This window comes from Maniola jurtina, chromosome 18 (genome assembly GCF_905333055.1).
Source record: "Maniola jurtina chromosome 18, ilManJurt1.1, whole genome shotgun sequence".
Taxonomy (NCBI): Eukaryota; Metazoa; Arthropoda; class Insecta; order Lepidoptera; family Nymphalidae; genus Maniola; species Maniola jurtina.
The window spans coordinates 13,243,770-13,315,858 of record NC_060046.1 but is presented as its reverse complement, the minus strand read 5'-3'; the positions used below and the strand labels follow the sequence as shown (position 1 = coordinate 13,315,858).

Below are 72,089 nucleotides of genomic sequence, written 5' to 3'. Positions count from 1 at the left end.
CGCAGCCATTTCGCCATTTAATCTCCAATTGGCATTTTTATGAAACGTTCTGATATTCAATAATACTGAGCAGTGGCACAGACGCAAATCAATTCTTCTATGAAATCGCTGAAGAGCACAAACCCGGCAAGTATTTCTGACAAAGAAAGAGAATTTAATATTTAACGAATAACGAGTGATGTAGTGAAACCCGCGGTTAGTCTCCGATATATTGAATGTGACACCATCTTTTCTGAGCAATTTTAACTTAAAAATATTCGAGATTTGCTTTGACATTTTATATTATTTGTGAAATTTTTGAAACGTGATTCTTTTATCTCTTCAAACATTAACCAAAATCTTTTTAATGGTACGTACTAAAAATAACGAATGATATTTTATTAAAAAATAAAAAAAATTCAGCCAAGTGCGAGTCGGCCTCGGGCGCCCAGCGTTCCGTACTACTCAGCGTGCCGTATTTTTTCGACATTTTGCACTTTATATGAAAACTTTTATGCATAAAAATAAATAAAAATCTGTTTTAGAATGTACAGGTATAGCCCTTTCATAATGATACCCCGCTTGGTACAGTAATCTTACTTTGAAAGTTGAAAATAGTAATTATTATTTGTTCATGAATACGTTTTGATTGTTTTTTGTGATGTAACCACAAACTCACAGTCTTAGGATTTTTCCTTTACTTGTGCTATGAGACATACCTACCTGCCAAATTTCATGATTCTAGGTCAACGGAAAGTGCCCTATAGGTTTCTTGACAGACAGGCAGCCAGGTGATCCTATAAGAGTTCCTTATTTCTTTCGTGGCACGGAACTCTAAAAAACACACCTGCCTTGCCAAAAACGTACTTAAAAAATAAAATGTTTCACATTTGAATATGATGCCTCACATTTTTTTTTTCAAAAATTTATAGCCAGTGCCACTCGAGTTGATGTAATGAAAGATAGTAAGTACATCCCATACCTTCAAATCTGTTCAGCCGTTTAGAAGTTATGGTGGAATAAAGAAACCATACATACCTAGTAGGTATTTATTATAGGTGTTACCTACATAATGACAAGCGTTAAAAAAACCTTTACAAGTAACTTGAACCTTGTCGTTTGATCTCAAACAAAAACCACGACCGAGTTATTGTGAGTTCAGGCTTAAGTCGGATTAGAGTCAATACAATTTACAATGTCTTTGCACTTAGGGATTTACATAATTTAATTTTGATTTTAAACGTTTGAACTTTTAAGAGTTACATGTTGAGCTTTTCTACGATCTAAAGTCTATTTTCATGCCTTTTTAGCTTTCAAATAAATATACCTAAGTACTTTTTTGTGCACATTAAAAAAAATCATAATTATTATCTATTGCTACGATGTGGACATATGTCTCTTGTAGGGACTCTTGTACCTTAACACTCTATGGTCTTCCTGAATCCAGGGCTTCACTGCGACTCGTGTGGTCTATCCACCTAGTGGGGTGTTTTCCGAAGCTATTTTGCCATATTTCTAGCAACTCGGGACCCCAACCTCTATCTGTTATTCGAACTATGTGCCCTGCACATTGTTAGTTTTGACTGCAGCTTCTCAATATGTTGAGCTATGTCGGTAAGTCTGGTTCTCGCATGAATTTCTTGATTTCTGATTTGATCACTGTCTTAGAGAAACTCCAAGCATAGATAGCTCTCTTCATCGCCCGCTGATTGACTCTAACCTTTCTTAAGATAATAGTAAGCGACAATGTTATATTATATGAATTATATGTACCTATATTATTACTGGCAACACGTATAGTATAGCTACAGTTTGAAAACTTGGTCTTCAAGCGCTTAGGAATTTTGGTTTAAATGTATATTTAAAAATTATCAAAAGTATTTTAGAAATATTGAACTGGCTGACCCCCGCGACTTTGTCAGCGTGGATTGAGGTTTTTTTTTAAAAATGTCTCTACTTGTTCGAAAATCCATCTCAATTTACCAGATAATATGAGAAAGTCCATCGTAACGAAAACAAATAGAAGTGTAAAAATAAATTATTCCTTCTGTTGCGTATACACTGTACATCGTTCTCGCAATGTCTCCCCAAACAATTGCTAACAAGCTTATAAATCTCCAGATTTCATCACCAGATGCGATTCGGCCCTCTGGGAGCGATGCGCGGGAACGCACCTATACCGTCATCTAATGAAATATATTTTGCCGCTAAAATTCTTAAAGCTACGCCAAAATAACCTCTATAACCAATGAATAAGAGCTGTAAAATGTTTTCAAAAGGGTTAAATTATTTAGGGTTGTAAATTGCAGCAGCAATATCACAGCTCAGCAATCATACAGTTCAGACATTAATATAATGTTCTGAGTTTAAGACTGTGGACTATAATATGGCGTCATAAAATGGTATGAGAACAACACTACACTATAAGCAATTCCACTAAATGATTGACATCGAAAGTCATTTATGGAAAAGTGAAGAGGCCTGTAATTAGAAGACTACAAGATTTCTGCTAAGCGAAACGCAAGTACTTAGCTGCCATTTTTTCTTGCATTTAATTTACATAAATGGGAAGGCAGGTCAACGAAAATGAGCTTATCACGGAGGCATTACATATGATAGGTATGATATTGTCATCTATTAAGTATTAAAGTATTTTAGAGTAGAGGGATACCTTTGTATGTCTCGCATAATTTAGACCGTATTTTTAGGGGTCCGTGCCCGAATGGTGCCAACGGGACCTTATTACTAAGCCTCCACCTCCACTGTTCATCCACTCGTCCATCTGTCTGTCAGTGGGCTGTATCTCGTAAACCATAATAGGTAGAGAGTTAAAATTTTCAAAATTTCTATCGCCACTATAACCAAAAATAACAAAAAAATTCAAAATAGTTGCCATGAAAATTTGAAAAAAAAAAATGTTATTTAATTTGTACGATGGAACAGAAGTAAGAACCCTTCGTAGTCGGATTTTTTTAATCTAAATAGATTACTGTTGGCAATCTGTCTCTCTCCGACTTACTGTATGTTTGCTACACTGCGACGGGCCCCTTCAAACGGAATCCGCTATCGCTGATTATCGGCTGGTCCTAAATAATAAATGGCGCGCTTTGTGAACGCGACGACAGCCCGCACCGATGCTAACCAAATAATTCCCAACCTGGCACCAATCGCAATCGATAGTTTGTTCAACTTTGATAAGGACCTGTAATATTCAAGCTTAGTAAGTATTCAAGCTATGGGTACTTTTAAGTCAAGAGTGAATAGGCATCTTCTAGGCAAGCGCGCGTTTGCCAGGTCTGATTGCTGCCAAGCGTTATCCAGTAAAAAAATACTATAATAAGCATCGAGGGTTCCGTATTCGGGCATTTTTTTCGACATTTTGCACGATAAATCAAAAACTATTATGCATAAAAATAAATAAAAATCTGGAACCCTCAAAAATAATAGGAGGCCGACGCCTTAACTATTAGGCTATCGCTGTTTATGAATAGTTTATTTTTATATCTAGTAGAATAAGTAAGTAAAAGGAGACCGAATCAAAGTTACTTAACACTGTATCAGATCGAAGTCCATTAGAAGATGTACGTAGGGACTGTCCACACGGCGTCGGGTTAGCGGTTATTTATGTGTCGCCTGATACAGCCGCTTTGTCTCCGCGACGCTCCGGTCCGCTGTGTATTTGCGCGCGGAATTTATGCGATGGGTGCGCGATACCGCTGGTTTATGGCCGGCGAGTGGAGATTTGAAAAAGGATATCATTTCACTGAGAAAGGGATGTATTAATGTAATTAAGTAGCTATCAATGCGGGAACGTTATTTTTTACATAGTTTCTAGAAAATGTGATGGGTTTTCAGATCCTCCCATAATTTGTGACTTTACGTATTTTGACTTCGTAATAATAGTCGGTACCGACGGCTAATATGCTCTCCAAGGTAAGAAACAAACGAAGAAGCCAGATGTGGTACCGACTCGGGTCACCGTTGCTTAACCATCGTGATCGACTGATATGCGCTGTGGTACCAACTTGGGTCATGCGCTGCCCTGATCAGACCACGAGTCCTGCGCGAGTAAAGAGTGTGGGTTATAGTTTTTCTTAACAATAATGGCAAAGGAAAACATCACAAGGAAATCATGTTCTCCATAATGTTCTCAAAGAAAGAAAGAAAGGTGTGAGAAGTCCATCAAGACCAGATCCGTAGGCCAGCATGGTTGAACTAAAGCTAAGCCCTTGTACTCAAGCGGTGTCTGTGTGCTCGACCTTAGCAATAGGGAGATTTTTATGCTCGGGGCGCCAGAGGCCAACGGCTAAAAACTTCTGTAGGTGCAGATATCAAAAAACTCTGTTAATGTGATTCAAATTTGCGTGTTCTACTTTAACTTCCGATGAATGTACCCGTGCTGCCATCTAGTGTGAGCGTCGTGAGTAGTCAAGCTTGGGTTGTGTATCCAGTGAAGTCTACCCCGATAGACTTTAGTTTGTCAAGATGACACCACAACAAAAGTATCCAGTGATTGTTGATTGGTTTCTTCGCATGAGTGAGAAACGCCATCTGTGGGGAGTGCCACACCTTTCTCATTTTGAGAGGAGATCTGTTCTCAGTAGTAAGCCGGTGATGTTGATAATGATGATGATGATGATGAGAGTAACGCTTTCTAATCGTTTATGTATCTACTACACAAGACTATTCTCACACAAAAGATGTCCTTAAACGGTCAGTATCCGCATAATGTGAATATTCAAGTAGTTGTAGTTTGAGCGGCAGGTAAACCGTTGTGGTTTCATGTGAAACGGCTCATGTTGCGTGCGAGCTGGGCGTATACAGCTGAGCCTCGATTGTCGTCACAATGTGACGCTTACAACTCGATACTGCAGCTATTGTGAGGCTGGCAGTTTAGCCCTCGTTTAGCTGCTCTAGTCATAGTCTAGTCTCGCCTTTATACCTATTGTACTAGATATCAGCGTTCTGACTAAGGACTAGATGCAAACCAGGCAGTTAAAGAAATGTTTTTTTTTAATCCTTTGATTTATGTCACTTTTCAGGTCGTTAACTATAGTAATTATCACCTCACCAGCAAGCTCACCACGTTATTAAAGGACAAATCTACAAGCCAATAAACCAACAAACAAATCAGCGAATAAAATACCTTTTAAAGTTATTTTTATCAAAGTTAACAAACCCCGACTTGTGCAACCTAAATCGTTTTTATTTGGTGGCTAAAAACACTAGAACACACAAACTTAAGAAGGATTGGGCTCTTGCAGTGACTTAGTTCTTCTGAAGACCTCTTCATTTCGGATCTTATCCCCTAGAGAAACTTCTAACGACCTTAAAACTACGGAACTCTCTCAAAACTTACAATCGAAAATCAGTTTTCGTCTATTTTAGGTGAAAATAAATGAGTAATTGTAGTGGTGTCTCGTCGAAGCTCATTAGCATAATATATGGAACGCTGTGGCCGTAACTAGCGAGTAGCGACTCTCCACGCCCCGTTTGTGTACAAAACTGCTCTCCTATTTACCAAGAATCAAATCATCTGATTTGTTTAAAATAGATCAGTAAGTTTATTAACTTATTGATTTACTAGCTACTTCGTCCGCGTCGACTACACAAAACCCCTATTTTACCCCTTAGGGGTTGAATTTTCAAAAACCTTTCTTAGCGGATGTCTACATTCATTTTAATAGGTATATGCATGCCCTTCAGCCCGATTCGTCTAGTACTTTGAGCTGTGTGTTATAGCTAGTTGATGGTCAGTCAGTCAGTCACCTTTTTTATATTTTTAGACTTACGAAAAGTCGTAACGGCTCGTAGCTTTAGTTTAAAGTTTTACTAATTCAGCTTGCAATATTTGCCCTAAGCAAACCAAACCAAGTAACATACAACCATTGCAAATAAAAGCTGAAAAATGTATTTTGAGTAAGAGGCTTTGACTTTGAATTTTATCGTTGAACTTAGTAATAAAAAGTGAGAATTCTTAGGGTTCCGTACATAATATTATGTTTTTGTACCACTAGGTAGGTAGGTATTCGACGGAACACTCTTCACACTCGATGTTAGTTCAGTTCACAGAAATCCAAATAAATACAGTTAAGTATTATGAATGCACGGTCACCCTTAATCGCACTGCAAAGCGATCTTAATTTCCATTATCGGTAATTGTGTAGTAATGTTAGTTTTCGGGACAATCAGCCTGCAGCCCCGGGCCATTACCCGCGCGATCGAGCGTGCAATTAGCACTAAACAGTAAATCCCAATTATCTGGTATTCATTTAGGTACTCCACGCGATGTGTGAATGAGATTTGTTGAAAACCCCATGGGATTAAACACTTGCCGGATTTATTACTAACTAGCTGATGCCCGCGACTTCGTTCGTTTGGATATAGGTTTTTAAAAATCCCGTAGGAACTCTTTAATTTTGCGAGGTAAGTGGGCCTATGAGTTAATTCAGGGTACAATCTATTATTACAATCCGGGTATCTTTAAAACAAGAGGGAAAAGGTATCTTCTAGGTAAACGTGACCCATCTTAGGCTACATCATCACTTTCTATTAGGTGTGATTGGATAACGCTTGCCTATGAATATTAAAAAAGATGGTACTAACAGTTTCGTTTGTAGGTAACTGCATTTAGTATTTATAGTGTGTCAGCTTTCGCGGCAGTTATCAGTAGAGCTCGCCGCATAAGCCGCGCAGGCTTGCGGGCTCGGGCGAGCTGAGATACCGCTCCAGCGCGCTCGAGCAAAAACTTATTATCTTTCGCCCGCGCCCGCTTACTCGTGAACGTTCAGGAAATTCTGGACATTGCTTAATGCTTATCCATATCGGGAAATACTTTTGTTACTTGTTTATTTTGACGTCATAAATCTTAAAATTGTCTTTTTCTTAATCTTCAATTTAAGGAGTTTTTCCTTTCGGAACATGTCACACCGTAATACATTTACGTTTAATAAATTCCCTAAAACTAGCTAGGTACTAGGGTAGTACTAGGGTTAGCCCTAGCCTAACCTAGCCTCATCCAACAGATGTTGGGATATCGTGTGAATACCTCCCATGTTTCCGCCTCGTTACGAACACATTCCACCAATAATAGTGGGTAACGTCCTCAGGTAAATTATTAAAATTAACTTCTTATACTTACATAAACGAGCTTTTTTTTAATCAATCCATTACCAGCCCACTACTAAGCACGGGTCTCCTCTTAAAATGAGAAATATTTGGTCATAGTCCACCACGTTGGCCAAGTGCGAGTTGGCAGATTTACAAACTTTTTAATATCATGTCATCATCGTACCACGTTTTCATACACGAAAATAATCAATTAATCTTAATCAAATCAAATTAATCATCATTTATTTGCTCTAAACGCAGGTTGACAAAGAAATTACAATTCATTTTAGTATCACCACATTTTTGCCATGCAGTGGCGTGCAAATATTTCATACACCTAGGCACCTAATATTAAACGCAAACTGTACAAACATTACTACATTGTCGAGAATAATAAAAAAAAATGAAAAAATATACTAAACGAATTATATGAATTATTATCGATAACAATCTACGTTTATCCTGTTAACTCTTGCATAAAATGGAGAGATCACTCTAGTGACAAAGTCGCCCTTTGTTTTGTAACAATAAAGTTGTTTAAATAAATAAAATATGTTTATTACGGAGCTTTTCCCAGCCCAAATAAGATTACAGTACAACAACAGCAATGACGGCTGTCAGTCTGATAACACGAGTGTCACTCCCGGGTCCCGCCATGTCTCCGCAGACCCCAACTCGATTATGGAGATCCCAAATTATGTAAAACATGTCACTCAACAAACATGAATACACTGTGACGGACTTATCTCGGAATTCAATATCACATCTGCGGTATTGAGGGGATTCCTGTACCTTGAAGCTTGGGAACTATAAGGTTTAAATATTATTAAACATGAAAATTCTTCTTTTTAGGGTACGTACCTCAAAAGGAAAAATGGAACCCTACCCTGTCTGTCTGTCTGTCCATCACTGTCCTCGTAGTCCTACAGATCTCATTTTCTGATTTTGCACGTTGAGAAACTCTCCATCACTTGAGTGGCTGAATTTTCTTATGAGGCCTATAGTTAGCGAGGTCGCTTTACATTTCGGTTTCATAACATAATGATTGTATGTATGTTTCTATAACGGAAAGCATTTTATAATAGTTTAATTCAACACAAACTTTTCTATTCTACCTACAATTGGAAGAAGAGGTAAATAAAATAGATTGTATTAAATGGTTTAGCTTTATTTTGCCCGGAGAAGGTAAGATGAGTGCAAAGCTTATATCTAGCTTTATAGTACTAACACATCAGCACTGGTAAGTCAATATCCCTGAGGCAATAAAAATTCAGCGTCTGTTTCATTCCGAACACATCTTGTTTATCTATCTCTCCGTGTGTATGTGTGTTTGTGTGTGTTAGTCGCTTGAGAACGCGTATAAATCTCTGGAAGTATTGTTTGAAGTCTTAACTAGAGATGGTTTAACACTGGTTTAGTCTTTCGTGCATCATTTTTTACCCGACTAGGGCAAAGCCAAGAGATAGGATTATTTGTGAGTTGTTTTAGTTTAAGAGGAAAGCCAATGCGAATGACATTGACGATTTCCCCTTCAAACTAGCAATTTTGACATGTCATGACCCTCTATTGACAATTAATCAAGCAGACATTTCAATCTGCGAAATTTACGCGGACTTTTAGTATTTTGACGTAGGAGGGTAAAAGATCCAGTAAATGAACGAATAAGGACTACCCTGACTTTGACCTAAAATTAAGATATATGAGAATCGTTCTATATATAATTTTTATATTTTTTTTTGATCTGTGTCTATACACAGTAGGTATACACTCTTAAATTATTTAAATATCAAAAACGCAAAAAAATGCGTGGTATTAATTATTATAAATTATTTTATTTAACAAAAGGATAAATTGCCAGTAAATGAACTGGGAATTTCAGTGAATGAACGAACTCTATCTAGTGCATAAACTCTCGATTCCTATTAATAAATTCTTAAGTATATTTTCGGCTTGGAATTTAAAAAAAATTGTCAGATTTTCAGTTTTTGACTTATTGTATATTTTTTTCTACATTTTGCGCGATAAATCAAAAACTCTTTTACATAATAATAATAAATAAAACCTGTTTTAGAATGTATAATAGAGCCCTTTCATATGATATTATCCCCTTTGGTATAGTTATCTTAGTTTGAAAGTCACCTAAATTTTCTGGAAAACAGTCCAAATGACTACAGAGAAAATGAAACTTAACGCCCTTGTTGCATCCAAGTCGCTGGAAGTGCAACATCAGCTACTGAATGTGTTAAGAGTAGTGAGAATAATATACCGTAACACAAGTGTCTGATGTTATCAGATTTGTTCCTTTGAGCCGAGAAGCCACATGTTCTGATGCTTTTTAGACAATCTAAGATCTCTCATTAAGTGATCCAAATAATTTTGATTGAATGGTCTAAGTTGAGATGTAAAAAAGTCACTACATCGTCACTACCTTCTGAAAGTTCTTGAAATGGTAGATTAGAGGTACTGGGTTGGGGCTGAGGTACAGATTTATCACCAGAAGTCAGAATCGTTCAAATTGCAGACTGCAAGTTACAATAGAGCCGCTTGGAACAATTTTTTTGCTGTTTCTTCTGGTAATATTCACAACGCAGAAATAATAATCATCATGGTGTTTAGATGGTTCGCGCCAAATTATAAAATTTTTTTTTAGTAAAAGTAGTTAACTATTCTTATTTGCTCATAAACGCAACGAGGAAATACAGCTTCCACATATAAAAATTGGAGTCCAGGCCTTGCTGTTAGCTGCTAATGGGTTCTCAAAGTAGCCCGAGTATGCTTGTTTTACTGGGCACAAAAGGAAAGAATGAAAGGAGCTTACCCAGTACATCTTAAAAGATCCGTTATAGATACATGCATCCTGCCATGCCTTACCTATGCCAGCCAAACATGGGTCCAGACAAAGAATATAAAAAGAAATAGTGACTTGCTAAAGGGCGATGGCAAGTTGCATAAATTAAGCAAAAAATATTCAAAGTGAGAATTGAAGACATAAGAAAAAAGACAAAGCCTACAGACACCTTGAGACATGCCCTAAAACTGAAATGCAAATGGTCATATTGTATCGATTTTTACAGATGAAAGAAGGACAGGTAGGTAGACCGAAGACGCGTTGGTCTAATGCTATTGTGCAAATCGCGAGAGAAAATTAGCTTGATAGTACCAAAGACAGAGAGAAATGGGGATACCCAAGAGGGATCCATATCCAAGAAAGAAGAATACCAGAATAAATATAAAAAAAATTCAAAAGAAAAATAAAACCGACTTCAAAATCACAAACACTAAAAAGTAAAAAATAATTTAAGTTATTGTGGTTTTTGAAGTCGGTTTTATTTTTCTTTTGAAAATTTTTTATTTCAAAATTTTTAGTGGCCCCACTGTACTATAATAATGTGCCATGCCCAGCTAAAACCCTACTGTTTACTAAGCAATTACACTGATCGCGAGCAATTTGCTCTTATCCATTGAGGAGTTCTGTTCTCCATCTCAGAAGATATTCATCAGAACTTCATCAAATTTATATGGGACCACCTGCAAAGTATACCTAGCTTTTCAAAAAAAAAAAAATTTCCAAATCGGTCCAGGCGTCTTTGAGCAATCGGTGAACATACATTAAAAAAAAAATTGAATTTGCTCTTATCCATTGAGGAGTTCTGTTCTCCATCTTCAAAGATATTCATCAGATCTTTACCAAATTTATATGGGACCACTTGCAAAGTATACCCTATCAAACAAAAAAAAAATCCAAATCAGTCCAGGCGTCTTTGAGTAATCGGGGAACATACATAAAAAAAAAGATACCGACGAATTCAGAACCTCTTCCTTTTTTTAAAGTCGGTTAAAAATATACTAAGCTTTACTAACATGGTGTTATACCACAGAGTAGCAAACAGAGGCAAAGCTTCTAAGAAGCGAGCAAATTTTATAACTATTTTGGTAGGGTTGGCACTGGAGGATACAATTTAATTAACAATAGTTATTTGTTCAACAAGATGGTAAAGTTTGTTTTTGTTGTGATTGCCTAGTTTAAATATCGATCTTTAAATATCGATCAATAGATCTAAATATCGATTTTGAACGAAATCAGTCAATTTAGAAAGAATTATAAATGGTGCCAAATTTTTTAAATTTTGGTTACAGTTTCCTATTTTGTGATCCCAGGGAGCTCTAAATATCGATTTTGAACGAAATCGGTCAATTAACAAAGAATTTCAAAATGGCGTCGACTTTTTTAAATTTTGGTAACAGTTTCTTATTTTGTGATCGCAGGGAGCTCTAAATATCGATTTTGAACGAAATCGGTCAATTAACAAAGAATTTCAAAATGGCGTCGACTTTTTTAAATTTTGGTAACAGTTTCTTATTTCGTGATCCCAGGGAGCTCTAAATATCGATTTTGAACGAAATCGGTCAATTAACAAAGAATTTCAAAATGGCGTCGACTTTTTTAAATTTTGGTAACAGTTTCTTATTTCGTGATCCCAGGGAGCTCTAAATATCGATTTTGAACGAAATCGGTCAATTAACAAAGAATTTCAAAATGGCGTCGACTTTTTTAAATTTTGGTAACAGTTTCTTATTTCGTGATCCCAGGGAGCTCTAAATATCGATTTTGAACGAAATCGGTCAATTAACAAAGAATTTCAAAATGGCGTCGATTTTTTAAAATTTTGGTAACAGTTTCTTATTTTGTGATCCCAGGGAGCTCTAAATATCGATTTTGAACGAAATCGGTCAATTAACAAAGAATTTCAAAATGGCGTCGACTTTTTTAAATTTTGGTAACAGTTTCTTATTTTGTGATCCCCAGGGAGCTCTAAATATCGATTTTGAACGAAATCGGTCAATTAACAAAGAATTTCAAAATGGCGTCGACTTTTTTAAATTTTGGTAACAGTTTCTTATTTCGTGATCCCAGGGAGCTCTAAATATCGATTTTGAACGAAATCGGTCAATTAACAAAGAATTTCAAAATGGCGTCGATTTTTTTAAATTTTGGTAACAGTTTCTTATTTTGTGATCCCAGGGAGCTCTAAATATCGATTTTGAACGAAATCGGTCAATTAACAAAGAATTTCAAAATGGCGTCGACTTTTTTAAATTTTGGTAACAGTTTCTTATTTTGTGATCCCCAGGGAGCTCTAAATATCGATTTTGAACGAAATCGGTCAATTAACAAAGAATTTCAAAATGGCGTCGACTTTTTAAATTTTGGTAACAGTTTCTTATTTCGTGATCCCAGGGAGCTCTAAATATCGATTTTGAACGAAATCGGTCAATTAACAAAGAATTTCAAAATGGCGTCGATTTTTTTAAATTTTGGTAACAATTTCCTGTTTTGTGATCCTAGGGATCCTCAGATATTGATTTTGAACAAAATCTATGACAGTTCAAGAAAATAGATTTTAAACACTATTTAAATTATTATCATTAACATTAAATTAAATGAAAACACGACGCGCGACGTGTACTGCAGCCCCTGAGCTTGAGCACAGGCCGAGCCGGTATAAACCGATTTCTCTCCGTACGCGACGTAGCGCCTGTGCTCACGCACACACGCGCCTCAAGCTTGTAGTAGTGTACCTATCGTAGCGCGCTTGTATGAAGCTTTGACTCTGTTCGCTACTCATGTGGTTATACAACGCAATACCACACTCACAAACACTCGTACAAACATACAGACAAGTATATACTCACACACACTCACACACACACATGGACGCACGCACACGCACTTTTGAACGGTTTGAACGGAACACGGTTTTGAAATTGAAATTGAAAAAAGTGTAAGAATTTGTAAGAAAATATTTAAAAAAGGTATATCAGCCGGTTTTTTATTCCAGCTCTTAATACATGTAAAAACGTCCAATCTGTTCATTTACTCGAGCCTTTACCCTAGTACCTAATTATATCGACCGCCCCATATCAAAACAAAGTAAATGTCATTTTTCCGAAAATCGTTTTATGTCATAAGCCTAACTTTCATAGTATGTCCCGTTGTATTGTAAGGACACCCACATTAAAGTAAAATTAAAAGCTAGTAAGTCGCTTTGACCATTTTAAAACATAGTAAGTCTATGAACTGGCTAGGTTTTTATAGATTAATGCGCCTTACTAAGTTTTTAAAAGGAATTAGATTAAATAAAATAAATATCACCCATTATCTAAATACCATGTCAAAACAGTAAATACTTAATAATGCATTAAAACTTAAAAGTAAGATAGGAAAAGTCAATGACCTCTACATGTCAACTGTTAAATATGGTTTGCAAGGGAAATACTTTGCATACTTACATAATGTTTTTAGGGTTCCATATCTCAAAAGGAAACACGGGACCCTTATAGGATCACTTTGTTGTCTGTCTTTCTGTCCGTCTGTCCGTCTGTCGTGTCTGTCAAGAAAACCGATAGGGTATTTCCCGTTAACCTAGAATTATGGGCAGGTAGATAGGTCTCAACTCTCATAGCCCAAGTAAAGGAACAAATCCGAGAACAAATTTCGTGATTCTAGATCAACGGGAAGTACTGTATAGGTTTTCTTGACGGACGGACGGACAAATGGACAGACAGCAAAGTGGTCCTTTAAGAGCTCCGTTTTTCATTTTGAGGTACAGAACCCTAAAAAAGAAAATGATGCACATGTAATGAATAAATGTGTTGGCCAGTCTTCACACTAAAATATTTAAACCCCTTTAATTTAAAAACTGTCATAGCCTAGTGGTTAGAACGTCCGCCTCCTAATCGAAGGTCGGGGGTTCGATCCCGGAATCACGCACTACTAACTTTTCAGTTATGTGCGTTTTAAGCAATTTAATATCACTTGCTTTAACGGCGAAGGAAAACATCGTGAGGAAACCTGCATACCTGCAAGTTTTCCATGTTCTCAAAGGTGTGTGAAGTATGCCATTCCGCATTGGACCAGAAAGAACTACGGCCTAAACTTCTTTTGAATTTAAACCACTTACTAGGTTTTGATCTGAGAAAGAAATTTGACATTAATTGACAAAATTGAGAGACCGAAGCTTGTATAAGAACACAGAAGTGTCATAATTCGTGTTCACTTTGCCTAACGTCTCTCGGAGAGCAGAGAGAGATTTAAACTGTTTCTTATAATCACTGGCCATATTTCAAATGCGAAAGTGTGTTTGTTGGTTTAATATTCAATCACGCTGCAACGGAGCAACCAGTCGACGTGGTTTTTTGCATGGATACATTTAAAGACCTTGAGAGTGACATCTCTCTCCGCATCGTATTCTTTATTGCTGAGGGTTGTGACCTCTTTCCATTATTCCTACATCTAATGGTAGGTTTTCTTGGGATAATAATGCGGTGGGTTCAAAGAGCCTACGGAACTCGACTAGAAAAACGAGATTTTGACACTTAGGTTTAACGGTTATGAATTAGTTATTAATATCAGTGATAAAATTGATTAGGGCTGTCAGGTAAAATGACATTTATCTCGGAAAATCAAAGAGTGTCCACGAGATTTTTTTCCAAGTTTGCGCTACTAACTACATATATTATGAAGAGGAAAGGTTTGTTTTTTTGTTATCGATAAACTCTGAAACTACTGAACTACTTGCACTAAAGACATAATCATCAACATCAACCGACAGACGTCCACAGTGAACATAGGTCTTTAATAGGGTCTTCCACATGCTACGGGTTTACGCCGCCTGAATCTTTGCGCTTGCGCTTGACGACAATCATGCTTTAAAGAAAGCAATGATGAGGTCCAAGTTGGAGCACGCTTACCTAGAAGATGCCTATTCACTCTTGGCTTGCAGGTATCTAAGGTATATATGGCAGGAAACACGGCCGCCGAAATGGCGTTCCAACCTTTAGGCTCTCCCCATTGCCCGCAGCATGAATCTGAGCTTTCTTATGAGACCCATGGTTATATTATGTACATATAATATCTCATAAGAAAGCTCTAACACACAATCCAGCTAAGTAAGTCCAATTTCGAAAAAAGCTAGCTAGCCGACAAATCTAACTCAGGCAGCCTTCGGGAACCTTCGAGATGTCTCTGTCCAAAATTCCTCAATGCTTGAAGAACAGTCTTTGAATAGTGCATATTGTCAGTGATGAAATATGGATCCGAAATATAGGTCTTTTTTTTTGTACACAGGAAATGCCTGACGCATACCCCTCCGTCATGTGGGGCTTGCACCAAACTTGCACTACTACGAAATCCATTTCGGAACACGGCACCCGGAACGAGGCGCGCTATCTCCTAACATAGGTATAATACCTATTTAGAACACTTACTATCTGTCATCATAATCTATGACAACCTCCGAGTATTTACCTGGTAAAACCGTAACTTTAGAATAAAATTTAGTATATAAGCAGGCTTCATTTAGAAATGAAAAAATCCCTATTTTATTTTTCAACGATTATAAACACAACTTTCATTCAAAAATAATAAGCTTAAATTCATTTTAAATAATATTTTGCGACGAAATGACGCGCGCAGTCCGTCCGCCATTAGAGTCCAGTGGACACTGAATTCCATAGAGCGCCTGCAAGAAAATAAATAGCACAGGAAGTTTTTTGGTTAGTTTTAGATTATTTAAGAAACGAAAAACATTTAGTATAAAACTAACAGTTAAAATTGATTGCTAAACCTAAACATATCATTTTCTGGAGGTTGGCTTCAAAGTATCAAGATGTTAAAGAAAACTTTTACAGAACAAGTTGCGAACAGCAATGTTTTCAACTTGGTTTTTTTTTTATTGGGATAATGTATACTAAATTAAAAGAGGCCCTTATAATCTTCACAAACTGAAGTTTTTAATTGCATGTATTTAATAGCTGTTAATGCTTTAGAAAAATAAACAATTCACTTCAAAGTACAGCATTTTTGCGATTTGTCAAATAGCAATTACCTTAAGTGAAAGAAAAACAATTGTACTATATTTCAGCGTTCATTAAGAGGAGTAGTCGGGTTTTAGTTTTGAACTTGTTTATAACTCGAGGCCTATTTGATTGTATAAACAATACTTGATTGAACTTCGGACCAATAAATCCATTCTCGACTAACTTCTTTTGTCACATTTCACGCGACAATGTCTCCATTGAATGTCCAGTAGTTTAAAAAAGAATACCAGAGCACCAGGTAGATCACCCATGAGATGGACACACCAAGTGATGGGCGTTGCCTCACGCGAATGCACAAGAAAGGCAGCCATGAGAGAGAATGGAGACTGCAGCACTGCAGTGACGAACATGGCCGCTCTGTAAAGAACGTTACGACAGAGAAGAAAATATATTATATTCAGTAAAAAAATCCTATGCAAAATGATCAAAATCTTGATACACAAAAGGCAAAAAGACCCATACTATCCTCGAGTACAAAGGTACCATAGTGCAGCAGAAGCAGGCGTTTTATTGCCGCGCCTGGCTCCTTAACAGCGAGAGCTTTGAGTGTTATGATACAATTAACTACGTGTAAACTGTTTATGGTTTAATCGCTTTGAAGCTGCAGTTTCATTAGCACGGCTTTGCTGCGCGTAGCGGGGCCAGTTTTACTTCTATACTACAGCTATTAGCATTTACCACTGCAGTTCATGTTTTGATTACGTTGCGTATCACGGAAATTAGTGATATTCCTTTATCATCACTGATAACAAGAATTATGACGAGTGCGAATATTATTTTACCAACCCAATCTTAACCTTTTATTAGGGGTCCGTACTCCAAAAAGCAAAAGGAACCCTCATAGGATCACTTCGTTGTCTGTCTGCACTTGTCCAGTTGTTTTTTTATTGCAAGATAGGCTTGCGCTTGGCAACAATCATCTAAACATCAAAGTTTATCAAAATCTGAATGTATGTACAAAAGGAACAGGTGACTGACTAACTGACTGATCTATTAACGCACAGTTCAAATTACTAGACGGATCGGGCTGAAACTTGGCAACCAGATAGCTATTATAACGTAGATATCTGCTAAAAAAGGATCTTTTTAAATGCCATCTTTTAGAGGTAAAATAGGGGTTTGAAATAATTTGTGTAGTCCACGCGAATGAAGTTAGGGGCATAAATTATTTATTTTTATTAAGGACTAGGCTTAGTAAAAATCAATAATGAGGTGTAGGTTGGAGCGTGCTCGCCTGTGATGCCTGTTCACTCTTGCCTTGAAGGTATTCAGGTTACACGTGGCAGGCAACACTTCATTCGGCTTCATTTCTCTTCAAAGCTATCTCAACGTTTTATACGGAGCAGTTTCTCATAAAACAGGTTCCTCGGACGCCTAATATGTTTGGGCGCGTCCCTCGGGCCCCGCGTGTCGAACGGCCGCGATATAATCTGTCGCCCCCGAGAGATAACGTTAACTATCATACTCTTAAATTTGTGCGTCTCAAAAGATTGCTTTTTCTAGATCTGGCCGGCAAATTCGTCCGCTTGGGTATCAAATTTTCAAAATCCCGTGACAACTATTTGATTTTCTGGGATACTTGTACCTTTTCTTTGAAAGGTAGAAAACGTAACAAAGAGACGGATAGACAGATACGAGCTTTAACATATTATTTGCTTTTTGATTTTGTCGGGTTTTTGTGTTATTTATGTGGTCAGATGATTACCAGCTAATTCAAGGTTTTAATAAAGATGTGGCAGTGTTCAAAATAAGGAGAAATCTAGCATGTCCATCAAAATAAATTGTAGCATAACAAAACGTAAATAGGCGCTAGAAAGAGTAAATGGCCTTGTAGGGTCCCAGATTAGTGTCCCGGATCTTTTTAGGGGTCCATACTCTTCGATTCTGCCTTGGCACCCGCACTTGGCACGCGTGGTAAACTATGGCCAAAACCCTTCTCACTTTGAGAGGAGACCCGTGCTCTGTAGTGAGCCGGCGATGGGTTGATTATGATGACTCTTTGAATACGGGACCCTAAAAGTACTTTTTTCAAACTTGAACCCTTTTGCTAGCTAAATATAACTTGTCTAACTGACTACAATTGTTTGTTAACTCCCCCATCTGATATTATCAGAGCTCATAACATCAGTTCAATCGATATTTGTGTTATAACGCGTCGGGTCCGGAACGAGGCTAACATTTGTGACAATTTGCTCCCTCTCCGCTCGCTCCCGCTCCCCGCCGCTCCCCGCCGCTCCCCGCCGCTCCCCGGGGAGCAATCGCAATCGGCGGACAATAACGTGTTAAATTGTAATCGCCAATACGTTCAGGCTCGCTGCTGCAATCCGGGACATTACTGAACTTGAAGCTTTCATTAGCAAATACCCAGGGACGGGGAATTCAGAACGGAGCACTCGAAACCGGGTCACGGAATACGTTAGGGCGTGAACATACTGTTCCAATGTGACGCAAGCCGACCAATACGACGTGTTAGCCAAATACTTACTAATGTTATATCTATTTTCTTTTTAAGGTTTTTCCTTTTGAGGTACCAAAAGGAAAAAAGGAACCCTTATAGGATCACCTCGTTATCTGTCTGTCTGTCGTGTCTGTCAAGAAAACCTATAGGGTACTTCCCGTTGACCTAGAATCATGAAATATGGCAGTTAGGTAGGTTTTATTTTAAGAACAGGTCTCAAGGGTCTCATCGCGGAATGAGAAGGGTAAAGGGTCCACCACGCTGAGCAAGTGCTGATTGGTACACTTGACACACCTTTGAGAACATTATAGATAACTCTCAGGCATGTAAGTTTCCTCATGATGTTTTCCTTCTCCGTTAAAGCAAGTGATATTTTAATTACCTACTTAGAACGCACCGCTCGGAAAAGTTAGTGGTGCGTGCCGGGATCGAACCCCCGATCACCCGAATAGGAGGCGGATATCATAAACACGAAGCCATCACTACTATATATCTAGATAGATAGATAGAACACTTTATTGCGCACAAAAACACATGTAAAGGAACACAACACAGAAAGAAGAAAACAGAAAAATCAATTGTGTGCAAAGGCGGCCTTATTGCTTAGAGAAATCTCTACCAGGCAACCTTTGCTGAAAGGAGAAGCTAGTGTTGGATAGTACCAAGTCGCAAAGTATCTAGGTAGGCATAACAGGAAACTGCTATTAACTTAATTTAACCCAATTGTCGTAAAAAGGCCATTCAGTGTACAAAAGTTTACATTTCCTTTAGTTTGTAACATTGTTGGTAATCAAAAGAAAATGAAAAACTCAGCTCTTTAGAGAGGGTATGTTAGAGGCGACCCTGACCTCTGACCTCTGACCTCCGCTCGTGGGCAACTCGGCGCGATGTGAGGGGACTCCACACAGTGTAGGCATGATGGATGTGACCTTGCGATTTAAAATCACTTGACACTGATACATTTATTTTGTCAAACATTTTCAATAGAGTTTTGAAATGATTATTTCGTTATCTATGCTTGTTAGATGGAGTTGAAACATGTTTATCTACATAATGGTTGTTGTTAAAAATATTTTAACGGCTGGTAATGGTTCCAAACTAGATAAATTTCCCCCATCATTTAACTGGCAAGGGGGGGCACTCTTCTAATTAGTAGGTATAAAGCTAATTCAGCAAACAGATCCCTAAAGCGAAAAATGGTTTTTTAAGATACGCAATGTTTTTGCAAGACCTATCCAGAGACATCGTAAACAATTTCTTTGTAGTCGTATTCCTTCATTGCTGAGGGTCGTGATTCCTTTCCATTAATCACATAATGGTAGAAGTTCTCTTGGGATGGGATGGATTAGTGCGATGGGCTCCCAGTTCCTTCCGCATACTCATGACCATGCATTTTAGATTTTTTTCGCGGGTTTTACAGTTACTATCAGATGTTAGTGATAATAACCGGGACCGTCGGCTCCGAGGCATGGAGGAAACAAAAAAGCTAAATACGGACCTCCAAAGTCGGTCACCCATCCAGTTACTTGGGTCAACGATGCTTAACGATCGCAATCGATTGATGTGCGTTGTCACAACTAGGCCACACGTCTCCTCATTACATACTCGTACCTTCAAGATATAAGAGTCTCTGAACTAAGTCGCGGATGAACGAACGGACAGACGGATATGGCGAAACAACCCTAAAAATTTCGCCGTAACCTTAAAAGAAGTACAATGTCACCCAAGCACTCGTAGGCGTCGTTTATCAGGTATTTACCTAAAGTAAGGCTTCTAGAATCTAGACAGGTATTTTGTATAAGCTTTTGTGTTCTGTATTATTAACATAATAAAAACGAGCCTACATTGTATTTGCGAGGCGCTGGAGAATAGACTTTCTAAACTAAGCAACATAATAAAGGTCAGGAATATGTATGCACAATTTTTTAAACCACTACTTATAATAATTATTATTAAAAAACCCGGCCAAGTGCGAGTCAGTGCGTACCTATTTCAAGTTTTCAGATTTTTTCTTTTCATGTGCTATATAGACCTACCTCTACCTGCCAAATTACATGATTCTAGGTCAACGGGAAGTATCCTATAGGTTTTTTGACAGACAGACGGACAGACAGACAACGAAGTAATCCTATTACCATATAAGAACCAGTGGTAGATTATTTTGACGATTCAAAAGCACTTGTAAAAGTTTAATTGAATAAAAATAATTTGAATTTGAATTTGAATTTGAATTTGAATTAGGGATCCGTTTTTCCTTTTGAGCTACGGAACCCTAAAATGCGAAAATGTGTGGTGGTTCGTCCTTCCATTACCTACTCCTCAACAAACAACAGATCGAGGTGGTATTTTTTGGTGCCATTGTTATAGTTAGGTAAAGACCAGACAAAGTGACTTTTTCTCCTGGAAAATCTAAATCCACGCGGATGAAGTCGTGAAATTTTGAAAGAAAAAATGACGAAAGAAAATGAATATAAAGTGTGTTCGACGAAAATTTTTACAAAAACATTTTACCTATCAAAAAATCTCCAAGATTATGTAAGTAATTATTTAAGAGAATTTATTCTTTAGGTATAGACTAGTCCAAAAAAAGAATAAATAATAGTCAATTAGAGAGAAAACTTTTTACAACAGTCCAAAATTAATAGGCTGTTACTTAATATTCGATACAAAAAGAAATATTTCAAAGGCCGAGTGGCTTTCACTCGAAATTTAATTTGGAAAATTCTAAAAATTTATTCTCCAAACTACGAAGCTCGAAGTCAAAAGTGTTCCATCTGCATATTTGAGCTGAGAATTTTCGATAAAATTCTATTCGACAACCTTTGACATTTCAAGCAAACGTTTGGAAATCAATAAAGGCGCGACCACACTCACGTTGTGACGTGCCGACTTCACCAACTCCGACGCGTGAAACGAAATCAAAATAATTCCTACGTACTGACAAGTAAACGAACACTGGTATTGAATATATATTCCAAAATTAAAAAAAAAAACAATGGTGAGAGTTCCTTAAGACTCGTCTAGAAAACGAGATTTCGATTCTTAGTTTTTTACAGTTACATATTTCAAATAGATACCTACTAGTGTTAATGAACCGCCAAAATCCGTCACCCATCCAGTTACTGACTTGGGTAACGTTGCTTGACAATCGCAATCGATTGATATGCGTTGTCGTAACTTAGCCGCATATCTCTCAATAACGCAGCAGTAGCTTACATTTCAATTTTTAAATCTTCTTTCTTAACGAAAGAAGATTTTTCTGCTTTCTTCTTTTCTTTAAAAAAATTCTTAGTAATATTTTTTCGAGGGAACTTACAATACACACGAGTATTTATCCTAGGTAACTGAAACATAAAATTTCGTACTGGGGTAAAGATACGTTTGTAGAGTAGTACAAGAGTGTGGGTAACAAACTTAAAGCAATTTATTACCACCGCTACAGTGCAGCTGCAGTGAAGACGTATCCGTACTGGCTCGCGCATCCTTTAGCGAGTTTCCCCGGCGGAGTGTGCGATATACATCTGCCGACCCATTTACCCCACGATTGAATATTGCATGTAAAAACCCATTAGCATCTCTGTTTAGCGTCGATACAGTCGGTTAAAGAAAAGAATACATTTTTATTCAATTAAACTTATACCAGTGCTTTTAAATCGTCTAAATAATTGACCACTGGTTCGGAATTCCGTTCCTACCGAGAAGAACCAGCAAGAAACTCAGCGGTTGCTCTTTTTAATTGTTCAATTTACGATAATATTCCATACTATACAAGCAATTGCAGCCCCGTGCATTGCTGGAGCGAATAAAATTTATGCTTTTTTATCATTTATATAATTTTCGATTGTATAATATGTTTTTGCAAGGAGCATACTTTTAATGGTTTTTTTAAACTTTTGTAAAGAACCTTTAAAGAACATGAAAAAAAGAGCATGTAGTAGCTGTGTACCAACGCATAATATTAATCAATGATGGTATATTGGTAATTACATACTTATCTTTATATACCGTGTACAAAGTAGCATACCGTTACTCGAAGCTCATTTACCGATATGTAACGATAAAAATATAACGTTAAATCATATTATCGTACACCGATACTATTACCGCAACCGTTACCTTTTTAATGTCCCATAACGAATTATTTTGGTTGTTTTAACCTTAAATATGTAGTAATAGTCTTTGGCTCTATGAACCCATATTCCTAATCTGTAAACAAATAAGCAACAAAATATTCATGAAGCTACACACAAAACGCGTGTTTTCCCGTTATGATGCTTATCTATAATGAAGCAGGGAAGTGCAGCGGTCGTGATATCTGTAACTGGGCCATTTTCATAAAACTAGCTCTTATTATATGTGTGTGGTGTTACATAACTTAAAATTTAAAAAACCCACGACACAAAAACCTCTATAAGAAAACTAGAAAAGAGCTGATAACTTTCAAACGGCTGAACCGATTTTCTTCGATTATAGCTAAGAACACTCTCGATCAAGCCACCTTTCAAACAAAAAAAAAACTAAATTAAAATAGGTGCATTCGTTTAGGATTTACGATGCCACAGATAGATACACAGATACGCACGTCAAACTTATAACGCCCCTCTTTTTGGGTCGGAGGTTAATAAACTGCGCAAGAGCCATATTATTAAGAGGATGACTTATTTTAACAATTTTTTTTTAAAATTTTCCTTTTTTCCACGCACATGCAAAGTGTGGAATTAACTCCTAGCGGTGGAGTTCTCACTAGATTACAACATGGGGTTATTCAAGGGGCGGACTTTCGTAGAAAGGTCATCATTATTATAATAATTTTGTTCATACTAATAGGCATTATAACTCCGAAAGTGCATCTGTCGATGAAATCTTTCTTTTGATGAAAGGTACAGATAGATGGACATAGGCTACATTTTGTTCAAGAAAAACAAAGAATTTCCACGGGATTCTTAAGGAACGATCAATAATAATAATAAGAATAAATATTATGATTGAGAAACCAATTTAAACATTGATATACGAAGTAATATACCTATAAGTCTATGAATTTAAAATATTAATATCAATATTGCGTGATTACTGATTACACAGAAAAACTGGCATGTGTTTATTTAATAATTTCGTTAATTGGCACAACAAAGTGATTATAGTGAATAATTATATTACATTTTAATACCCCTAATTATAAACATAATAAAGTTCGGCGAACTGTACTAATGAGCTTCTATTTTCGACATGGAATATTACAAAGTTGATTGGTTATCTTTGATCACGAATGCACTAGATATGCCGTCCCGTAAATTCATTGACGTGGGACAGTCTGTAGGTAAGTAGACGGCTCACGAACAATATGACAGCTCACAATTATCACACTAATATTATAAAGGAGAAAGTTTGTATGTGTGTGTGTGTGTGTTTGTTACTCCTTCAATCAAAAACTACTGGACGGATTGGGCTGAAATTGAAAAAGAATGGAGATAGATTATACCCTGGATTAGCACATAGGCTACTTTTTATCCCGGAAAATCAAAGAGTTCCCACGGGAATTCAAAAAATCTACATCCACGCGAACGAAATCGCGGGTATCAGCTAGTCAAGAATATACATTGTTTTTAATCTACTTTAAACCTTATTCACAATATTGTACTCTTGTGTCTGTATTTTATATTTTTGGGTGGGAATATTTTTATGCATAATAGTTTTTGATTTATCTTGCGAAATGTCGATAAAATACGATTAGTATGGAACCCTCGGTGCGCGTGTCTGTCTCGCACTTGGCTGGTTTTTTACAGCACTCCGCGGCACCACGCTGTGATGTTCACATTGCTTTACTAGAATAGAGATGAGAGCTTTTAATCATAACTATTCATGACCACTTTTTGAAGACTTATCTAGTACATTGTTGATCGAAGAAAGTAACTATTAGTAGGTACAAAGTTGACTGACCAACTTTGAAGGTCAGATTTTGGCCTGATCATGCCCTCTGTGTCCGAGAGAATTCTTAATTACATCTGAGAATAAACATTAATTATTTCAACTTATTAATTAGTTATTGTAATATTAAATTACTATACTACTAAATTAATCCCAAGAATACTTCTACTATTTTATTTACACGACTACTCAAACTTATAACACCCCTCTTTTTGGGCCGGGGGTTAAAAAATATCACATCATTTTATTACGACAGCCCAAGACTCTATTTAGATTTTCAGCTTACGCCGACTGAGCTTTGTGTGTGGACACAAGAACGCCATATTGACAAACAGCCAAACATTACAAGGAATGGGCTATAAACAATCGATTAAACCATATTGGCTCACGCCGGGCGTCGTGTTTGCCGGCTGAGCCGATTTGTTCGCTTCTGTTTGTTCCTACAATCGGATTGTTAATCTTTAAAACAATTGGTAAAATCTTTATGAAGAACCCTGAAAGCTATACATTATTACAAAGAATCGGACGAGTTGGACTCGCATACGAAAGGTTCCGTACCATCGTACAAGAAATTATCATCATCATCATCCTGTGAACATCCACAGTTGGGCATAGGTCTTCCCTAAAAAGCGCCACCACACCCGGTCCTCAGCCTTCCTCATCCAGCCACTTCCCGCCAGCTGCTTTATATCGTCGGCCCATCGTCCTGGAGGGCGTCGCACACTACGTTTTGCTTATACGCGGTCTCCACTCAAGGACTTTCCGGCTCCAACGGCCATCGCCTCTACGACCGGCATGGCCTGCTCACTGCCACTTTAGCTTGCTTATAGTTTGTGCTATGTCAGTGACCTTGGTTCGGATCTTATCCCTCAGGGAAACTCCTAGCATAGCCCTCCCCATAGCTCTCTGAGCAACTTTGAAGGACGGGAAGGGCGCACTGGTTAAAGACTTTTGTTTTCAGGCATTGAGGAATTTTAAATTTAACACCAATTTTCAAAACTACCCATCCACAGCCGACCACAATCAGATTTAGTTTCTCGAGATTAACCAAAATCTAGAAACAAACATTTTTTAACATTTTGACGAAGACCTCTTACTGAACATGTATACTATAACTAGTCAAAAAGACGACGAAGCAGAGGCTATTCACATTAAAAAAGTCACACTACATTAAATAATCTCTTTTGTGAAAATTAATTAAACTAAATAAGAAATATAATATGAATATGCATTTTATTTTATTGTATGAAAGCGCTCGGGGCTTTAATTTTTAATTATGTTTCATGTTATTTCCACGGAGCAGCTCTCCAGGTCGCTAAGTAATGAATAGGAAAAACGGCGCTAAAACTGCAGTCTCTTCACTATTACACTCGCATTAAAAGAGTGCAAGAACTCCGCTACGGCAGAAACACACTTACAACTTCGCCCACCACGCGTTTCCAGTCAAAACTTATGTTGTATTGTATCTAAAGTATAAACGCACTACCATGTGTTACCAACGCGTGCCTGCACGCTACCCATCAAAGAGCTCCATTAGGGTTTAATATGGGATATATGGAAAGATGGCATCTTATACAAGACGCCATACCTCATCGTGAAGTGTACGCAAAAATGGGACTATTTTCTACGTGGCGAGTCGATCCAATGGGCATCACACAAGGGTGGCTCCGATGTGTTATAAGAGATCTCGGAGCCTCCAAATATGCACTGAGGGTGGCCACCAAGGGAGTTTTAGTAGCTACGTCCTATATTGCCCGATGTCTTTCCCAGGACGTCGGTTATCTTAAGAAGATGTTCTCTAAATTTGCTTCAGTCACTGCTGTGACTGAATCACCTACCAATGTGATGAATAATTACGATATTCGTAGGGATCTCTAATTTTTTGTAAATAAAATATAGCCTATGTCACTCAGGAATAATGTAAATTTCTAGTGAATAAAGAATTTTCAAAATCGGTTCAATAGTTACAGATATTAATCCTTACAAACAAACTTACAAACTTAATCTTACTTATTAAATCTATCCGAAGCTGTGATGCTCTAAATAACATGTAATATCTCAATAGTTCTACTAATGTCTTAGTTTTTAGGTTAAGTTATTTACTTAAGTTTAAATGTTACGATACGATACTTTATTTTCGATTGTTGGTAATTGTTTAGTTCTGTTTTCTAGTTTTCTAAAATTTTAGTTTTTGGTGTATAGCTGTTCTAAGCGACACGTCCATTATCTTATTGACTGCATATGTACACACTTTTTTTTGGAGAGTGGCTAGTCTTTTTTTCATGGCTTTATTGTAATATTGTATTATTATTGTCATTATCTGTATTGTGTGCTTAATAAACAAAAACAAAACAAAAACTTTACTAATTCTTCATAATATTAGTATCTAGGTTCTAGATGAAGACCGATTCAAGAGACCTATCGACGTCTATCGATTGGTAACAACAATAACGAGAACGACCTCTAGAATAACCAATTCATGGAATGACAGATCAACTTGCATATTCCAAGCACTACGAGGCATCCGCGATCGGAAACGAATGGTTGTGTCGTTGTGTGTCGCGAATATGTTTCTACCTTTAATGACTCGCCGTTAATAGATTGCGTGGATACAATTTAAATCCAGTGTGCTGCTGTGTTGCTGTTATTGCTGCAGATAACCTATTTACCTGACTAGGATAAAACTATGGTTTCAACGGTCCAGGTTAGTCATTTTGTTCTATCGAAACTCTTCAATTTATTGCCGGTTTGGGAACTTAGGGAACATAATATTTTAATACATATATGAGAGAGAGAGTACAAGCATAAAAGACCTGTGGCCTAGTTGTGGCAATGCATAATCAATCGATTGTAATTGATACTCAACTTTGACCCAAGTTATTAACTAGATGGGTGACCGACTTTAGAGGTCCAAGGGTCCAAGTCTGGCTTTTTGTTTTCTTCATGCCTCGGATGGTCTGGGTTATTATCAGAAGATCCTTAGAAGTCTAATTATGGCGTTGCCGCATCCGTTTCTGCCTTGTCTTGTGCAATCGATCCCGTTCGATATCGTCACATATCGTCCTTTCTGAAAATAAAATAAAATATGATTAATATTATTTATCTACCTAATATTAGAGTAGCTATAATATCTATGATTAATGTTATTTCACCACCCTCGAGGAAAAACAAAATAGCATATAATTCCTATGGAACCGGTATGGAACCCCACGATTCATTATGACAGTTGCTCGTGAAAAATATTTGTTTGCCCTTCAAAAACAGTTGCAAAATAACTCCGCGGGTAAATAATAGATCAAAGGGCTAAGTGATTGATGTGAGGGGAGTGTGGCGGGGCGGAGGGTAGGGATGGATTCACAGGTAGCTTGTGAAAAATCATAATATGAAACATATTTGCAGTATATTGCATTATAGCATCTGCTACCTTCTTTCCGTTGTTGGAGCGCTATTTCAAACCAAAATCATGTTCTATGAAGCTGTTCTATGATACCTAGACCTCAAGATTAAAGCAAAAATATAGCTTGCAATTTTTTTTGTTTAGGATAGAATAGAATGTATTTTTATTCAATAAACTTTTACAAGTGCTTTTGAATCGAAACGTTTACAGCATAGTATACTACATAGAGGTCGTTTTTTATTCGGCTGAGTTTGTTGTGGGCTCTTCTCAGACTTGGGCGCGTTTGGAACTCTCGTAGCTTTAGTTTTAAGTTACGTAATTAATTATCACCACTATATCGTACAGATTTAACTATTTCGACCATCAAAAGGAGTACAATAGTACCCACTTTGAATAAATGATTTTGACTTTGACTTTATTCAGATACAAGTTTGTTTGATTGCGTGGTTGTTTGTGATCTGTGATTGAACAGTGGACTGCTAAGAAAAATAATTTCATCAAATGGAAATGATTAAAAAGTAGCAATTACGTCCACCCCTAACACAAAGATGGGGTCGCGGTCGTCGCGCGATCAATCCCCGTCGGTCGCGCGACTGGCGGCGGCCGGTGTGAGCGCACTTTTCGCGATCAATGATTGATAAACCAGCGTTTCGATTCGACACAAAAATATACCCGATCGTTTGGATTGTTTTTAAAACAGACTCTGAGGTACTTTTGGAAGAACTTTATTGATTTACCTTGTCAAAATAATATTCTTTCTATTCTATAAAAGTCTAAGACAATAAGGCTCTCGTCTGGAAGGGGCTTGGAAGATATGGTTTTACCTTATTTGGTAATTATAACTTGATGGGCTTCATCACAGTTACCAGTCTACTAGTGGCTACCCAAGACTTTATGCACGTGGAATTAGGTTTTTAAAATCCCGTAGGAACTATTTGATTTTCCGGGATTAATTTAACCAATCTCAGTCTCCGGGATGCTAGTTATTTCTGTACTTTTCGTCGAAATTGGTTAAACGATTGGATCGTGAAAGGATAACAAGACAGACAGACACAGTTTTGCATTAAGTTATAAATAAGTAATATTAAGTTTAATACTAGTATGGATGTTAATTTCGCAATATTTGTACGAAGGAAGACGAAATATTTCTCCCCAAGTGATAGGTTGTTTTGATGGCACACAGCATAGCCGACGCGGGCTGGGCAGTCTGCGACCCCGTGCGATGACCGAATTGCACCAAACGACCTAGATAAGGCTAGTTACAAGAAAAATCCATACCTACTTTAATATTGTAAATGTGATAGCGTATAGCTTTTTTAGGGTTCCGTACCTCAAAAGGAAAAACGAAACCGTTATAGTATCACTTTGTTGTCTGTCTGTCTGTCAAGAAAACCTATAGGGTACCTACTTCATCATGAAATTTGACAGGTAGGTAGGTATTTTAGCACAAGTAAAGGAATAAATCCGCAAACCGCTTTGTGGTTACACCATTAAAAAAAAATTAAAATGTGTTTAAATTTTCAAAGTAAGATAACTATACCAAGTGGGGTAATATATGAAAGGGCTTTATCTGTACATTCTAAAACAGATTTTCATTTATTTTTATGCGTAATAGTTTTTCATTTATCGTGCAAAATGTCGAAAAAAATACCCGAGTACGGAACCCTCGGTGCACGAGTCCGACTCGTACTTGGCCGGTTTTTTCCATATTTTCTTCGGACTAGTATTAGAAATCACGTCATGCATTTCCAGACACTTAGTATCGTGGCAACCCGACAAACGCCTTTAAAGTTTATTAAAGTTAAAGTGACAGTCGTCCTTTTAAGTATAACTTTGGTACCTTTAACACAAGGGTGGAATAAACATCTTTTAGGCTAGCGCGATCCAATTTAGACCTCACCATTGCATTCTTTAAAACACGATTGTCGTCAAGCAATAAAAAACAGCATCTAACTGCATTACTGAAACAACAAACATGATCTTTCAGCTAAAAATATCATCCAGTGTTTGACAAGCATTGCGACGATGTACAGATCGCCTCATGTCTTATTTTTGAGCATTCCGAAACATTCCCGCGGTTAACCCTTTGATCTTTGCTGTGTGAAGTGGAAAACATACAAACAGACATACAAGCTAACAGATTTACGACTGTACTCAGAACAATGAGATTCAAATCGCGAAACAAACTCTTGCAAATCTTATTTCTCTTAACTCTTTGACTTATTTATAAATAAATGAGTCGGGTTTTTAGGACTGCTAAAGACTTTGATGAATAATAAAGGATAAGATTGCGGACGTCAAAACGTGTCTGTGAAAATCATAAAAATAAATAAAAATCTGCTGTAGTACGTAGGCAGGTACAGGTAAAGCCCTTACCTCAATTGATTTTAGAAGTGCCTAGTTTATTCTTAGGCGGTGGTCTGTAACAAACGCCGTAGGTCGCGTCCGGCGTTTAGGACACCCCACTTGATATAGTTATCTCGTTCATAAACACATTATTTTTTTTTTAAATTTAAAATCAAAAATCAAAATATTTTTATTCAATTAAACTTTTACAAGTGCTTTTCTCACACTTGCGATTTGCGGATGACATAGTCATACTGGCTGAATCGCTGCAACACCTTGAGGAAATGCTTATCGCGCTTAGCTGTTCTTCCAGACGAGTAGGTCTTGAGATGAATATAGACAAAACGAAAGTCATGTTTAACGAACACGTTACCTCAAGACCCGTCACCGTCGGCAATGTCAGCATCGAAGTTGTTCAGGAATATAACTACCTCGGCCAGATTATAAAATTCGGTAGAAACAACTTCGACAAGGAGGCTGACAGAAGAATCCAGCTGGGCTGGGCAGCATTTTCAAAGCTACGTCAGGTCTTCGAATCGTCGATACCGCAAAGCCTTAAGACTAAGGTCTTTAATGAGTGTGTCCTACCTGTGATGACGTATGGAGCTGAAACGTGGACACTGACAGTTGGCCTCGTCCACAAACTAAAAGTCGCTCAGCGCGCTATGGAGCGAGCTATGCTGGGTATTACTCTCAGGGATAAAATCCGGAACGAGGAAATTCGCAGGAGAACAAAAGCGACCGACATAGCTCAAAGGATTAGCAAGCTGAAGTGGCAATGGGCAGGCCATGTCTGTCGCAGAACCGACGGCCGTTGGGGCAGACGTGTTCTGGAGTGGAGACCGCGTACCGGTAAGCGCAGTGTAGGACGACCTCCAGCCCGCTGGACCGATGACCTGAAGAAGGTGGCGGGGAGCGGGTGGATGAGGAAGGCGGAGGACCGTGTTTGGTGGCGCGCTCTTGGAAAGGCCTATGTCCAGCAGTGGACGCTTACAGGCTGATGGATGGATGGATGGATGAAGTGCTTTTGAATCGTCAAAATAATCTACCACTGGTTCGGAATACCGCTCCTACCGAGAAGAACCAGCAAGAAACTCAGCGGTATAGGTTTTCTAGAAAGACACGACAGACGGACAGACAGACAGACAACAAAGTGTTCCTTGATAAGGGTTCCGTCTTTTGAAGTGTGGAAATCAGCCCAGAAAGAAAAAGACGGGTTCCGTTTTTCCTTTTGAGGTACGGAACCCGTAAAAAGAATCTTAGTTAGTTAGTTAGTTTAGAACTCAAACTAGTTGGTCGGCTGGAATCCATGGCTGTTACAATGATAAGCATGATCGATCCATAAGTTCCACAAAACGAAACCGTATTAAAGCGTATAACATTTCTCATGAATACATGAAAAATGCATCGCATCGCGCAGTTTCCTGCAAAAAACGTGAAAAAACGGGAAACAAATGCCCGCGCGATGTGTTAGAAAAACTGGTCTTCTGTACCATTTGCATTTTAATACACTTTTGTTCCACTGTAGCTGTACCTACCTACCTGTGTCTGTAATATACAGTGTAGTGCAGTTCGGTACAGAACGCTTTCACAATGTTCACAATGTTGCATTATGTTAATCTGTAGCTTTAACCCGCGACTTTGTCTACGGTTTTTTCTTTTCCTAGTTTTTAGAGAAAACCTACATATGCAACATCTCGAGTCTCATAATACAAGTTGCAAAACCGATTACAGTGAAACTTTTGCAATTAAAAAGTATAAGTATTTTGTTGGATGGATAAAAACTTGAAGGTTGCGTCACCAACATGCAAATGTCAATAGTGCATCTCTAGACATGATAATTACATGCTGCATGTAATATGCGCATTTGAAAGTATAATTATATACCTACCTCTAATTATTGATTATCCATATTACCTAATTGATTAACCAAAAAACCCGTTATTTCATCACGTTTTAAGTTTTCCTTCTATCAAGTTTTTTATTTATCCAAGCTCACGTTTTAACTACCACGTTATGATCAAAAAAACGCTCTGTGATTTATATTAGACCTCATAAAATAGATCGTACATTGCCTATAATTGTCTGATCCAAACGCATAGCCGCAACGATTATTTTGTACCTATTTTCGTTTTAAACACGAAATCAAACGTCTGGCATTTAAGCCTCGGTAAAGAGTGACAGATGCCTATTTCAAAAATCCTTTGTACCTACGAGTAGGTGGCAAGTTATCTGCAGCGCGAAGCTCGTACGACATTTATTTTTAATCCATTGAAGGTTTGCTACGAAATATTATTTTACTTTGCCCAGTGAAGCAGCAACGCTTCCTGGTCTTATAATGGTGATCACTGAATTAGCGAATCAGCCGGCAGGTGGCTGATCACCTTTGTAAAATATCTAAAGATATAAATATATAAAGATATAATAAGTTAATAAATCTATAAATTTTGATTCCTCAACTTAAACGCGAATAACCATAACTTTTGAAATAAATTAAATATTACGAGCAAATAATTACTATCGGCAATACCTTGTTTGAGTTATAGCCTATAATAAAATCAAAATTACGATGTTGCAGTTATATTTTGGTAGCGTGCCAGAATCAACCTAACAGTAATTGATGATTTGTTACAAATATGTTTTAAATGTTCTAAAATAACAGAGATTAGCTTATTTGATAAATGGGCCAGATTTGGTTGGGGTGGGTCCAAACTATTTCAAAACTTTATAAGAATAGTAACAAATGATTTTACTTTCGTAGAGTGGTGATAGCTTTGTGGTTGAGACGTCAGCTTCCTATTGGAGGATCCGGGGTTCAATCCCGGAGACGCATCTTTAACTTTTCGGAGCTATGTTTGTTTTATGCAATTATATCACTTGCTTTAACGATGAAGGAAAACGTCGTGAGGAAACCTGCATGAATGAGAGTTCTCCATAATATTCTCAAAGGTGTGACTGTGGGAAGTCATCAGCTCATAAGCCCTGGGCCAGCGTGGCAGACTATGGCGTAACCCTTCACATTCTGAGAGGAGACCCGTCAATTGAGCAAACTCACATAAGTACATGAACATTGAAAAAAAAAGGAGGATTTTCGTATAACAAACTTGTAGAAAAATACATTTAAATAGGTATTAAGTAGGTAAAAGAAAAGCGATAATACGATGCCACCCCGGCACGAGCATTAGAAGAAATCCACACTGTTTACACATCGCCCGGTGACAGCCATTTCCCGACGCGCGGCGTGTGTGCGCACACATTACCGCCTATTAATATATCAGCTGTATGAGTGACAGCCTGTTTACGGCTTCCGAGGTGATGGCCGATACGACGCGACTAACAAATCACTAGCTTTCATCGTCATACAAGGTGTAACCAGTACCCTCAGTATGAGATTTTACTTCTCACCAATTTTGATAGTATTCGCGAGTCGAAACAACATAACGTCAAAGTAAAATGGACCTAAAGTTAAAAATGTATTAAAGTTAAAAATGGATTTAAACTTAAAAATGTATTTTTCAAGCCCGCAAGGTATAGCGTGTAAGACTAGGGTAGGGTAGTTCGCTGAGCTCTAGCGTCAGTCAGATGTTTTATTTGCACTATATTGTAAACTTTTGAAAATGAGGTTTTTTTAGTAGTTTGGTGTTATGGTATCTTATCAGTACTATCACCTGTCTTCGTTTTTGCTAGCGTTTTGGTTACACCCTGTATATCAGCTGTATGAGCGACAGGCTGTTTACGACTTCCGAGGCGATGGCCGATACGACGCGACTAACAGATCACTAGTTTTCATCATCACAATATATTTCAAATCTATTTTTGTGGTGTCGTCCTTTCTTCTACCGATAGCTACAAAAATCTTCATTTTAATTGAAACATTAGCAAGAAATATGTGCAGCCACTAAGCAAGAAACCGCACCATCCCCACACAACACACACAGATCCTCCAAAACTCACTCCGACACCGGAACATCCTAAGGAAATGCAGACTCCCTACAATGTATAATTGCAAAGTGCACTTTGTACCATTCAGATTTTGCATCGCAGTGAAACCAGCATATCGGGGTTCTTTGTAAATCATAAGCAATAAAATTTTATTTTTTAACCCCCGACCCAAAAAGAGGGGTGTTATAAGTTTGACGTGTGTATCTGTGTATCTATCTGTGGCATCGTAGCTCCTAAACGAATGGACCGATTTTAATTTAGTTTTTTTTTGTTTGAAAGATGGCTTGATCGAGAGTGTTCTTAGCTATAATCGAAGATAATCGGTTCAGCCGTTTGAAAGTTATCAGCTCTTTTCTAGTTTTCTTATAGAGATTTTTGTGTCGGGGGTTTTTAAATTGTAAATTATAAAATACTCGCTTATGGCCACGACTTGGTCCACGTGGACTGCACAAATTTCAAATTAGGAGTTGGATTTTCAAAAATCCTGTCTCGGCGAATGACTATGTCACAATTGCTACCTGCATGTCAATTTTAGCCCGATCCGTCCAGTAGTCCGAGCTATGCATTAATATAGCAGTCAGTCTGTCAGTCATCTTTCCCTTTTATATATTTGAATGATCAAAAAATTTCAAAGATTCTCTCAGGTTTAAAAAATCAAGCTTAACATAGGCACATCGTAAAAAGAATTCAAAATGTTTTATATTCCATAACATTTAGGGGCTTTCTCTTATGGTACGCGAATGAAAAACTCCCAAAAGCCTCAAGACGGCTCATAATATATTTCCGCTGTTTTATTATATTCCTTGTCCCCTGTAATCCCACATCGAAGGCCCTCTCTGAAATATTAGTCGGCAAACACGGCGGACGCTCATCCCTCCGAGTAACATAAGGGCTGAAACAAACACAGCGCGTGGCGTTAGCGTGCTGCGAAAATAACTGCACCGTGTCCTACATCAACAGCAACTCATTGCGAGTCAACTACTAAACACAGTTCTCCTATCGGAATGAGAAGAGTTTAAGCCATAGCCCATCAGGATGCCAAAGTGTAGATTGGCAGACTTCATACACCTTTTGAGAATAAAAGAGAACTCTCAGGCATGCAGTTTATCTCGCAACTTTTTTACCGTCATATTAAGAGATATTTAGTTACTTAAAATGCACAAAACATGGTCGAAGTGCGCGTCCGAGACTGGACGACATCACATCTAGATAAAATCTTAACGAAATATTATAATTTCACGTAAACAACATGTTACAATTACAATATTATGTACCTAAATGCAACGGAGACCAAGCAGTCAATTGCACAAAGTCCATTTAATCCAATTGGGTACTATTGTACACTTTCTGATTGCCAAAGTTCCGTAAACTTAAAACTAATCGCATTTATAATATTAGTATGAATATAACTCGAGTAACTTTTTGTCTCAAGCGGGAAGGCAGGTCTCGCCGCGCGTAGTGTGTTTCAAGCTTTAAACACAAGAGTCCATTTGTAGGTTTGTTTGTCGCAATGTGCTACAAAGCGGCTTACGCGTAAATAATGTCGCGCTGCGTATATCTGTGAGTTGCGACCCGCACGAGTTATATTCACAAAATTGTACACGCATATTCTGACAAAGAAAGTATTTATAGATACCGGGTGGTCTTTGAAATGTGAAAAATCTTATGGTAGAAAAGGATTACAAGATAGTCCTTGAGTGCTATTTCATCTGGTGGTAAGTTATGTTATGATGCAGTCTAAGATGGAAGCTGGCTAATTTAGACGGAGTATGGTAATTTATTTAAACCCATACACGGCATCTTACCAGAGTCCAGAACGATAAATCGCGTGGCGGCACGGCTTTGTCAGTAGGGTGGTAACTAGCCGTGACCGAAGCCTCTCGCCAGTAAATAAGTATTGTAAAGATTATTATGAAGACTGTACATCTGATAAATAAAAGGTGAAACTGCTTGACTGGCATATCAACCACCAAACTCCAAACCAATCTAGAAACTTGAGATTTTAGGCTTTTTATGGCAAGTAGGTATACTTAATAATGGTCTACTCCATTGAGAAAGGAATTTCGGGAATTTAATTACCCAAGCAAAGTTAGAGCAAGTATGCTAGTTAGCTATTAAAACGCTATAGAAATTCATGATCAGTGCGCAGATATTCTAATGACCGAATTCCAGATTTTAATAATATTTGAAGAGGACAAAAATAAGATATTCCGAATCGGAATAAAATGGCGACGATTTACAATTTCCCCCGTTCTAGGCTCGTTACATTGTCTCTCGGAATACAAATTCTCTGCTCGCTTTCCATAATAATTATGTTGTTATACCTTCTTCAATTTCTTCTATTATACTATTTTGGGGATTTCTACGTATTGTAATAGAAATACATCATTTTAATTTTTTTTTTAAATTGAAGTGACTTTTGTAGTAAAAATTGAGCGCGAACATGGTGTTTCAACTTATAGTGTTTAAAAAAAGCAATTCGATTAGATTATTTTTTATTAAATAATGCTTTTTCAGTTTGGAAAATGTACCAAAACACCATGTTCGCACTTGATTTCGATTGAATCGCCATAGAATGAAATAAATTGTACCCCGGAAGCTTTCATATGGAATACATTTGTATATTGTTAAAGGATTTTGTGTAATTGGACCAATATGACAAATTTTATTTCCTCAGTAGCTTAGATTAATTTTGGATGGCCAAAAATTGGCAATCATTGATGCGAACTTACCCATCACAAACCACCCATCGCGCTGACTTGAATGAACTCACAATAACGTCAGCTCGCTACAGCAAGTAACGTGAAGAGCTGCAATAAGCGACAATCCCATTACATAAGCGCGGTGAGCTGGAAAACTCGACAGCTTGACATTCCACGCTGCGGCCGCAAGCACAAGCTACTATGCTTAGCATGAGATTTTACTTCTTACCAACGTTAACAGTATTCGAGTGTAGAAAATCAGATCAGTCGAGAAAGCATAATATTACAAGAAGTAGCGTGAAGAGCTGCAATAAGCGAAAATCCCAGTACATAAGCGTGGTGACCTGAAAAACTGGTGTGTCTTAGGTTGAAATCTATAGACCGCACTTTGAGTTTGCTCAGACTTAAGATTGAGTTAAAACGAGACAGATTTATGTGAGAGATATACATCTGTCTCGTTTTAAAGTAAGTCTAAGCAAAGTCAAAGTGCGCTCTATAGATCTCAACCTTCGAAGCTTAGACAGGTTAGCGGAGTATGTAGAAACAGGCTCTGGTATATAGTAGACAGGTTTTGGACCATTCTGCGAATAAGGTAGGCAAGGTTAATGTCTTTTGACGTTCAAAATTCGAATTTTATCAACGTTGGTGAGATGAAATCTTATAATAACCCTATTGCTGTGTATTGAAACATAATATCTCCAGTGCCACGGAGCGGCGCTGAGGCGTCGTAATATTGCCATTACGACGTGTCCGGGGTATTGGCATTAGATTGTGTGCCAGGTGAGATCCAAACTATACATTACAACTACTGCAAAATATAGACCCCATTTACAAAGGGGGTAAAAATTGAAAAACTGCTCAAAAAACAAGATATAGCTTCTAGTACGATGATAAGTTTTTTAATTTAATTTAATTTGTGAAGTTTTCAAATATTTCGAACAATATACTTACTATTAAACATCACGATCCATTCCAATGTTGAAGAGAACGTCAAATGTTATCAAATGACTAAACATCTAACCTTTGGATGAAAATAGTTCATTTTCGAGTTGCAAAAAAATGCGAATTTATTTCTATAAGGATTAATTAAAAACACTATTAATATTATTTGATATCTACGTAGCGGACACCCCAATTAATAATTTTATTATGAGTACGAAGATAAAATGAAATTCACGTCAAAACATTCAAGCTACCTAAAGCTTATTAATAAAAATATATTGGAGTATATTTTATATTAAACTAGCCGATGCCCGCGACTTCGCCCGCGTGGATTTAGGTTTTTTGAAATCCTACGGGAACTCTTTGATTTTCCGGGATAAAAAGTAGCCTATGTGCTGATCCAGGATATTATCTATCTCCATTCCAAATTCCAGCCAAATCCGTCTTGTAGTATTTGCGTGAAGGAGTAACAAACATACACACACACACACACACACACACACACACACACACATGCACACAAACTTTCGCCATTATAATATCAGTGTGATAGTGTGATAATTTAACTTAGTAGGTTTTCATTTTATTGTAATTATTTTAAGATTTATAAGCTTAGGTATTTTTTATATTCTTTAGATTTATTGTATCTTATTATTGTAGGACTATTGCAGTTATCAGTGCACGCTGTGACTGCCCGTAAATTGAGTTACACGAGAGCTGTGAAATTTAAGGAATAACTTTTATAATTTGATTGTGTATTCTGTGGGTGGTTCTTTTAACAAATAAAATAAAATACCCAACATAACTCGCTCCATAGCGCAACCTTTTATTAAATATCATAGTAAAATATTGATAAAACAGAAATGTCAATAAAAATACAATAAATAGTTATACATTAGGCCCCAAACGCCCGGCGGCACGTTTCATGTAAATGAGTGTAAATACAGTTAGTATGCAACCCGCGTCACTGTCGCTGTAAACTCAACACGCACAAATACACTCTTGGCGGGACAATGACGCTTATTTTCCACTGTTACATTTTGTATTAACACATTTTTTATTTTATCCATAACTATTAACTAGATTATGGATAGACTACACAAATTTAAAACCCTTAGGGGGTTAAAAAAGGGTTTAAAATTATTGCATCAACGCCATCAATGACAGCTCAAACTACTAGACGGATCGGGCAGAGGCATGCAGTTAGATGATTTGGTACGCAATTACGTAGACATCCGGTAAGAATCGATTTTCGAAAATTCAACCCTTAAGGGGGTAAAAAGGGGCTGGAATTATGTGTAGTCCACGTGAAGTCTCGGGCATAAGCTAGTATTTTTATCTGGGCTTCAGTACAAACTTAAGGAACTTACATTTTATAGTATTCCCGATAAAGGTGTTTCCAGTTTCCCATTCCGGCTCGCGTTGCTTGTCCTGGAGCGGACTATTTCCTATTTCCACTACAATTACGACGGCGCTAAGAGAGGCAAGTGTGCGATTTCCTCTCTCCTAGTGGAAAAGTGCAACAGAAATATTTAATTCCATATATTCTTAGCTAAAAGAGTTTTTTTTCTAAATTGACTCGCTCGCCTCGGGATGAGGCTTTCCGGAAATTGAAGTCATACCTCTTCATCGGATGGCACTGCCTGCATATCTCTCGCGATCATTTTCATAGTTGAGTAGGTAGGCAAAATTTTAGCCGTACCTAATATCTAAGTGTCAGTTTTTTTTTGCACAGACTTAATCAAAAGTAAACATTTTAGACCACACTTTGCAAAACAAAGTACTACATAAAAATTGAGGTTGGTGTTTGCATTTTTTTTTAATTCATTATAGCCAAGTGCTTGATCACAATTACACCTGATGGAAAGTGATGTGACCCAAGATAGGACTCGTTTACCTAGGAGATGCCTATTCACTCTTGTTGCAACCCAAATAGACCGTAGTCTGTGCTAGGGCTGACAAAAATCATCGCCCTTAAAAGATTAATAATTGATTTAATAATTGAAAGAAGACATAAATCAATAGTTACTTAAATTTCATTGAATTCGGTTTAAAATGAACTGACATACGGATTACAGACTGTTAGATTAATAACAACTTTATTCGTCGAGTAAAATTGTTGGCCTAAGCTGAGGCCGTAAATATTTCAGCACGAAACGGGTCGTTCGCGTTCCGAATAAGACGTTACAGGAATAAAACGTTCCCTTTGACGCCGACAGACGCCTACATAGTACATACCGCTCCGTAGGCATATGCCCCAGATTGCGGTGCAATGACCTCGATCGAGTAAGGCTTTATCGTAAAGGCTTGCTGCCCGAAATACTCTATTGCTATGCTACAAGTTTCTCTACTTATTAAAATAATAAATGAGAAGTAAGTAACTATAATAGTAGAGTATTCAAGGGACAGACCAACAAATTCCTGAAAGGCCGGCAACGCATCGACGGTACCTCTGGTGCTGCGAATGTTCATGGTCTTCAAATCACTTAACATCAAGTGACCCGGCTGCTCGTTTGCTCTCTATAACAAAAAACCCAGTGCAACCGAAGCTGAAGTGGCAAAGTTCACATAGTTCAAAGTCAGAGTCAAATAATTTTATTCAAATTGGATACAATTGGTGGTACACTTTTTGATGGTAAGTTGTTGAATTTGAAAGATTATTAATTAATTACGTAATAATTAATTACGTAAGGTGATAATTAATTACGTAAACTAAAAACTAAAGCTAGGAGGGTCAAACGCGTCCAGGTCTGAGAAGGGCCCACAACAAACTCAACTGGAAAACCTATATACTTAGGAGTCCCAAGGTTGAATAGGTACCACTTGCTGAACAGACTAACACAAGGGTCACTGGTAGGTCTTGGTTGATATTCAAATAAAATACAAGTAAATAATAATAATAATAATAATCTTTATTCCAGATATTACATCCATTTTGTTAGTGATACACACAATTGCTTAAGACTATGTTAGTAACTATGTTAGTTTATTTATTATAATATAAATTTATTTGACTAGATACCCATCCATGAGACACTAAGAGTGCATGTGCAAACCAATCCAGTGTCTCATAAATGGATTATCTAGTTTTTCAGACAAAGTCTTCAGAATGCCGTTGGAGCTACCACGGACTCTGCTCATCACCGATGCTGCTCTTTTTCTCATAATTGCATAAAAATCGTCGGTACGAGCCTCAGCAAACATCAGTGACGCACTGCAGAATCTCGGCAGCCCCATCAGCACCCTGAATCCATTATTATATTGGACGCGCAGGTCATTGTAGGTCCTCTGCGTATATGACACCCACAGGCTGCACGTGTAGAAAGTTTGGCAATATGCCTTAAAGAGAGTTATTTTTACTTGTTTGTTGCAACGTGCAAACCTGCGAGCTACCATATTGCATCGGACTGCCAACGCCCTGCGCTCCCTTTCCATATCTTTTATATCAGACATGTCTTCCGTAACAATATGCCCTAGATATTTAAACTCTGTGACTCTTTTAAGAGGAACTCCGTTAAGAGTCACAGGAGGGATATCATCCGGCGAGTTACCTTTGCTCTTAAAAACTAATAGCTCACTCTTTTTTACATTATACATGAGTCCATGTGACTCAGCATACGACTCGCACATCTTGAGTAACTTTCTCAGTGCGCTAATTGATGGACTCAGCAGAACCATATCGTCTGCATAACTCAAGTTATTAACCATAGTGCCATCAATAGAGCAGCCAATTCCGGTTCGGCGGAGTCCATCAATCAGCTGATCAATGTAGACGTTAAACAGGGAGGGAGATGTTAGTCCACCCTGTCGAACTCCGCATTCAAGGTGATATGGATCCGAAAAAGCACCAGCCCATTTGACCCTGTTCGTTTGTGAGCTATACCAAAACCTTAATATATTAACCAATTCTGGTGGCACATTAAGGTCCCTCAGCTTTGTCCACAGCTGTTCGTAACAAACAAGGTCAAATGCCTTAGAAAGATCGAGAAAAGCGGCATAGACAGGTGTCTTCCTGTCAGTATAGTATTTAACAGTCTGCTTGAGCGCCAGTATAGCACTTTCCGTGGATACATTTCTTCTAAAGCCGAACTGTGCATCATTTAATTTTATATATCCACTGAGCTGGCGGTCAAGCAGACCATCAAACACCTTTCCCAATACTGTGGCTAATGTAATTGGCCTGTAGTTACCTTTATCGGCAATATCACCCGTTTTATTTTTAACTACAGGCACAACTACACTCTCCATTAGGTCTGCAGGAAGGTACGAGTGTCGGATGCAAAACGTATAAAACATAGCAAGGATCCGGTAAACATGAGAACCCGCATTCAACAGGTGCTCTACACTCAGTTCATCATGTCCCGCAGCCTTTCCCCTCGCCAAGCTCTTTATAATACTCTCTACCTCTTTAGCGCTAAATGATAGAGAAGAGCCCGACGCAGGCAAATCAACCCTCTGCGCATACTGATTCCGAGTTAATGGTGATTGGACTCTAAAATGCTCCTTGAATATGTTAGCTATACGTTTTGCATCCGTTTCCCCATCGACACTAACAGGGAGGCTCGCTCTAGGGTTTAATTTGTTTGTTTCCTTCCAAAATTTATGGAATTTTTTCTGTCTATGCTGCTCTGCTAATACATCCATCTGCAATTGCTCTTTATTTCTCTGACAAAATTTAAGTTTATTTTTAAAATTCTTCTTGCTAGATTTCATGTCTTGAAATTCTTTACCATACAAGAGCATGCCATGTATTTTCCACGTCTCAAATTTTTCACGAGCCTCCCTGTGTGCGTCCTTGACGTACTTATTCCATCCAACCACACGTCTACGCCTCCCAACTCGTCCCGGCTGGTTGCTCGCGATCGCTGCCTCCTGCAGCGCGCGGACTACTTTTCGGTACAACTCATCAATCACAAGCCTATGACTTCCATCCGTACATATATCGTCACAACATGCACTTAGTTCCGGAGGGAAGTCAATGTTTCTCAAAAAGCTGTTACATACTTGTTGATATATATTGGTCTGAGTTCTGTCTCCCCATCTTATTTTGTCTTTGTTTTGTGTTAGTACATCATAATTCCTTGATTTAATTCTTGTAACATAAAGATTACAATTGATCTCTAGGGGAAAATGATCAGACCAATATACATCGTAGCGCACCTTGGCCTCACTGATCGAGAGCCACGCTGCCTCCGTGGCCACACAGTGGTCGAGCCAGCGACGACATCCATGTGCGTCACTTATAAATGTGTATGTGTCGCTGTCTCGCCCGAGCTTAGCAATATCGGCGCATATCCATTTCTGGTCGGTACAAAAATTTAAAAGTTCCTTACCGAAGAGTTCGCCAAGATGCGCATTAAAATCGCCCAACATATATACCGACTCAATGCCACAGGTATCAATTATAGCTACAATTTCACTTAAACAATCATTAAATTCAATAATATTTTCAGCTGAATAGTAAAGAACTGATGACCTGACCCATCAACGCAGACCAAAATCTTCAAAATAGTATCTGAAGCTGAAACCGCTCTACTATTTTCGAAAAAATATCACAGGTTTGTAACATTTTGTACATTTTCCATTTAACGTTAAACAATATGTTATCTAAACTTAAAAGTGTGAATTATACCCACATTCACGTCATAAATAATTAATTAGGATTTGACGTCACACACGTGACACGTCCCTCGCCTAAACCACCTAAACCCTATACATCAACCTCTTTCTCTCTTTGATCTATTTCACATTTTTAATTATGAAGAGTATTTTTTGCATTTATTTACACAAAAAAATACTCGTTAATTTTGAGTACCTATTTGTTGAGAATTCCTCTAAACATTTTTTCTTTTAAGTTTTTTTAAAATATCAAATAAGTACTTGTCATTATATTTTATTCAGAAAATAAAAAAATATTAATTTAACTAAGATCTATTTTATTTTGATTTCAAAATATGTTTTTTAATTTTAGTATTTGTTGCACACAAAGTACAGGATTTACAGAACATCATAATATTAAGACTGTGTCAGAACACAGTAGGTTCCTATGCAAAGGTGGCCTTATTGCTTATGGTAATCTCTCCCAGATAACCTTGACTTTGGTGTTATCACAATATAATGAAACTACGTTACCTACTAAGACGTTTTCTATTGTCTATGGGAGCGCCTGTATTTTTAACCAACTGCGCAACGCAAATAAGTGGTTATGAGTATTCATCGCTCTATATCTATACTTACTAATATTATAAACAGGTAACGTTTGTAAGTTTGTTTCCAGGAAGTAGTCTCTGAAACTACTGTACCGATATTAAAAATTCTTACACCAGTAGAAAGGCTACGTATATTATTTCTGAAATATTTTATTTTCAAAAAAATTAGAGATCCCTACAAAAATCGTAATAAGCTACCTGTGCGAAGCCGAGGCAGGTTGCTAGTTTATTATATTTTTATTTATTTTAGTTATAACCCTTTACTGTTTAATACACTAGACAGAAGTGCTCCAAGACATTGATTGTTGACATGAAAGGAATTGTATATCTAAGTATGAATTAGGTATTCAATTGATGCGGCAATTTAATCGTTTGTAGAATTTGAGCACATCAAAATGCCAGACTATATAATAAATCCAGACAATAGTCCTTAAAATAATAGTCAGTGCTCCAACTTCAATTAATAGCCCACTTCAAAGAAAGTAAAGTACTCAAAACTTTATAGTGAACAACATCAAAAGTTGCAGTTTCTCACAACTTCTGCAGTTGACAATAAAAAGCGCTTGTATACAGCTAAACAGCTCTATAAATATTTCATTTTTCAGCCGTAAAGTGGTTTGTTTGTGATCCGAATAAAAGTCGTTTGCAGAATTTGCAGAGCGAGAGACCTGTAGCTCGATTTCGTTAAACCTGCATCAATCATTGTTACAATCGCAATTGTTGTTATTGGCTTTTATGCTACTCTTGTTGCAATGCATTGTAGCCAATAGCGAGCGAGCGTCAACGATCGTGACGTTGTAACTGGTCATTCTGCTGCAATCGAGCAGTCGGTCTATCTACGTCGAGCATCTACGGTCCTTTGAAGCATGATTGTAACATAAATGTTACTACAACATTTACATCATAATGTTTCAAAAAAACCCAAGAACTCAGTTCAGTCAAAAATTTATAATTAAGTAGGAACTTCTGATATTATAATGAAATACGTGTGTCTGTTTATTAGTTGGTTGGTCGTTTAATCACGCCGCAACGCACATAATATTTTAATTAAAAACGAGAGTGACATATCTCTCTTCATTTCGGAAATCAAAGCGTTTGTTCCCGAGAACTTTTTAAAAATCGAAATTCACGCGGACGTTAATATTATGAGAATCAACCAACTAATGAGTAAATAGTACGCGACAGGTCAAGATGACAATTGGGGTATAAGGCGGGGGGACGCCCCGCACACCCGCACGTCACCTGCGCTATTCCGCACCGAGTTAGCACGAGGGCTGTGCGGGTGTTCCAAGCATTTTATGCCGAAAAATCAAACAGTTCCCACGAGATCTTTAAAAACCTATATAAATCCACGCGGACGAAGTCGCGCGCATCCTCTGGTATAAAATAAAGTAGAAACTCATCACGATTGATGCTTCGGCCGACAAAAAAGCGCTTGAAAGCTAAACAGCGCTGTAAGCATTTCACTTTTCAGCGCAAAGCAGCGGCTTGTTTGCGATCCGAATAAGACGTTAGGGTAATAAATGTTCCCTTTGACGCGATACGCTGTACTAGTTACAGGGTTACCACACGTGCTAAATATCATACAGAGTGTAAGTCCGATAATAATTATCGGACTTACACTCTGTGAAATAGACAAAAGATAATTGGCAAGTGCGAGTCAGTCTCGCTAACGTGGTGTTCCGTACCATTTTCTTGTACGCAAGAAAACTCAAACCAGCATAGTAAAAACTTTTTCGCTCCAACATCTGCACAAGTTAATGACGGACAGCTCACACCGCCATCTTGATATGATTTACTAAACTAATTATATTTTACTCATGGACACCATTTTTTTTGTAAATTGTAATGTACCTAACAGTATTCGGGGTTTTTCTTTTACTTGTGCTTTAAGACATTGCTACCTGCCAAATCTCATGGTTCTAGGTCAACGGGAAGTATTACATTATAGGCTTTGATTCCCCCAACGGACAAAAACGACATACAGGCAGACCCAACGAAGTAATATAATCATGAATAAACTATGTAGTAATGTGAGAATTTACTTAAGTATGTGAATTTAATGTAATTTTTTTAAACGTACTTAAGGTATCTAGATATATTTTTTGCCGTACTCTTACAGGATCTCATGTGTAATGCAAAATAATGAATATGAATAAGACTATGAATATATTATGTGAGTAGGTGGAAATTCGGGATTGGTTTGAACTTTAACTTATTTTATGTATTTGTGACATAATACGTATGCATAGAGTGTACTTACCAATAAAACGAGCAAGGTAAACACAAGCGCCTAGAGCACGTCGTTCGCGGACCGAATAACATATTGCGGGAGCTTACATTTCCTTTGACGTCGCCGCCCGGCGTGACGCAGCTACCGCAAAATAAGATGAGCATCTACGTCAGAGACATACGAATTAAACTTTTTAAGGTTCCGTACCTACTCGAAGAGTGCCAATGGAACCCTATTACTAAGCCTCCGCTATCCGTCCGTACATTTTGTAGTGTTGAAATCACAGAATATCTATAATAGTACGCGACAGGTTGAGTGGCAATCAGGGTATGAAGCGGGGGACGCCCCGCACACCCCACGCTATGTCGCAGCGGATTAGCACGGGGGTTGTGCGGGTATGCGGGGAGGCTCCACCCCGATTGCCATCTCGACCTGTCGCATACTACTACTATATGTATTTTTATTGCTGCTGTAACAGCAAATAATAAAAGACCCAAGATGGCGAATTGGAAAATGGCTGCTATGCAAATTAAAAAAAGAACATCTTGTACGATGGTACGGAACCCTTCATGTTGAGTCCGAGCATGGTCCAAACGAATTGCGACGGTTTTGTAGTAATTCGGTCTACGCCAATTTATTACTAACTAGCTGATGCCCGCAGCTTCGCCCGCGTGGATTGGTCAGATCCCCTGCAGCATCAGGATTGAGGAGTTGGAATCCAATTTTTTTATGAAACAATGTCGCAAAGTTCCTCTATCGATTAAAAAAGAAATGACGCAAATCGGTTCAGAAATCTCGGAGATTTCGATGTACATAGGTAGAAAAACACAACTCCCTTTTTAAAAGTCGGTTAAAAAAGTAGCCTATGTTACGCCCTGGTGAATCCTCTATTTGTCTGTGAAAATCCCGTCAAAATCGGTTCAGCCGTTCCAAAGATTAGCCTTTTCAAACAGACAGACAGACAGACAGACAGACAAAAATTTTAAAACCGGGTGATTCAGTTATGGTATCGTTCAAATAACCCTATGAGCTTAATATGAGGTAGTTATTTCGAAATTACAGACAGACACTTCAATTTTATTTATTAGTATAGTATAGAAAAGCACACACCAGCTTCTAGTTCGCGCGATTGACAGAGATTAATCGCGATGACTCCCCCTACCCTCGCATCAATCTCTTACCCTTTGACCTATTATTGAGAACTCCCGCAGACTACAGCTAACTTTCGATCCAACGATAGTTTAGTCGATTGCTTGATGAACTTAAAGGCTTGAGGGAGTGCACGGATGCAACAAATAATAAACACAATTTGAATTTTACATCGATCTGTATCTTGAGTATTAGCTAAGTCTGTTTATGTTGTTTTCAAACTACGAAAGTTTTGTCTCAATCGGTCAAGTAAATCAAATTGAACAAATAGGAACTGATTTATCAGTGCTTTGGAATCGTCAAGTGAATCTATAACTGGTCTATGAATCTATAACTGAAAAGAACTCTCGGCAGTGCGGTTGGACCAGTGAAAATGCGGCGGTTGCAAGAACCAGCAAGAAACTCAGCGGTTGCAAGAACCAGCAAGAAACTCAGCGGTTGCAAGAACCAGCACGGAACTCGGTGACCGCAAGAATCAGCACGAAACTCGGCGATCGCAAGAATCAACAAGAAACTTGGCGGTTGCAAGAACCAATAAGAAACTCGGCGGTTACAAGAACCAGCAAGAAACTCGGTGTTAGTAAGAAGTATTTTTATTCGAATTATAAGTATTTTTTGTATCTTTATTTGTAGTATGTTTGTTTTTGTAGTACTTACCTATATTTTTGAGTAAAGGTCATACGTTTGATATAGAGTCTGATTCTGTGGTTTATAATAATTTGACCTTAAGCATAAACACTTTTGGATAAAACATCAAACTATTTGAGAAATTTCAAGTCAGTTATTTGATTTCAGCAACATAATAATAGTCGACATTCTTCAAATTACGAAACAACAAAAAATAACAAATAATCTATGCGCGAATGATAAAAGGAATAAGACCCTTATTTTAATTAGCCCAAGAGTCGAAATTACATCAACATTTGCGATGACCGCTGCTAAGAGCCAGAAGCTAATGAAGGGATCAAAGAGAGCTGTAATTTTATTCAAGAGTAATTTTAGAACAAATGGCTCGACTACCGGATCGATCGGCCGACTGGTCGAGCGACTGATCCGTTCTCTTTGATGTGTAACACGGTTGCCGCGGCTATATGGCTAATTTAGAAATGTTTTTTTTAGGGAAATTCTTTGAATCGATATTTTTAATACTTTGTGTCGGTTTTTTAGATGCCGTTTTAATTGGTCTACCTTCAAAAAAAGGGTTGTTTGAAATATTAGAACATTACATACTCTTACTTGTCAAGAATCTAATCCCAGTTCGGAAACCATATTCTACTGAGAAGTGTAAAATGTAACATATTATTAGTTTGAAATTATCTTGTGGACAACTATGCAAATGCAGGCTTCCACGAAACTCTGTTAATAAGAAATTCGTTATTCTACACTTATAATATTGACGTATAAAGAGGAAAAAATCTATAAAATATATAGAGGGTAACTTCGGCGGGGAGGGGCAACGCACGCACAACAGACGGAAACGTTTAAGTGCGGAAACCAGCCCAGAGAGAAGAAGAAGAAGATATAGAGGGTAATCTCCGGAAGTGATAATTCAATTCTGAAAGTTTTTTCACTGATAAAAAGCTAAATTATTGCCGAGTACTAAAAGTAACGCCAACGAAATCGCGGATAAAAGCTATTTCCTTATAAAGATTATGACTCTCAATGGGTATAATGTTTGTTTCAACAAAGAGACAGTCCTCACATTCTCATCAGATAGAGTTAAAAGCACCACTGATAATAATATCAAAATTAGCGAAAAGCTTGTAAAAGCTTTAATTGTATAGTGGGGGAATTCTGCACCACTCTAACGTTTAATTATCCAATTATAATAGGATAAGCAATCGAGCCGAATGCCCGCAGTAAAAACCTGTTAGTTGTTATTATTGTATTGTTTGCTTGCTTTCAACAAATAAACCTATATTTTCATCATGGATGAATTGTTTTAATTTATGAGATGAAGCATGGTTATAAACCCACTAGCTAATGCCCGCGACTCTATTCACATGGACTTAGGTATTGAAAATACCGTGGGAATTCTTTAGTTACTTATATTTATTAGTAGATAACTAGCCGATGCCCGCGACGGTATCCGCGTGTATTGAGGTTTTAAAAATTCCATGGGAACTCTTTGATTTTCCGAGATAAAAAGTAGCTCATAGAATTCTCCAGGAAAACTACAACCATCCAAAAACACGTGCATCTAATGCTGCGACGTAATCCAGCAAATCTATAAACAAGCACACGTTCGCATTTGTTATATTTTTATGAGTAGTGATGGGTAGCGGTTTTTAAAGGGCATGTGACACACCCGTGTGTCGGACAGGATATATAGACTGGACTGGATTTACCCGGCTGAGTTTGTTGTGGGCTATTCTCAGACTTGGGCGCGTTTAGAACCCTGGTAGCTTTAGTTTTTAGTTACGTAATTAATTATCACCATTATATCGTACTTCAACGATTTCGACCATCAAAAGGAGTACAATTATTGTACCTACTTTGAATAAATGATTTTGACTTTGACTTTGAAACTGTAAATGTTCCTTGTTGTTCTTTTTGAGTTTAGACCCTTGAATATGTGCATATCTCCCGCTCGTAGTTAGTTGTCTCGAAAGCTCCTCGTGATATATTTACGGCCCCAAGTGTACACACTACACAGCTCGCGCACATCGCGTCGTCGGCTGTGTCATGCATAACTGAGCGGTTCCTTCTATTTATTACGTGTTAACGTTACACGAGACGCTGCCTCGTGGGCCTTGTGGTGAGCTTGATCGGTTGCAGGCCATGGGCCAAAAAAAATATTTAACGCTTAGTCCACGCCATAATTATAACAAGTTTTTCTGTAATCTGTAGGTAGGTATCGCCTCCCAACGACGTCTGCGCATTATCTGTGGACGTTTGGACTGGCGGTGGCTGAAATTGAAACTATCTTGCGTGATTATGTGTCCCAGGTCTCTCTCTGTCCCACGATAGGTACCTACTCGTCTAACAATATCGAGCATAGAAATAGTCTATAATATCTTCTTTGTATATTTTGATACTCACCATTTACAATTGGCATCGCGGCCGAAATTCATTCAGATCATTATTATTTTAACTCTTATGCCCAAAACATCAACCACATGCACAATAATCTGGTAACCACCGTTTAAACATCCCACGAAATTTTCTACTATTGCAATGCATTGCATAATAGTCGAAATTCCTTCATTAATAAGTAATCCATGTATTACGAAATCCCTACATGAGAAATATTGATATTAAATATCTAGTAAAATACCTGTCTCTTGCAAATATCCCATTAGAAACATAACATGTAAACATCTTTATAAGAAACTTGTTATATTTTAATCTATTCTTGAAACAAAATGTGATGTTATTTGTATATCCTCAAGCGAGTTTCTGTCAGAAATAAATCTACATGTTACTTCAGAAAAATACGTCGTATCCAAACGTTTCTTTTCGTATTTGTATACTGCGTACATGGATACGTATTTTATCATCATCATCATCGCCGGCGCACTACTGAGCTCGAGTCTTCTTGCAGAATGAGAAAGGTACGTATCATAGTCCACCACGCTGGCCAAATCCAGATTCGCAGAGTTCATAGACCTTTAAGAACATTATTTATTTATTTATTTAATTAATTATTTAATTAGAACGGACCTTTTAAGTCCAATTACACTAATTAAATTAAGTTACACAATAAAAATGAATTTGTGAATGAATTATGGATAGCTCTCAGGGTCTCAGGCATGCAGGTTTTCTCACGATGTTTTCCTTCACCGTTAAAGCCAGTGATATTTGATTGCTTAAAACGCACTCCGAAAAGGTGCGTGCCCAGGATTGAACCCCCAACCGAACTCACGGATAAGTGGCCGACATCTTAAATACTAGGCTATCACACGTAAACAGTGAAAATCTAGATTTTACCTACTTGACTACCTACAGCCATTGTCTCATAATTGTATCAAATGTAAGAAAATGATCAGTTATAGTGAATAACACCAATAACACAAGTGAAACAATCATGTTATCTGTATCTGTTATTGACATTGATATTGTAAGACGATACGTGTGCCATATTCGTCACGCGCGGCAGTGACAGCTCGCGTGACGTCGCATACAACCACACGATTGACTTATTTATTGGAAATATTAGTTTTGTGTTTTCCTTCCTCTCCTCGTTCCTCATAAACCACAGATCACACTAGAGAAACATCGGTATAATTATTTTTTTTCATTTTTAGGGTTCCGCATCCGAAGGGTGCCAACGGGACTAAGCTTTCGTTGTCCGTCCGTCCGCCCGTCTGTCTGTCAGCAGGGCTTACCTCGTGAACCGTGATAGGTAGGTAGAGAGTTGAAATTTTCACAGAATGTGTATTTTTATTGCCGCTATAACAACAAATAATAATAAAATTATCGAAAGAGCCGCTATGAAAATTAAAAAAAATAGAAGTGTTATTTCTTGTACGACGTACGGAACCCTTCTATGCGAGTCTAACTTGCACTTGACCGTTTACTCATTAGTCGTCAACGATATCTCAGTATGTAGGACCTAGTAGCATAAGTAGGCAGTAACGATTCTTTTGCCAGCAAATTAGAACGGAGCCTAAAAAATACCAACTTTGTCATACTTTTATTTTCTTATTTTCCTTTAAAAAAACAAGAATAAAAAACAGCACGTTGAGTCAATATTAGAGGTTGAAGAACTCGGAGGGAATATTAAATCGTAATAACAATCTCATTGGAATAATAATATCGGGAGGAATAACGGCCCGTTTACACCATCCGTCCGTCAGTCTGATGATTCGTTACATGAACAGGCGTCCACGTATTTTCGTAAACCTTATCTTGATTTAATACGTTACAAGTGTAAATTAAAATTTTATAATATATATATAAACAAGTGAAGGTTACAGTAACTAGAAAAAAGCTGATAACTTTCAAACGGCTGAACCGATTTTCTTGAATTATAGCTAAGAACACTCTCGATCAAAGCCACCTTTCAAACAAAAAAAAAACTAAATTAAAATCAATTCATTATTTTAGGAGCTATGATGCCACAGACAGATACACAGATACACACGTCAAACTTATAACACCCCTCTTTTTGGATCGGGGATTACTTGGTTTAAATTCGTAAAAGATATTAATATTAATTATGTTTTCTAAAACCATGTCCCTTATTAGCACATAGTTATTATACATATTACGATTGTAAACGATATGATATTACATCATTGGTTATAATTTCTGGTTTTAACACAAAAAATGTTTCCTTTGATAATAAAACTGGAAGATGTATCAGAGACGTCGAGGTGTCTGGGAATCGAACCCTCATACCCTTGATGAGTTTTTAAAATCGTAGAAGTTTGTAAAACCGGATATGTGTGAAAAGATTTCTAATCTGTAAATTAACCTTTAAAAAATTAAATAATTGCAAGTATCAAATTAAGTTATTCAAATTTTTTCACTATAAGTTTGGGGATGCCCTCCGATTTTTTTTTTAAATTTGCCGGGCGATTTCAGTCTCATCTTTCATTAGCCAGACTCTAGTAGTTTCTAGTTTTAAGTTTAGTTGATAATTTGTATGAATTGTATTTTATTCTTTTTTTTTTTTGTGATTTTGTTGAGCAGAATAAACTTTTATTTATTTATATCACAATTCGGAAGAAAACGATTCGTCGATATTGTGAACGGGCCGCAACATGGCGGTCAGAAATGGCGCGAATTGTAAATCCCGCGCGTTTTATTCCGCGTCTCGGAATAATTCCTCGCGCGAACCCCACATTATTGGGAGCTGAACATTATACCTTGTTAAAATATTGAGTTAATTTTAATGGTACAGTCAGCCGCATACTCTCCATTCAAGCTAATAGATCATTTACACAAATTAATAAAATTGAATTGAAGTGTCTGTCAATGGCAGTGGCAAGCGCTGTACTCTTATTAGTGGGAGGTCCCGGGTTCGATTCCCGGTAGGGATTTCTAAATTTATATTTCTGTATTCTAGTCTGGTGGGAGGCTTCGGCCGTGGTTAGTAACCACCTTGGCAGAGCCGTGTAGTAAAGCGATTTCACGTTTCGTTACGATGCCGTGTAGAAACCAAAGGGGTAGGGGTTTAGTAAAAAGCTTCCATCTTAGACTGCATCATCACTTACCACCAAGTGAGATAACAGTCAAGGGCTAACTTGTATGTAGTATCTGAATAAAATAATAATCCAATACCACTAAACATCGTTAGAAATCTGGGTGCCTGAGAGTTCTCTGTAATTGTTCTCAAAGGTGTGTGAAGTCTGCTAATTCACACTTGGTTTGTGTGGTAGATAGACTATGGGCAAACTCGTGATAAGCGATCGTTTCAAGTGGCGTACAAAACATGGTCTATGATCGTCTTATAGTAAAGTTACAAAACAAGGTCGTAAACGTTTTATATGGCGTGCAGAAAGTGGTCTTTAAACGTCTCATGTGGCGTACATTACGTCATGCTTGCTTTTGTCCTGTCTTTGGAACTTTCACAGGCAAATAGATGACTATAATTATCATATATCCGGGTTACTAATTTCGGAGCACATACAAAGCTGACTACCAAACTTGTTTAGTTGGCGAAGCATCTGAAAAAGAAGAAATGGAAATGCTCAAATATTTCTTTCAGACTGTACAGAAATCGTATTAAAGATACCCTTATTACTTACCATAAAACATTATTTTAATTTAAAAAATTATTATGGTAAACAAGTTTATTGAACTCTTTGCCAAAAATATTATAAAAAGCATACAAATATGTATTTTAGACTCTAAGGTAAAATGTGATCTAAATAAAATATGAGGAATTAGGATGAGCGCACATTGCCTCGTAGATAATTTCTCTTTTTCTTCTCTCGAAGTACTTACTATTTGGTAAAATGAAAATGTGGTTATCCGAGAGTAACTTACGGCTTTAGCCTAGGTATAAAATTTATTCCATGTTGATGAAATTGGGCCTAAATATAACCTGAGATACCTATCTACACAGGTTGATCCAAATTTCACGCAGGCAATGCCGAGAGTCGCTGTTATATAAATTCCTGCGTAAAATCCAGGATAATGGGTAAAATATTCACCTTTGAGAGTGTAATGTATTCTCTGTGGAGGCTCTGGCGGGACAGGCGGGATGAGCGGGACAGGCGGGATGAGCCGGGATACACCGGGATGAAATACGACGGAGGCGTGACAGGACCAATTAACGATCCTCGAAGTATATCCCGACGGAACTTGACACCTGTGACATGAGAGGACTGGAAATACAGCCTTTGGAAGTTTTTAAAAGGTAATATTGACTTTTAATTTGAAACTTTGTTTAATTTATTCTTGGTTGTACCCTAAAGGTTGTCGCAGATTACGATTACTACAGTAAAGTACTTTTACTTTTGATGACTTTTGACGCAACAGGTTGCAAAACTTAGGTGGGACACATAGATTACAGAGTCAAAAGACGTTCGGGTGTTACGGTTTTGAAATGATGAAATCAAACGAGTCGCAGAGAGTCACTGAATTCAGGCGGTGCAGTGCAAGACTGTGGCATGTGGCCCTACAAGACACCACCAGTGGAAATATGGAAATTTCTGCCGTGCGTGCAGAAAAGAGCCGATTGATGTTCTGTTTTTTAACCCCCGACCCAAAAAGAGGGGTGTTATAAGTTTGACGTGTGTATCTGTGTATCTGTCTGTGGCCTCGTAGCTCCTAAACTAATGAACCGATTTTAATTTAGTTTTTTTGTTTGAAAGGTGGCTTGATCGAGAGTGTTCTTAGCTATCATGCAAGAAAATTGGTTGAGCCGTTTGAAAGTTATCAGCTCTTTTCTAGTTACTGTAACCTTCACTTGTCGGGGGTGTTATAAATTTTTAATTTACACTTGTTAATAATAAGTTACAATAGTCCTATGTTCACCAGTGGACGTCTACCGGTTGATGACGATAACGATTACTATAGGTCTACTTGATCAATATTGTGTTTCTATAATGAAATATAACCTAAAATAACGAAAACTGACAAACCATTGTTTACGAGTATCAGATTTATTTATGCTCCACGGATATCGGCGCCCGCATCCAATGCCGCTGTCCCGGCTGTCGCCATGCGTCACGTTTTCAGTCCAATTGGCCAATCGAACCCCTCGCTTCACGTCAAAAATTAATAAAACATTCGCTAATTGTCTTCAGCATGCCGTTTATTCATACCTTTTATAAAACTGATTGATTTTTAGAGTTCAGTATCTATAGAGAGAAAAAGAATCCCTTTATAGAATCACTTCGTTGTCTATCTGTCTGCCTGACACGACCCGTCAAGGGAATTAAACCCTTAGGGTACTTTTCGTTGACGTAGAATCATGAAAGGCAGGTAGCAATGTCTTATAGCACAAGTAAAGGGGAAAATCTAAAAACCGTGAATTTGCACTAAATAAATTAAAAAGTGATATTTTTACTGTTCCGTACCTCAAAAGGAAAAACGGAATCCTTATAGGATCACTTTGTTGTCTGTCTGTCTGTCTTTTTATCTTTCATCTTGTGAATTAAATTAATAACACAGTGATTTTATTTATTACTAGATTATGCCCGCGTATTCACCTGCGTGGATTTAGGTTTTGAAAAATCCCGTGGGAATTTTTTGATCTTCCGGGATAAATAATTGTAAGTTTCAAAGTTACACGGTCTAAAGAATTCACATACAAATCTATAAGCTCGTGTAATTTTGAAACTAGTTATTTTTCGGAAAACTGGCAAACCACAGACAGATATAAATTCGATCGATCAAAATTGATCGAACTTAATATGTCTGTGGTGTCTTCGAGGATCGAGCAAAATTACATCGAGTTATCGGTTAATATTCCAAAGAGAAGCGAACTACTTTTGTATGGATATAGTGACGGAGAATCTTCTGTTTAACTCGACTCCCACAGTCGAGTAAAAATTAAAATCGTTCGTTAATTATTAATAAAATTATTATCTTTGGCACGCCTCTTTCATGCCTCGTTCGTGCCTCTTTCATATTTCAGGTCGCTAGCTGTCCCCGCGAGCCGCTCCGCTGTGAATGTATTGCCCCTGAAGGGTGCATATTTTACCCCTATATGCGCAGTTTTTAGGGGAACTTTTTCCCACTCAACTCAACGACCACACTTGATATTTTTCCCTCGGAATCATTTGTGTCTGACGTTAAAGATAAATGATTGTTGGATGGCTTTCGAAACAAAAAATTGGTTTGGAATTAAATTTTTTAGGTAATACTCGTATTTTAAAAAAAGTTTGTGATTTTAACCAATTTACTTATAACACTAGTTGTACGTAGTTATCAAAAATAAATACAACCCTCATGAACGGTTTTGATAAATTTAAATTTTAGTAAAATTATATAACCTTAGTTTGATTTGACTGTATTGTAAATTTTGGCTATTATTTGATCTTCTGATTTTCAGATCCAAATTCTAAAACAATTGAATTGAAACAGTTCAATTGTGTACGAAGAATCAAGAATCAAAAGGTTAATTTCCTATAATCCGCTAAAAAAGGCAATATGGTACAACAAGCAGCATGCGACTTGCACCACCCGTCCTCCTACAGCTAAACATGCAGGAGTTAGTCACCAAGCAAGTCCCATATCATGGACTTCCGCAAAGTAACGCCTACTTCTATACAACAGTTCAATTGGTTTTAAAACAGCTTCACACTTTGTGTCACGTTGCGTAGGTGTGCGTAGGCGCTGAGTTGTCTGCCCGGATTATTGTCAGTACAGCGATCATCGGTACACCGACGTGAACAATTATTATTATTGTAACCAGATTACACTATCCACTGGGTCGACTGCGGTAAATTATGGGTTTACACGGCATTCATGGAGAAACTACAGTGTCACTAAATAATTATAATTTAGGTGTCATCATCATTATCATCGTCAAGCGCTAGACGTCCACAGCTGGTCTCTTGTAGCGACTTCCGCCGCAGTCTTGCGCCGCCGCCATCCAGCGGCTCCCTGCGACCCGTTTGATGTTGTCTGTCCACCTGGTGGGCAGTACAGCATAATATTGGTATATTGAGACATTGTATACAATAATAGAGGTCTATCCAGACCTAAGTATCTAAACAGACCTCTATTTATGGAATAGTTTGTTCTTCATAGCAATGGTTTGCTCTTAATAGCTATACTTACTTATGGTTTGTTCTTAATAGCAATAGTTTATTCTTCACTAGAAGATGCCCGCGACTTCGTCCGCGTGGATGTAAGTTTTTAAGAATCCCGTAGGAACTGTTTAATTTTCCGGGATAAAAAGTTGTCTATGTCAATTACATGGACGCAAGCTACTTCGGTATCAAATTTAATACAAGCGGATGGATCTTCAGGAATCCCGTGGGAACTCTTTGATTTTCCAGGATAAAAAGTTTCGTCCACCAAATTTCGTCTGAATCGGTTAAACTGTTGGGCCGTGAAAAGGTAGCAGACAGACGGACAGACAGACACACTTTTGCATTTATAATATTAGTATGGATAGCAATAGTTTGTTCTTCCACCACACCGCACCGGACAGATGTAATTTTTTGCATGGATATATGTAGTTCAAAACCCGGAGAGTGAACCAGGAAATCAAAGAGTTCCCATGGAATTTTTAAAAATCTAAGTAAATCTAATCTATCTCCGCAAAGTTAGAAGTTGGGATCGAATCGATCGAACCGCGATTAGGAGGCCAGCCTCGTTACCACTTTGCTATCAACGCTCCAAATAATTAGATTAGGCTAGCAATAGCAACATCATATTATATTGTAACACCAACAATAAATGAACTTGATAAGCAATATTTACTTTCTCCCCAACTTTTTATTCCCAATTTCAAACATAAATAATTACCCCTCATATATTCCCAAAAACAAACGATATTCCATTTCCGAGATACAAATTAATTAAATAAGAGGCAGCCATTGCCGGCGTAATTTTACAAACATTAAACAATTTGAACTGATCAGGAATATCGAACAAATCACACACAACAGTCATGGAAAGGGTTTCTTCCACTTCGTTCATCTAGAGGTGATATAATAATATCGTTGATCACAAAATAACTGGCCAAGTGCGAGTTCGTTTCGGGTTCCGTGCTCGGGAATTTTTTTCGACATTTTGCACGATAAATCAAAAACTATTGTGCATAAAAATAAATAAAAATCTGTTGTAGAATCTACACGTAAAGCCCTTTCATATGTATTAGCAACACTGGCTAAAATACTGTTTATTATCAGCAACACTGACCAAATTACTATTTTTATATAACTTTTGTGTAATGAAACAAGTGTAGCCACGTCAATACACCTTATTAAATATGTTATTATACCTTTGTCAATATACGTTTCATGACAAGACGTATATTGACAAAGGCAATTATTATTGTCCGGAAGTAGTTGGAGTTTTCTTCGAGAGTCGGGCCAGCCCGCTCAGTCAGTGTATTTTTGTACTCCAATCGAGAAAGTGTGAAGTGGAATATTGTCAAGTGTTGAAGTGTTAAAGTGGCAAATTGTAAAGACAAGTGGTAAAGTATAAGAAATACAGCATTAATTATGAGTAAGTTATGTTTTATTTCACTACTATTAATAATAATAAAATTAAAATCCTGAGATCACAAAATGTAGGTATCTGTTGGCGCGATCTGAGTTAGCGCCAACATATGATACCTACACCACTTGGTATAGTTATCTTACTTTGAAAATAGAAAATACATACTAATTTTTTGTTCATAAGATGCATTTTTTTTTGTGATGTAAACACAAATTCACGGTTTTCGCATTTTTTCCTTTACTTGTGTTATAAGATCTAGCTACCTGCCAAAGTTCATGATTCTAGGTCAACGGGAATTACCCTATAGGTTTTCTTGACAGACATGACCAACGGACAGACACAAAAAAGTGATCCTGCAAGGGTTCTTTTTTCCTTTTGAGGTATGGAACCCTATTAAATGATCCAATTCAGTTTGCATGCGTCCACAGCTGGACACAGGCCTTTTCAAGAGTCGTCCTCCGCCTTTCTCATACATCCTCTTCCCGCCACCTTCTTTAGGTCATCAGTCCAGCGCATTGGAAGTCGGCTTAGTTATCTGTAGGTACACCTACGGTCTTCATTCCAGACTAAGTCTGCCCATCGACGGTTTCTGCGACAGACATGACCCACCCTGCCAAGATAATAAATGATTCTATGATAAATATCAAAACAGAATCCCTTAAGAGTTTGGCCGTAAAATTTGTTGAGAGGTATAAAAAAGATCGTGGAAAAGTTCGAAGAAATACTGTGTTTTCATTTTGTAAATCTTTAACAATTACTCAGTTAAGAGGGGTATCTCCGCCACTCGCTTCATACAAACGTAGTTATTAGTAGATATTAGTTTCTAGAATATGTCTGCAAAATTTCATGGACTTTGGTTGCTTAATATTCAAATGAAATTAGAACTACGATTGTATGAAGCGAGTAACGGATAGAGCCCTGTTAAAGAAGTCTGTGCGTTTCGTTCAAAATTTCTCATACGAACAAAGTGGAATAAACCATGGAAAATGGGAAATGGCCACCAAAACGTAAAATTGGTAAGTGGCAATATTCAAATCGCATTGATGAATTTAGCGTACGGGCGCGATCAATTATTCGCCGGTACAAAGGTAATTGTCCGTTGCGGTGCTTTGCTCATATTTGTCTAAATCAATGACCTACTCGGACCATCACTCCTGTTTACACTACACGACAATCGGAGCTTCTACGTCGACGTGATCTACATTTTCCAATACCTATTAAATTGTATACTACATGCCATCAAATATGTAAAAGTACCTACTCTGACCAGTGGGTAATTTATATCAATCTATTTAGTAGTATAAGCTAAGGTAATAAATAATAAGGTGAAAAGGTCAGTCCTGGCACGACAATTACTATTTTAGGTATGTGGTCATAGCTGAAAATCAGCATCCTGCGTTTTATGCGTAATGTATTATGCTCGGCTGTATACAAATTCGAGGTGGTGTCATATTATATAAAAATGGTATATTTATGTTTGTCTTTGACACAAACAGCAAAAATTTTTTTTTTACTTCTTTCTTTCAATGTTTCGTTATTCAACCTTTCGCTTTGCGTAGATACTGATGGAGAGCACAGTACAACCATATTATATACCTATTGTATTTTTAAGTGTTTTGTGAACATGCTGTGGGCGTACCTTAAAATAATAAATAAATAAATATTGTACTTCACTATAATAATGAAAATAAAATTTCAATACTTAATAATATTTAAATTGCGATTGTATCTTAAGTTTTATGGCTGACAAAAATGTTCAAATCCGACAGTAAAGCCTAACTCTAATCAATCTAAGATTAAGGGTATGGATTTAACAAAATTGCCTTTATCTTTCCAGGTCGGTATCTCAGAGCTTATCGTCACTCAGATATAAACTTGTCGTATCGTTTTCGCATCGTTATCTTAAAATAGAGATAATCCCATACTTAGTGACTATGAATATGTAGAGCCACTTTGGTACCAGCAAGTGATGTGTGAACAGATAGATTTGAATTATACATAATTGAAATGGTTGAGTAAATTAATCCACCTACTATGATATCATATTTTGACTTAGGCCTAATAATAAATCACCTTAGATGTCAAAACACATTGGTGCTATTTGTTAAAAATAATTTTTAATTGATAAAAATAAACAATCAGTGGTAAATATGGGTTTAATGAAAATGTCTACCCGTTACAAATTAGTTCACTTCCATCGACTGCATCATCACTTGCCACCAGATGTGACCGTAGTCAGGGACTAATTTATAACGGAATAAAAAAATATACTATAGTAAAACTGTAAAAATTTAAATTGGTGTTCTCTCAATTTTGAGAAAGAGCAAAAAGCTTAGACGTCTAGACATCTAAAATAACTAAACGAGAAAGAAGTATTGTATTTTTTCTGAAAAAACTTTGGAAAAGTTAGCAACAGCTGACGTTGTTGTATAGTTTTTGTTTAGAACTAAATCAAAAAACAAAAAGTATCTAAGAAAAGTACAAAATGTAATAAGTGAAAGTATTCAAACTACCTGAGTACTAGGTAAAAATTGTTTAGAAATCTCGTTTGTCCAATTAAACTAAATTATGTGCATTGATTTATTCAAACACTCAATTATACAGAAAATTGACATTTTGTTTAAGAAAAAAATCGGCCAAGTGCGAGTCGGGCTCGCGCACCGAGGATTCCGTAACTTGAAGGATACGTGTAATTTGTTGCTTAATTAATTATCTCCGATTGCAAATGCAAGTTTGTAATTGCAAAAAAAGTTTTAATGTGATATTGACCACAAATTAACAATTTTTGGATTTTTTCGATAACTTGAGATGGTGTTAGACCTTGTTTGATTGTAGGTAGGTACTTATAAGCTTTTGATTAATTTTCGAGTATCAAAGTATGTGGTATAAATAACAGTATATTTTTTTGATTACGTTGGTTTAAAAGCTTTAAATGTAGTATAGAAGCAGGCGTTATTTTGCGGAAGTCCATAATATACAAGGAACCAAAAGCTTAATTTGCTATAATCCGCCAAACCAAAGAAATCTTTGCAAGTAGGCATTGTAAGGTCTACATCTCCTGAAGATGCTCCGGTGTCGGGGCGAAACGTGCGTCGAGTGGTGTTAGGATTTGTGTGGTGCTGCGTGGTGAAGAAGTGATAAGGGTCATATTTTGAGGCACGGAACCCTAAAAAAGCTATAAAGAACACTTTTCATAACAAAAACTTGTAATCGTAATAATATTTAGGAGATTCCAAAATAAAATATTCAGCGTGAACAAATGTAAAGAGAAAGATTTACAATTCCCCTCCAAAGCCCTACAGTCTACACTCGTTATGTTGTTTCTTTTGATACAATAATTTTCCTTTTACAATTCTCGTGCCTTATTGCTTCTTAATATTTCTTTTGTCTTTCGAATTATATTTGGTCACGTACCTGATTATATTTTCGCTGGTAACCAGGTACCTTTTTACACGAATTTCCAAAAAAAGAGTGTAATGCTTTCAGAGTGTAGGCATGTATGTGACTTTCTTTATTCCACCGTAATTTCTGAATGCCTGAACAGATTTTGATGTATGGGGTATCGTTAGAATCCTTATATCATCCCGAGTGACCTAGCTATAATTAAAAAACCATAGGTATAGCAGGTGTATGGCAAATTTGAAATCCAAAGCTAGTTTTTCCTTGTGGGTGAAAGCTGGTGGCTTGATAAGCCTCCAGCTTTCAACTGCCCGCAAGATAATAACTATAGTGAATAGTGATTGGTATATTGCTATATTATATTATAAAATATACTTTTGAAAATAGTAACTGCTGAGTTTCTTACCAGCTATTCTCACTAGGATTAGCAGATTATACTATAAGAAAGTATAGGAAGAGTCAGTAAGAAAATCAGAACAAGAAAAGGCTTTTGACAGCTTCTAGGATTTTTCACAACTATAATACAGGCTTGCGCTTGACTGATATCACATCAGACAGGAGATGATGGCTAAGGTGAAGTGCGCCTGCCCAGAAGGTGCCTATTCACTCTTCTTTTGAAGATACCAATATTATAGCGTTGGAAACACTGGTGTCGCGAGTTCTGGTTTTAAGTTATTATCGTAACAAGTAAATAGGCTATTAAGTGTAAAGGCAACAACTTAGTAATATTTGTAGGCCGGCAGTTAAGTAACGGCAAACTAATCATTATTAATTCATTACAGAGTGGGTCCCGATGGTCTATTTGTTAAATGGGGCGTGATTTATGTTTGGGCGAGCGCTGAAGTAGGACGCGCGAAGCGGCCGCCACCGGCGAAACAAGGAACGATTTAGTTTATTCAGATGAATTCTTTGTTGAAACCCATTAAAATAATTGAGTACTAGATGATATTCGTGGCTTCATCTACTCGAAGGTATAATTTATCCTATCTTCTCGGTAGGAATGGCATTCCGAACCAGTAATAAATTTGACTGAATAAAAATCACTTGTAAAAGTTTATTTGAATAATGATATTATGTACTCTATTGTATCCTTTTTTTTATTCTATTGCCTATTAAATGATGCCCACGAGTTCATCCGCGTGGATTAGGTGTCTTACAAATCCCGTGGGAGCTCTGATTTTGCAAGATAAAAAGTAGCCTTCATAATATTGTATAGATGAAGCCTATGAATTAATCTACCTGGCTTTAGTTTCTTTAAGAAATCTTTGTTGTTCCGGTAAGTATATCTAATACACCATAAGGAGGACTTTTCGTTGTCACAGAATGTAGTGTCAGCCAGCCAAAACTCTACAAAATTAGAAGTTCGGAGCGATGTATAAGCATTACAAGGCGAAATATCCAAACCAAACACACGTAAATATTAAATTAGCTTCCCGGTTCAAGTTAATGAACCTTATTAATACTATCACGCAAACGCTCGATCAGTGACTGTTGGTTTTGTTACAAGCCCTATTACAAATACAACCCTTCTTTTCGATACAAGGCTGACCTTCAAAATATCTACACGTATTAGTTCAAGATAAAAACACATATTTGTGGCTAGAAAATTAAAACGACCAGATCAGGTCGCGATATTGGCTATCGGTTTTCTAGCGGATATAGGTATGTATTTTGGAGAGTGCTCAGGAGGCCCATAATCCTGTTCCTCCACCGTTTTACAACAGAACAGCGACAAATCGTGAGCGCTGGCATCCTTATGTGGTTGACCTTGACATCCAACTCGAGGCAATAGTGAACAGGCATCAAAGTCAAAGTCAAAATCATTTATACAAAGTAGGTACAATTGTACTCCTTTTGATGGTCGAAATTGTCAAATTTGTACGATATTATTGGTGATAATTAATTACGTAATTTAAAACTAAAGCTACGAGGGTTCCAAACGCGCCCAAGTCTTCTAGGCATCTTCTAGGTAAGCGCCTACCAACTCAGACCTCATCATTTGCTTTGCTTAAAGCATGATTGTCGTCATAGCGCAAGCCTGTTATGCAGTAAAAAAAGGTACACTGAAAGTTAAATGAGTATTGTGTATTGTGAGCTCCGATATTTCTAACCCACTATGAAATTTCTTTATTTTTCTAGTGTCTTCGTTATAGTATTTTTGAATCAATAGACGTTCACCCACAGCTGCTCGAAATAAGTCTCTCGTAGGAACTTTCATACGCCACCTGAATCCAGCGTATGCATAGTGTAGGTATAACTGTATAGTTTATAGTTTAATGAACTCTATATTCTAATTTGGAATCTCGTGTCGCAGTGACATCGTCTGTCTACAAACGAATGACAAAAATGTGACTATTTTGTAAACTCTCAAATTTAAACTGCGCCGCGCCGCGGCACTCCTTTGATCAGCTTGTTTGTGACGCGGTTATTTCGAACGCGAGAGAGAGACGGCACGAGACACAATTAATTGGTTTCAAAGTTAAAGGGTTGACAATGACATGCTCCGTATTTCATTTGGAATTTGAAGTTGTTCTCCTTTTTGTCACGTCATTTTTATTTTTAGACAAGGAAAGACGGAATGTGTCTATTTTGTGTATGTTTTTGTAATCAACTTCAATAGAAATCGGTCAAGTGCGAAACTGACTCACCTACGAATAGTTCCATACCATCGTAGAAAAAATAACACTCTTTTATCGTTTTGATAGCGGCAACAAAAATACACATGGCAACTCTCTATAGTACGCGACGGGTTAGATGACAATCGGGGTATGAGGCGGGGGGACACCCCGCACACCCGCACGTCTCCCGCTGTCACCCAAAGCGGGTAAGCGCAGGGGTTGTGCGGGTGAGCGGCGTCCCCACCCCGATTGCCATCTCAACATGTCACGCACTATACCGACAGTTCACGAGATACAGCCCGCTGACAGACAGACAGACAGACGAACGGACGGACAGCGGACGGACGGCGGACGGAGCGGAGGCTTAGTTAGGCGAAGCGGGGGCCTGCCACCCTTCTTTTGAAGATAAATAACTGGATAGTATATCTAAACTAGAACGGAAACCGGAAGGGCATCCCATATTCTAGCAGCGCGAAAGTAGAAGCGAGGAAGTGAAGCGCTTCGCACGAGTTCGTGGAATGTCGACTATTTAGGGGCGGAAAACTTTAGGGTATAAACCGCGTAAGTACTGATAAAATAAAAGCCGAGGCAGGAACTAGGTCGAATAGTTCCACAGCACACTCCAAAATATATCCTGTTTTGCAGTGAAGGCTTTGAAAGACTATGTTTTATTTTCGCCGTAAATTATCTACCTAACATAAATCGGCAAAAATTAAACCATAATATTTCGCAAATTGATCCCTGAATAGAATTATGGTGTTCACACATCCGCAATAATGAACCGATTTCAATTTAGTTTTTTTTGTTTGAAAGGTGGCTTGATCGAGAGTATTCTTAGCTATAATCCAAAAAAATCGTTTCAGCTGTTTGAAAGTTATTATCAGCTCTTTTCTAGTTACTGTAACCGTCACTTGTCGGGGGTGTTATAAATTTTCAATTACACTTGTTAAAAGACTTATCCAACGATACCCCATAGGTACCATTGAGGTGGACAAGATTTTATTTTACCATTTTTCCCGCGTGAGTAGTATGTATAATCATGCCAAATTAAAGTTTTTTAGTAATTATAGTCTCTGAGCAAAGCCGCGAATGAACGGAAAGACAGATGGACATATTATTAGGATTCCTTACTATTACTGAATCCTAAAAAGCTAAGCCAAAAACTAGGTAGGTATAGTTCCTAGTTCCTGGTCATAAATTAAGCATTCAAGTAGAACGCTTAGTGAAAATCCCGATTCAGGAATAACCGTTTAAAGTCGCGCATGAACTGTTGAACAAATTGTGCAGAAGCCGCGTTAAAAGCTCAACTCTGCGATTATTCAAATCACGATCGCCGCCGCGGGCGTCGCGAGTCAAATCACTTACATACATACTGTGCTCGTGTGGAATATGCCACGTCCACCGATATGGGGAGCCTTTGAAAGATAATGTTTTATTTTTCGTCGTAAAAAAAAAATCAAAATCCAAATATATTTTTATTCAATTAGACTTTTACAAGTACTTTTGAATCGTCAAGAGAATCTATCACTGGTTCAGAATGCTTTTCCTACCGAGAAGAACCAGCAATAAACTCGGCGGTTGCTCTTTTCAAAGATTGGATCTACCAAAAATATTTCGCAAATTGACCCCTGAATTGAAATACGGTGTTCACACATTCGCAACATTTTTAAAAGACATAACCAATGATATCCCACACCATGAGACGAAAAATCGGATACCACTTTACTTGCTAGCAATCACTTACATACATACTACATACATACTATAAACATTATACATACTACATTTTACATACATACTATGCTCGTGTGGAATATGCCACGTCCACTGATATGGGGAGGCTTTGAAAGACAATGTTTTATTTGTGTCGTCGAATGTTCGATTCCTGTTTTACATTCATACCAACCACAGCGGGGTTTAGCTACAAGTGTAAATTAAAAATTTATAACACCCCCGACAAGTGAAGGTTACAGTAACTAGAAAAGAGCTGATAACTTTCAAACGGCTGAACCGATTTTCATGGATTATAGCTAAGAACACTCTCGATCAAGCCACCTTTCAAACAAAAAAAAAAACTAAATTAAAATCGGTTCATTAGTTTAGGAGCTACGACGCCACAGACAGATACACAAATACACACGTCAAACTTATAACACTTCTCTTTTTGGGTCGGGGTTAAAAATAGGAAATATAAGTTCGTAGGTCGTGTACTTTTAGACTATTTATTATTATTATTATTATTATTATTAGAAGTCATAATTTTGATATAAGACAGGATCAATCCAATCTATACTAATAAATAAAATTGGAGTGTCTGTCTGTAATTTCGAAATAACTACCTCATATTTGTTGTATAGAAGTGGGTATTATGAAAATAAATATAATAAAGTTCAGTTCCCATCATGTACTCGTTTGATTCACATCATGGTGGCAGCGGTGAATGTAATTAAATAATAATTGCGCGTGTAGAACTGTGTAATGTACGTTAAGATAAGTTTTGGATGCAGTGTGCAGTGATAAGTAAATAATAAAAATGGAACACGCGAGGCCACCAGCGGAATTGTGCCTGGAAGGTGGGCCGGCGTGCCGTGCAACCGCGTGGCGAAAATGGCGGCAGCAGTTTTATGTATTTTTAAAAGCGGCCGGCGTTCACAAGGAATCTACGGATGTGCAGGCCAGCCTACTAGTAAACTTGATAGGATCGGAGGGTTATGATATTTATACGACGTTCAAATACACAAAAGAAGAAAATCGTGAAGATATTGATACATTGGTAAAAAAATTCAACGAACACTTTGGCACGAAACAAAACACAACTATGGTACGTTTCAAGTTCTTTACCCGAAATCAAGAATCTGGCGAGTCGATCGACGAATACGTGACGGCCTTGAAAATTTTATCAGAACATTGTGAATTCGAGCATTTAGAGGAAGGCCTTATTCGTGATCGAATAGTTTGCGGCGTATTGGATAGCAAAGTACGAGATAGATTATTGAGGTCAGAAGAGTTAACTTTGCAAAGTGCTCTTAAGATATGCCGGGCTAATGAGATGTCGATTGAAGAGAAACAGAACATCGAAGGCACCAAGGCGAAGGCTGAGGAGACGTGTGCGTCATCATCATCGACGTCAGTGGACGTGATACGAGGCGGTGGCGCAGGCGCGGGCGGCGCGGCGCCGCCGCCGTGGGCTCGGCGCGGGCGCGTCCCGGCGCGCGGCGGCCGCGGCGCGCGGAGCGCTGTGGCTCGCGCTCCTCCTCGCGGCTCCTCGACGGACGTGGCGTCGCGGCGTTGTAAAAAATGTGGCGGATTTCAGTGCGATGGCGGTTATTATTGCCCGGCGCGCGAGGCTATCTGTTTTTTATGTCGATCTATCGGGCATTTTCGAAACGTCTGTGCTTTAAATTCACGAAAGAATGTGTACCAAATAGTGGAAAACAGTGATACGGATGAGGAATCGTATGATATCTGGACAATCGACGGTGACTTAACGTGTAAGGACAGGAACAGATGGTATGAAACTTTACAATTATTTAATAGTGTTCAAACGGAAAAATTCAAACTCGATACTGGATCGGATCTTAACGTTATATCTTTAGAAAAATATAAACAACTAGGTTTTCAGTTATCATCCTTACAACAAAATAACGTTCGGGCCCAATCCTTTTGTGGTTCTAAAATACCTATACTGGGATCGTGTTATATTTCTTGGATGTATAAAAATAGCATATATAATCTTCAATTTTGCATTTGTAAATATGACTGTGAGAGTGTATTAGGTAAATATGCTTGTGAGGAGTTAGGTATTGTTAAACGTGTGTTCACTATTAATATAGATAAATATGCTGATTTATTTAAAGGATTAGGTAAACTGCCAGGCGAGTACAAGATTATTATTGATTCAGGAGTACAACCGTCGGTCTGTCCCGTCAGAAAAATACCTATCGGTGTTCGTGATAAGTTAAAAGTGGAACTAAAGCGCATGGAAGATATGGGTGTTATAAGGAAAGTATCGCATCCTACCGATTGGGTGAACGCGATAGTAGTAGTAGCCAAGAAAAATGGTAGTAGTATACGTGTTTGTCTCGATCCGAGACCGCTAAACCGGGCGGTGCGGCGCGCGCATTACCCGCTGCCTACACTCACGGAAATAGCCGCCAAGCTACAGGGTGCGCGATATTTCAGCAAGCTAGATGCTCGTTCGGGTTACTGGATGATTCAGATTGATGATGAGAGCGCAGATCTATGCACGTTCGGAACACCTTTTGGACGATATCAGTTTTTACGCTTACCTTACGGAATTAATTGCGCTTCGGAGGTGTTTCACGCTCGTGTGCGGCAACTCCTGGAAGATCTGGAGGGCGTAGATTCGTTCGTGGATGATATCATCGTATGGGGTACGACTAAGGCGCAGCACGATGACAGACTAAAATGTTTATTAGAAAGGGCGAGGCAAGTAGGTATAAAATTTAATAGAGAAAAATGTGAGTTTAGCGTTCAGGAAGTTAGTTATCTGGGGCACACGTTTAGCTCGGAGGGCATGTCAATCGACAAAAGCAAGCTAAAGGCTATCGAAGACATGCCTATGCCCCAAAATAGGTCTGCCTTAGAACGGTTTTTAGGCATGGTTAACTACTTGTCCAAGTTTATTACGAATTACTCAGAGTTAGCGTCACCTCTGCGCAGTTTATTGAAAAAAGACGTAGTGTGGCGTTGGGAAGAGGCGCATGATAACGCCGTGCGTGAACTGAAGCGAAAGTTATGCGCAGCGCCCGTGCTGGCGCTGTACTCGCCGCGCGAGCCCGTGCTGCTGTCCGTAGACGCTAGCTCGCACGCGTTGGGCGCAGTGCTGCTGCAGGCGGGCCGCCCCGTGGAATTAGCGTCCTGCACTCTCACCGACACGCAAACCAGGTATGCGCAAATAGAAAAGGAGTTGCTTGCCATTGTATTTGCTCTAGAGCGATTTCATCAGTATCTGTACGGCCGGGGTGACATCACGGTCGAAACAGATCATAAGCCCTTAGAAGCCCTGTTTAATAAACCGTTAGACGCGGTGCCTGCGCGGTTGCAGCGCATGATGCTACGAATTCAAGGTTATAACTTTAAAGTGGTATATAAGCCAGGGAAATATATGTTCGTTGCGGACACTCTGTCGCGCGCTCCGCTGCCGGAGCTGATGAGCAGTAACGTCTCGGTTGAAGTCGAGGCGCATTCCTGTTTTGTAATTAATAACGTCCGATTTAGTGATGAAAAAATTAAATTAGTTAAAAAAGGCGTCGAGTCGGATAAGGAATGCCAAACTATTATCAAGTACATAAAAGATGGGTGGCCAGTAAATAAATATGCTGCCGATGAATGTGTGCGGCACTTATGGTCATACAGAGAAAGTTTTGAATATATCGATAATATTATTTTAAAAGATAATTTGGTTTACATACCCCGAAGCCTTCGTACAGAAATGATAAACCGTGTTCATGAAGGTCACATGGGCATCGATCGGTGCAAGCGGCGCGCTCGATTGGTAATGTTTTGGCCGGGCATGGCGCGCGACGTGGAGCGCGCGGTGCGCCGGTGTGCGACGTGCGCGCAGCACGCGCCGCGACCCTCGCGAGAACCCATGATACCGCACGAGATACCAGATATTCCGTGGTCGAAGGTAGGTTCAGATATTTTTCAGTATCGAAATAAAAACTTTTTAATTCTCGTAGATTATTTTTCAAACTTTATAGAAGTCAGTTCGCTCAGTAGTATAGGAAGCAAGGCGGTCATACAAGCTATGAAGGATCAGTTCGCCAGGCATGGCATTCCAGTTCAATTGGTCACTGACAACGGCCCGGCGTATTGCTCAAGGGAATTTGCCGATTTCCGAACAAAATGGGGGTTTTCTCATATCACTACGTCACCCAACTATCCTCAAGCTAACGGCCGAAGTGAAAAAAGCGTACGAACTATTAAAAATATGTTAATTAAAGCAACTAATTCGGGATCAGACTTTCACTTGGGACTGCTGAACTTTAGAGCATGTCCACGCGATGGAGTAAGCTCTCCAGCTGAACTGCTCATGGGGCGCAGATTAAATACCAGGCTTCCAGCGCATGAGCGATCTCTTAGACCCCAGCGTGATAACACCGCGGATTACCAAAGCATCTTAGGTAAGCAGGTTAAGAGTAAAACTTATTACGATCAGCATTCGCGAGTTTTGCCCGAACTAGTACCGGGACAGAGTGTAGTTATGGTTGATGAAGGCAAACGGAAGCATGCCGTAGTACAAAGTGCAGCGCCTCAACCGCGCTCGTACTTCGTCAAGGACAATGTGTCCGGGAGACGTTACAGACGAAATAGACGTCATTTACTACTCATGCCTCCAGTTGAAGCTCGCGCGACGGAGGAAGATAAGTGGAGTGACGCAGAAGGCGACAATCATAATACACCTCAGGATACTCATCCTACTGCTACTACTACCGCGGAAACCCTTACGGTCTATGATAATGAGAGTATGCCAAATAATGAAAATAAAATAGCAGCACGCAGACCGGCGGCTGTCAAGGCTCGCATGAATTTAAAATATTTAAAATGATTATTTATTAATTAAATAGGTACAATTCATTACAGCTAGATTAATTCTAATATATAAACAATATGCATGTATAATTAATTTTTATTTTTAGTAGTAGGTATGTAATGTTTGAATATTTTAATTAATTAATGTTTTAATAATTTACTTAATGTTAAATTGGATTACGTATATTAATGTATACCTAATTTCAGTCTTAAGTTTCTCTATTGATCAATTAATAATATTGTAAGAATATATTGTGTTCTTAACTTTATAAAAATAAGGGGAAAGATGTTGTATAGAAGTGGGTATTATGAAAATAAATATAATAAAGTTCAGTTCCCATCATGTACTCGTTTGATTCACATCAATATTAAGCTCATATGGTTATTTGAACGATACCATAACTGAATCACACGTTTTTAAAATTTTTGTCTGTCTGTCTGTCTGTCTGTCTGTCTGTCTGTTTGAAAAGGCTAATCTTTGGAACGGCTAAACCGATTTTGACGGGACTTTCACAGGCAAGTAGAGGATTGACCAGGGCGTAAAATAGGCTACTTTTTTAACCGACTTTCAAAAAGGGAGTTGTGTTTTTCTACCTATGTACACCGAAATCTCCGAGATTTCTGAACCGATTTGCGTCATTTCTTTTTTAATCGATAGAGGAACT

At 37.9% G+C, this 72,089-nt stretch overlaps 1 long non-coding RNA gene across 1 annotated transcript; it reads left to right on the top strand.

The window, feature by feature from the left end:
• Positions 1–45,114: 45,114 nt before the first annotated feature.
• On the top strand, positions 45,115–65,137 carry LOC123874262. The gene is made up of 3 exons (XR_006797876.1): positions 45,115–45,130; positions 46,191–46,195; positions 65,070–65,137. It is a non-coding gene; the product is annotated as an uncharacterized LOC123874262 (long non-coding RNA).
• Positions 65,138–72,089: the final 6,952 nt, after the last annotated feature.